Source organism: Mercurialis annua, linkage group LG6 (genome assembly GCF_937616625.2).
Source record: "Mercurialis annua linkage group LG6, ddMerAnnu1.2, whole genome shotgun sequence".
NCBI classification, from domain to species: Eukaryota; Viridiplantae; Streptophyta; class Magnoliopsida; order Malpighiales; family Euphorbiaceae; genus Mercurialis; species Mercurialis annua.
The window spans coordinates 20184026-20256114 of record NC_065575.1 but is presented as its reverse complement, the minus strand read 5'-3'; positions in this window follow the sequence as shown (position 1 = coordinate 20256114).

The window sequence follows — 72089 nt, the reverse complement described above, 5'->3', positions numbered from 1 at the left end:
TATGAAAAAAATTGCGTCCAATAGGATTTGAACCTATACAAAAGGTTTAGAAGACCTTTGTCCTATCCATTAGACAATGGACGCTTTCTACTTCTCCATTCCAATTTTTTTCTTTTTTTTTATTTCATATTTTTTGTTCAGAAAAAAAGAATATACAAGATAATTTTAGGAATTACCTTGTTTTAATTAAATATGAAATGGAAAAATGTAAATGATGGATTAATTCTTTTATAATTATTTCATTTTAGAAAACGTTTTTGTTTTCGTAACGTTTGAAAACGTTTGGCTAAAATCACTAAAAAGGCAAAACGTTTGGATTTGTTTCGTAACGTTTTAAGCATTTGGATTGGTTTTGTAACATTTTAAAAGATTGGTTTAAATCTCTAAACATGGGAAACATTTGGATTTTTTTTGTAACGCTTGTAAACGTTTGGCTTAAATCGCTAAAAAGGTGAAACTTGGTTTTGTTTCGTAATGTTTGTAAACGTTTGGATTCGTTTCGTAACTTTCTAAATGTTAGGCTTAAATAGCTAAAAAGCTTATATGTTAGGATTTGTTTTGTAACGTTTTAAACGTTTGGATAGGTTTCGTTACGTTCTAAATATTTGGCTTAAATCGCTAAAAAGGTGAAATGTTTGGATTTGTTTCGTAACGTTTGTAAACGTTTGGCTTATATCGCTTAAAAGGTGAAACGTTTGGTTTTGTTTCGTAACGTTTGTAAATGTATGGCTTAAATTGTAAAAAGGGGAAACGTTTGGATTTTTTGCAGCCTTTCTAAACGTTTGGCTTAAATCGCGAAAAAGATGAAACATTTGGATCGGTTTCGTGACATTTTAAACGTCTGGATTGGTTTCGTAACGTTTTAAACATTTGTCATAAATCGCTTAAAAGGTAAAATGTTTAGATTGGTTTCGTAACGTTTGTAAACGTTTGGCTTCAATCGCTGAAAAGGTAAAATGTTTGGTTTTGTTTCGAAACATTTGTAAACCTTTGGCTTAAATAACTAAAAAGGTGAAACGTTTGGATTTGTTTCGTAATGTTTGTAAATGTTTGGCTTAAATCCCTAAAAAGGAAAAACATTTGGATTTGTTTCGTAACGTTTATAAACATTTGGCTTAAACTGTTAAAAAGATGAAACGTTTGGTTTTGTTTCGTAATGTTGGCAAGTATTTGGCTTAAATTGCTAAAAAAAGTGAAACATTTGGATTTGTTTCATAATGTTTTAAACGTTTGGATTTGTTTCTTAACGTTTTAAACGTTTGGCTTAAATTGCTAAAAAGGTGAAACATTTGGATTTGTTTCGTAACATATGGCTTAAATTGCAAAAAAGACGAAACGTTTTTGGTTTCGTAATGTTTGTAAACGTTTGGCTAAAAACCTTAAAAAGGTGAAACGTTTGGATTTGTTTCGTAACGTTTTAAACGTTTGGATTGGTTTTGTAACATTTTAAACGTTTGGATTAAAACGCTAAAAATGTGAAACGTTTAGATTTTTTTTCGTAACGTTTGTAAACGTTTGGCTTAAATCGCTAAAAAGATGAAACGTTTGGATTTGTTTCGTAATATTTTAAACGTTTGGATTGGTTTTTTAACGTTTTAAACTTTTGGCTTAAATCAGTAAAAAGGGGAAACGTTTGGATTTGTTTCTTAATGTTTGTAAACGTTTGGCATAAATTGCTAAAAAGGCGAAACGTTTGGATTTGTTTCGTAATGTTTTAAACGTTTGGATTGGTTTCGTAACGTTTTTAACATTTGGATTTGTTTCTGAACGTTTGTAAACGTTTGGCTTAAATCGCTAAAAAGGGGAAACGTTTGGATTTGTTTCGTAAGGTTTGTAAACGTTTGGCTTAAATTCTTAAAAAGGAGAAACGTTTGGATTTGTTTCGTAACGTTTGTAAACATTTGGCTTATATTGCTAAAAAGGTGAAACTTTAGGATTTGTATTGTAACGTTTTAAATGTTTGGATTGGTTTCATAACGTTTTAAATATTTGGCTTAAATCGCTAAAAAGGTGAAATATTTGGATTTGTTTCGTAACGTTTGTAAACGGTTGGCTTATATCGCTAAAGAAGTGAAACGTTTGGTTTTGTTTCGTAACGTTTGTAAATGTATGGCTTAAATCGCTAAAAAGGGGAAACGTTTGGATTTTCTTTGTAGCGTTTGTAAACGTTTGGCTTAAATCTCTAAAAAGGTGAAACGTTTGGATTTGTTTCGTATCGTTTTAAATGTTTAGCTTGGTTTTGTAACGTGTTAAACATTTAGATTTGTTTCTTTACGTTTGTAAACGTTTGGCTTAAATCGTTAAAAAGTTGAAATGTTTGGATTTGTTTCGTAGCGTTTGTTTGGCTTAAATCACTAAAAGAAGAAACGTTTGGATTTGTTTTGTAATGTTTGTAAACATTTGGCATAAATTGATAAAAAGGTGAAATGTTTGGTTTTGATTCGTAACGTTTGTAAACATTTGGGTTAAATCGCTAAAAAAGTGAAACATTTGGATTTGTTTCGTAATGTTTTAAACATTTGGATTGGTTTCGTAACGTTTTTAACATTTGGCTTAAATCGCTAAAAAGGTGAAATGTTTGGATTTGTTTCGTAGCGTATGGCTTAAATTGATAAAAAGGTGAAACGTTTGAAGTTGTTTCGTAACGCTTGTAAATATTTGGCTTAAATCGCTAAAAAGGTTAAACGATTAGATTTATTTCGTAATGTTTTAAACGTTTGGATTGATTTTGTAACGTTTTAAACATTTGGCTTAAATCGCTAAAAAGGTAAAATATTTTGATTTGTTTCGTAACGTTTGAAAACTTTTGGCTTAAATCGCTAAAAAGGTGAAACATTTGGATTTGTTTTGTAACGTTTGCAAACTTTTGGCTTAAATCGCTAAAAAGGTGAAACGTTTGGATTTGTTTCGTAACGTTTGAAACATTTGGATTAGTTTCATAACGTTTTAAATGTTTTGATTTGTTTCTTATCGTTTGAAAGCGTTTGGCATAAATTGCTAAAACGGGGAAACGTTTGGATTTGTTTCATAACGTTTGTAAACGTTTGGCATAAATTGATAAAAAGGTGAAATGTTTAGTTTTGTTTCGTAACGTTTGTAAATATTTGGGTTAATCGCTAAAAAAGTGAAACGTTTGGATTTCTTTCGTAATGTTATAAACATTTGGATTGGTTTCGCTACGTTTCAAACATTTGGCTTAAATTGCTAAAAAGGTAAAATGTTTGGATTTGTTTCTTAACGTTTTTCTTTCGTAACGTTTGTAAATGTTTGGGTTAAATCGCTTAAAAGGGGAAACGTTTGGATATGTTTCGTAAGAATTTAAACGTTTGGCTTGGTTTTGTAACATTTTTAACGTTTCGATTAAATCGCTGAAAATGTGACACATTTGGATTTTTTTGCAACGCTAGTAAACGTTTGGCTTAAATCGCTAAAAGGTGAAAAGTTTGGATTTGTTTCGTAACATTTTAAACTTTTGGCTTAAATCGCTAAAAAGGGGAAACGTTTGGATTTGTTTCGTAACGTTTGTAAACGTTTGGCTTAAATCACTAAAAAGGTGAAACATTTGGATTTGTTTTGTAACGATTGTAAACGTTTGGCTTAAATCGCTAAAAAGGTGAAACATTTGGATTTTTTCGTAACGTTTCACACGTTTGGATTGGTTTCGTAACGTTTTTAACATTTGGATTTGTTTCTTATCGTTTGTAAACGTTTGGCTTAAATCGCTAAAAAGGGGAAACGTTTGGATTTGTTTCGTAATGTTTGTAGACGTTTGGCTTAAATTGATAAAAAGGTGAAATGTTTGGTTTTGTTTCGTAACGTTTGTAAATATTTGGGTTAAATCGCTAAAAAGGTGAAACGTTTGGATTTGTTTCGTAACGCTTCCAAACGTTTGTCTTAAATTGCTAAAACCGTTACGAAACTAATCCAAATGTTTCACCTTTTTAGCGATTTAAGGCAAACGTTTACAATTGTTACAAAAAAACCAAGCGTTTCACCTTTTTAGCGATTTAATCTGAACGTTTACAAACGTTACGAAACAAAACCAAACGTTTCGTATTTTTAGCGATTTAAGCCAAACATTTACAAACGTAAAGAAATAAATCCAAACATTTCCCCTTTTTATTGATTTAAGCCAAACGTTTACAAACTTTACGAAACAAATCCAAACGTTTCCCCCTTTTAGCGATTTAAGTCAAACGTTTTAAACGTTACGAAACAAATCTAAACGTTTCACCTTTTTAGCGATTTAATCCAAACGTTTACAAAAGTTACGAAAAAAATCCAAACGTTTTCCCTATTTAGCGATTTAAGCCAAACGATTAAAACGTTACGAAACTAATCCAAACCTTTAAACGTTTTGAAACAAATCCTAACGTTTCACCTCTTTAGCGATTTAAGCCAAACGTTTACAAACGTTACGAAACAATTCCAAACATTTCAAATGTTACGAAACCAATCCAAACATTTCACCTTTTTAGCAATTTAAGGCAAACGTTTGGAAGCGTTACGAAACAAATCTAAACGTTTCACCTTTTTAGCGAATTAAGCCTAATGTTTACAATCATAACGAAATAAATCCAAACGTTTCACCTTTTTAGCAATTTAAGTTAAATGTTTACAAACGTTACCTTACAAAACCGAACGTTTCCCCTTTTTAGCAATATAAGCCAAACGTTTACAAACGTTACAAAACAAATCCAAACGTTTCACCTTTTTAGCGATTGAAACCAAACGTTTACAAATGTTATGAAAAAAACCTAACATTTTACTTTTTTAGCGAATTAAGCCAAACGTTTACAAAAGTTACAAAATAAATCCAAACGTTTCCCCTTTTTAGCAAGTTTCACATTTTTCGCGATTTAAGCCAAAAGTGTAAAACGTTACAAACATTTGGATTTCTTTCGTAATATTTTAAACGTTAAGATTTGTTTCATAGCGTTATAAACGTTTGGATTTGTTTCGTAGCGTTGTAAACGTTTGGCTTAAATCGCTAAAAAGGGGAAACGTTTCGATTTTTTTCATAACGTTTGTAAACGTTTGGCTTAAATCGCTAAAAAGGTGAAACATTTGGATTTGTTTCGTAACATTTGGCTCAAATCGCTAAAAATGTAAAACGTTTGGATTTGTTGCGTACCGTTTGGCTTAAATTGCTAAAAAGGGGAAACACCTCGATTTGTTTCGTAACGTTTGTAAACGTTTGGCTTAAACCGCTAAAAAGGTGAAATGTTTGGATTGGTTTCGTAACGTTTTAAACGTTTGGATTTGTTTCGTGGCGTTGTAAACGTTTAGCTTAAATCGCTAAAAAGGTGAAACCTTTGGATTTGTTTCATAACGTTTGTAAACATTTGGCTTAAATCACTAAAAAGGGGAAAACATTTGGATTTGTTTCTTAACGTTTGTAAACGTTTGGCTTAAAACGCTAAAAAAGGTAAACGTTTGGATTTGTTTTGTGACGTTTGTAAAGGTTTGGCTTAAATTGATAAAAAAAGGGGAAACGTTTTGTTTTGTTTCGTATCATTTTAAACATTTGGCTTAAATAGCTAAAAAGATTAAACGTTTGAATTCGTTTCGAATCGTTTTAAAAGTTTGGATTGATTTCGTAACGTTTTAAATGTTTGCCTTAAATCGCTAAAGAGGTGAAAGGTTTTGATTTATTTCGTAACGTTTGTAAACGTTTGGCTTCAATCGCTAAAACAGTTAAAAAATTTGACAGGTTTCGTAACGTTTGTAAACGTTTGGCTTAAATAGCTAAAAATGTGTAACGTTTGGATTTATTTCGTTATGTTTATAAACGTTTGGATTAAATAGCTAAAAGTTTAAACGCTTGGCTTAAATCGCTAAAAGTTTAAACGTTTCCCCTTTTTAGCAATTTAAGCCAAATGTTTACAAACGTTACGAAACAAAACCAAACTTTTCACCTTTTTAGCGATTTAAGCCAAAAGTTTAAAACATTACAAAACCATTCTAAATGTTAACAAACGTTATGTTATGAAACAAATCCAAACGTTTCCCCTATTTAGCGATTTCAGCAATACGTTTAAAACGTTGCGAAACCAATCCAAACGTTTACAACGTTACAAAACAAATCTGAACGTTTCACCTTTTTAGCAATAAACCCAAACATTTACAAACGTTACAAAACCAATCCAAAAGTTTAAAACGCTACGAAACAAATCCAAACATTTCACCTTTATAGCGATTTAAGCCAAACGTTTACAAATGCTACGAAACTGTCACGACCCGATTTCCACCTCGAAACTCGAGCCGAGACCGGCGCTAGGGAATGGGAATGGTTGTTCCGAAACCCGTAGCAAGCCTAAAACCTCTATAAATTTTTCGCCTCTTAAATATAAATATATATCGTACATCGCGTACGACCCGTTTTCAGAAAACACCGTTAAAACATTTTTCTGTTTAACGTGGAAAACACATTCTGAAAATATTCATATAGGCGATATCGCGCTTTCAGAAATGCTGGTTGAATAACCCTAGTTATTCTGACCCACGCGCATTTCTGAAAACCGGTGCGGTGGTACAGGGACTTAGCTCACGTGCCTTGCCTCGCAGGCAGCCCTGTTTCAAACCGCGCACCCGAACAATATGTTTAATAAAATATATCGAACACTTTCCTTTTCAAAGCGTTGTATCAAACATATTTAAAAACATGCACAGCAGGCACACAAACGTAAGGCCAGCTAAAACTACACACAGTGTCTTTGCAGACCAAAGACACGAAGCTTGGCCACCCGTAGGGGACACCATAAAACACCATATGCCTATTGAGTAGCCACTTATTAGAGCTAGACAAAGTCAGGTTCCTATCAGAGTATATAGACAGAGGAACCATGACGTGGCTACAGGCATATCAAACCTATATACACTATTGCAGCATCTAAGAGTTTAAAGTGTTATTTACATAACAACAGAATAAGCTTCCCTGATGGAAAAGGATGGAAGCTCGACCAGACCCGGTAGCTAGGTACCTGAAAATGATAAACAACAACGGAGTCAGAAATATAAATATTTCTGAGTGAGTAGATAGGTTTACAGTTAAATACCAAAATCGCGTATAGACAAAATGTCGATATATAGAAATATTACCAGTCCTCGATCCAAATGAAACCCTAATCCTGATTACGTTATAGTGCTATCATATATATAATGCATATGCACAACTCTTGTTTAATACAGGATGTGCTGTATACATATGTATCACAGCCATCTTGACTCTGTATTGGGTTGTTGGGCCGGAACTTAAATCACTGCCACCTCAGGACTACCCATTAGGTTTAAGCCGCTTTATAAGCATCTGGCTTAAAACCTAATCTCAATATGTATGCTTATAATATTTACCTCTCATCTAGTTCATTAACACCGGTGATCACACAGTCCTATTGTTGCCCAATAGATAGCTCGTTTCAGTGGATCTTCCTTGGCTAAGTTTCATACTTAGTGCGATTTATGGAGTTAAAACAATTGAATACTAATATTCAAAAGTAAACAAATGAACTCACAAACACCGCTAGGTCTGGAACTTAATCCTGTGGTTGTGGTCAGACTGCTGGCTAGCTGGTCGGACTAAACACACAAAGCAAACAGGATAAAACACATCAATATATGTTTCCTATAAAACTTCTAGGTCCTTAAACCCAGATCTAGGTCAAACATATAATCATTCAAACATATAGCACTTATGGTCTCTTTTTTAAAACCATATTATAAATTCTCGTTTTGAGAAAACATTCTAACTTCTCTCTGGTTAGGTATCACAATACCTAAAGAAAACCATTTATAGTATAGACCTAATTGTCAAAACAAATTCTCGGTCATATACTAAGTATTTAGCAACACAATTGCTAAATATTTAAAACTGTTTAAACGTTGACTTTATCTCTTTTAAAGTCCATTATAAACGTTTAACCTTACTTTTAAAATCTCCTTTTAAAAGTCTTTAGGTTTAGGTTATAAAACCTTTTCACTTTCTTCTAACACAAGTTATCATTTTAAAATATCTAACTTTGATTTAAAAACATTTATTAAAAATGTTTTAGGTTCGGTTGGAAAACACCTCGGGTTATTAGGCGAAAGCACGTCGGAATCGCCCCCGGAAAGTCCCCCAAAAGACCGGAGAAAACAAACCCCGACATCCCGTCAGGGTTGCTGTGCGCCCGCACAGCAGTACTGTGCGGTCGCACAGTACAAACTGTGCGGTCGCACAGCTTGGCTGTGCGGTCGCACAGCATTTTCATGCTGTGCGTCCGCACAGCTGATGCTGTGCGCCCGCACAGCATAGTGTGCGCCCGCACACTATGCTGTGCGGTCGCACAGCTCGCTGTGCTCACGCACAGCGGGCTGCGCACCCGCACAGCCCCGGAAACGAATTTCCGGGACCTCCCGTCCTACTTAAAACGTCCAAAAACGCTATTCTAACGTCCACAATCACATATACACAATCCAAAATCAATACGGACGTTTAAAACGATAATTCAATACGGTAACCGTTTATAAACGAGTTTATATTCGAAATAAATCGAAATAAACGTTTAATACGGATATAATACCTCGATTACGTGAGTAATCGTTGAAGAAATTGAGTTAGGATCGAGAAACGGACGAAACGGCTCGAAACCCTAACTTTCGCCGTCAACCACAGAGCTTCTGCTCTTTTTCCTTTTGAAAAGGAAATGATATAAGGCTTCTGAGCCTTAAATGATAACCTAATGAGATATATATATGATTGGAAAAAGTACATTTTAGTACTAGCTCAATCATGCACTTTAAACCAACTTCTAAACTAGTCGTTTGTAGCCAAAACGAAAACGACTTCCAAATTTCGTGAAAATTTTACCAAAAATCTAATAAAATATAACAAGAATAAAAATATAATTTTTATTCCCATCCGACTTATATTTTACCCTTAATAAATCATTTTTGATTTATTAAGCCCGCATTGACTGCGCTTGATAAAATGTTTGCTTCCAAATTTTATCAAATTTTCACGATAACCTTTTTAAAATATTTTGCGAATATTGGCACCAAAAATATTCGCTAGAGACTTTTGAATTATTCTGCACCCAATTCATAAATCCATATTCTCTCCGTTAACTATATATCTAATCAAATTTAAATTCTAAAAATTTAAATTTGCAATCCTATAGCCATACTAAAAATTTAGGAACACTTGTAAATTAAATTTATCTTTAAATTTAATTTACCTACTTCCGTCTAATAAAATATTAGACACGTGGCTATATTTTATTCCTTAAATTTCCGGGTTATTACATTCTCTCCCCCTTATATAAATTCGTCCTCGAATTTACATATACTTACTTTTCACTTATAATCCAAACTTCACTTATACTTAATTTCACTTCATGCTTCGGAAAGCATAGCACCATCTTGACTGGCATTCTCAATCATATCCCTCTTCCTCGCTGTTGTTCATATCATCTGTTTGAACTTCCATTCCGCAACAGATTATCCACTTTATATACTCCTCTTGATCCTATAACTCGTATAGAATACCTTTTACTCTTTAGCTTAGCGTCTTGCAACGTATTCCAAGAACTAATCTCTAGTCTCTTTCTTCCTAAGCAATCCAAACAGGTAGGTATATGTTAATACCATTTAACTTACTCCAGGGTTACCATAAAACTAGGTTACTTTTGCTAGCTTCTGATAATTCCTCTTTTAATATACCACCTTTGTTATACATATCTTTATTTACTTTATTTTTTTTTTTGTTTTGTTTTCAACCTTAGTTGTTTGTTTATGGCTCATCTTATTATTGAGATGACTTTTAGTATGTTTTTTTTGATTACTGTTTTATAAACTAACTACTCATCCTTTACTTTCCTTACATTTTTATACCTTGTATAGAATGTCCTTTTTATTTACTCCTCAATCTATAGTAACTTCCTGTTACAGATTGGGTAACTGATCTCCTCTCTTTTGCAGGAATGTGGTTGCCTAGGTGTGAGTGTGGTTATTATCTAACTACCTCACTATGAAACACCTTCTAACGTCCTTTACAATCACCGCAAAACTATATTTCCATTACTAGTTTTCGGGATATCCAATGTTAATTAGACTTCTTAACTTCTTCTCCATATACATATCTTCCTTGTTCACAGCTAACAGTTTTCATAACTGTACTATAGCTGTTACTATCGTGTTTAATTAACTGACTATCAACTGTAGCTCCATTTTCAAAACATTTTACATTAAAACAAAATGTTTATTAAATATTTTTCACTTTTAGGCGGCCATGCTTTACGCATTTCTGGCTCGACAATCAAAATGCATGTATACTACATGTATATTCCGTTACCAGTCAGCCTCGACTTCACAGTCATAAGCCTCGGTTCTCGGAATTTCTATCTTTTGAAAGTACTGTCTCAATACAGTTTTCAAATTCACTTTGTATACATATATGGAGCTTATGTTGATAATTTCAAGCTAACTAAAGTTTACACTTATTATTGTGATCACTTGCGCTTTTGGCTCACTGCCAAAATTCACACAAGTTTCACAGCATCACCTCCATCTTCAAGCATCATATTCCTCTCTGTTCGTCAATCGCAACAGTTAAAACTTAGATAACCGTCCTGGGATTATCCTATCCCAATATCAAACCAATCTAACGGTTCGATCACTAGTTACTGGGGTTTTACTACACTTTGTTAGTTTTCAGATAACATCTGAAACTTAATCCTTGAGTTCTTTATTCTCATCTCCAAAGAGTTGCTACAATCCTCTTTCTCTTTGATATGCAATATACATGATGCATGTCCTAACAAAATCATTTTGTATAGGTATATGGAATTCAAGTATTCCTTTTTCTATAGTGATTGTTGCAATATGTATTCATGATGCATCTGAGCACAATAATACATTCTTTTAAAACAAAACTGCAATACTCACTTGTAAGCTTCTTTCAAACTATTTCTTTGTAACATTTCAAGTTTCTTAATCCTAATAATTTGTCCTCACATTAGGATTATTATTGCTTCACATCATTTGGTTGTTTATCAATAGTTATTGATTTCTATTTTAAGGATGCACGTTTCTAGCATCCCTAACTTATCAATTCTCATTTATCATTTATCTTTTAATGTTTATTTGTATGTGTATTTCTTTTTGTTTAAGAATATAATTTATATCTATAGTTTATGTTTTCCAATTCTAACGTGATATTGAAAACACATAAACATACTAACTTAAACATTAAACACATAACTAAACATTACCTGACGATGATCGCGAAGACGGAAACGCCTCACGAATCATCGGGCCTTTACCTCGTCCTCCGCGGAATTTCAGTTTTCCTTTATCCTTTCCCCCTCGCGGAACAAAATAGGGGTTGTAGTGCCTTGCGGGTCCAGAATTTCCTGTCCTAGGAAATGTAGCAGTAGGTTCTTCAGGTTTGGTGTAATAGTACGGCTGGAGGGGTATGTCATTCCTCCTCAACTTACTTTCTATCTGCTTCGCACGCCCAGCCAGATATGCTACAGAATCAGACTTTACCGCCATGAGTTCCTCGAACTCAGGCCCTAAACCTTTGACGTACCTACTTGCAACTTCCTCACCATCACGAACTAACTCAGGTACTTCTTCACATAAACGCATAAACTCAACAGTATATGCCTCCACATTCAAGTCTTCCCTAGTGTACTTATCCATATAATCCCTTAGCCTATCCAAACTTTGGTTCTCTTGCACCTCCCACTCGCTCACGTATTCCCATGACTGATTTGGTGAGTGTCTTATTTGCTGTTGAACCCTCCTTAGATGGTCCACCTCAGCTAAGAACTCTTTTACCTTAAATCCCAGATAAGCTGATGTAGCAGTCGATTCAGACACAGAGCTATGGCTATTTCCAGTACTGTTTATGTCTTCATTCAACATTCTCTCTAATTCCTCTACTCCAATAGCATCCTCCCATATGTCCATGTCACATGCTGATGTTGAGTCAACAGCCTCTATGGGAACAGATGTATCAGGTATAACAGGCAAACCTGGTACATTATGTGGATCAGACCCCACATGCGTATGAGCTCTACTAGGCCCAGACATACTGAAACACATGAAATTTCAGCATAAGTACCGTATGTAATAGTTATAGAAAAATCACATTTTCATATAACAGGTATCAACTATTAAACCCATATAAGCAAAACATATAACAATCAAACACAATTCAGAGAAAATCTAACTATTTTCTCGAACAAAAATTCAAAAGAAATCTTCACTTTGTCCTGTGTTCAAACAGAACCATTCTCCTCAAATACTGGTCATCTGTTCTGACCATTCCGCTCCATGTTTGTAACGTGTTTCCAACTTAGGAACATCTCACATGTTCCATCAGTTGTAACGTATCTCGAACACAAGAACAACTCATGTGTTCCTGATCAAAACATCAATACATACTACACACATGTATAGTTGCTATCTATAGCTGATTGTATTCAATAACTGACAACTAATCAAGACATGACTCGAATCCTATGTTGCTGCAATAGTTCACTAGGAATTCTTATGACTTCTAGTACCTCTACTTATCATATATCAGCAACAATACTTCGGACATTCAAGTCCTAAAACATTGCTCTGATACCACCTTTGTCACGACCCGATTTCCACCTCGAAACTCGAGCCGAGACCGGCGCTAGGGAATGGGAATGGTTGTTCCGAAACCCGTAGCAAGCCTAAAACCTCTATAAATTTTTCGCCTCTTAAATATAAATATATATCGTACATCGCGTACGACCCGTTTTCAGAAAACACCGTTAAAACATTTTTCCGTTTAACGTGGAAAACACATTCTGAAAATATTCATATAGGCGATATCGCGCTTTCAGAAATGCTGGTTGAATAACCCTAGTTATTCTGACCCACGCGCATTTCTGAAAACCGGTGCGGTGGTACAGGGACTTAGCTCACGTGCCTTGCCTCGCAGGCAGCCCTGTTTCAAACCGCGCACCCGAACAATATGTTTAATAAAATATATCGAACACTTTCCTTTTCAAAGCGTTGTATCAAACATATTTAAAAACATGCACAGCAGGCACACAAACGTAAGGCCAGCTAAAACTACAGACAGTGTCTTTGCAGACCAAAGACACGAAGCTTGGCCACCCGTAGGGGACACCATAAAACACCATATGCCTATTGAGTAGCCACTTATTAGAGCTAGACAAAGTCAGGTTCCTATCAGAGTATATAGACAGAGGAACCATGACGTGGCTACAGGCATATCAAACCTATATACACTATTGCAGCATCTAAGAGTTTAAAGTGTTATTTACATAACAACAGAATAAGCTTCCCTGATGGAAAAGGATGGAAGCTCGACCAGACCCGGTAGCTAGGTACCTGAAAATGATAAACAACAACGGAGTCAGAAATATAAATATTTCTGAGTGAGTAGATAGGTTTACAGTTAAATACCAAAATCGCGTATAGACAAAATGTCGATATATAAAAATATTACCAGTCCTCGATCCAAATGAAACCCTAATCCTGATTACGTTATAGTGCTATCATATATATAATGCATATGCACAACTCTTGTTTAATACAGGATGTGCTGTATACATATGTATCACAGCCATCTTGACTCTGTATTGGGTTGCTGGGCCGGAACTTAAATCACTGCCACCTCAGGACTACCCATTAGGTTTAAGCCGCTTTATAAGCATCTGGCTTAAAACCTAATCTCAATATGTATGCTTATAATATTTACCTCTCATCTAGTTCATTAACACCGGTGATCACACAGTCCTATTGTTGCCCAATAGATAGCTCGTTTCAGTGGATCTTCCTTGGCTAAGTTTCATACTTAGTGCGATTTATGGAGTTAAAACAATTGAATACTAATATTCAAAAGTAAACAAATGAACTCACAAACACCGCTAGGTCTGGAACTTAATCCTGTGGTTGTGGTCAGACTGCTGGCTAGCTGGTCGGACTAAACACACAAAGCAAACAGGATAAAACACATCAATATATGTTTCCTATAAAACTTCTAGGTCCTTAAACCCAGATCTAGGTCAAACATATAATCATTCAAACATATAGCACTTATGGTCTCTTTTTTAAAACCATATTATAAATTCTCGTTTTGAGAAAACATTCTAACTTCTCTCTGGTTAGGTATCACAATACCTAAAGAAAACCATTTATAGTATAGACCTAATTGTCAAAACAAATTCTCGGTCATATACTAAGTATTTAGCAACACAATTGCTAAATATTTAAAACTGTTTAAACGTTGACTTTATCTCTTTTAAAGTCCATTATAAACGTTTAACCTTACTTTTAAAATCTCCTTTTAAAAGTCTTTAGGTTTAGGTTATAAAACCTTTTCACTTTCTTCTAACACAAGTTATCATTTTAAAATATCTAACTTTGATTTAAAAACATTTATTAAAAATGTTTTAGGTTCGGTTGGAAAACACCTCGGGTTATTAGGCGAAAGCACGTCGGAATCGCCCCCGGAAAGTCCCCCAAAAGACCGGAGAAAACAAACCCCGACATCCCGTCAGGGTTGCTGTGCGCCCGCACAGCAGTACTGTGCGGTCGCACAGTACAAACTGTGCGGTCGCACAGCTTGGCTGTGCGGTCGCACAGCATTTTCATGCTGTGCGTCCGCACAGCTGATGCTGTGCGCCCGCACAGCATAGTGTGCGCCCGCACACTATGCTGTGCGGTCGCACAGCTCGCTGTGCTCACGCACAGCGGGCTGCGCACCCGCACAGCCCCGGAAACGAATTTCCGGGACCTCCCGTCCTACTTAAAACGTCCAAAAACGCTATTCTAACGTCCACAATCACATATACACAATCCAAAATCAATACGGACGTTTAAAACGATAATTCAATACGGTAACCGTTTATAAACGAGTTTATATTCGAAATAAATCGAAATAAACGTTTAATACGGATATAATACCTCGATTACGTGAGTAATCGTTGAAGAAATTGAGTTAGGATCGAGAAACGGACGAAACGGCTCGAAACCCTAACTTTCGCCGTCAACCACAGAGCTTCTGCTCTTTTTCCTTTTGAAAAGGAAATGATATAAGGCTTCTGAGCCTTAAATGATAACCTAATGAGATATATATATGATTGGAAAAAGTACATTTTAGTACTAGCTCAATCATGCACTTTAAACCAACTTCTAAACTAGTCGTTTGTAGCCAAAACGAAAACGACTTCCAAATTTCGTGAAAATTTTACCAAAAATCTAATAAAATATAACAAGAATAAAAATATAATTTTTATTCCCATCCGACTTATATTTTACCCTTAATAAATCATTTTTGATTTATTAAGCCCGCATTGACTGCGCTTGATAAAATTTTTGCTTCCAAATTTTATCAAATTTTCACGATAACCTTTTTAAAATATTTTGCGAATATTGGCACCAAAAATATTCGCTAGAGACTTATGAATTATTCTGCACCCAATTCATAAATCCATATTCTCTCCGTTAACTATATATCTAATCAAATTTAAATTCTAAAAATTTAAATTTGCAATCCTATAGCCATACTAAAAATTTAGGAACACTTGTAAATTAAATTTATCTTTAAATTTAATTTACCTACTTCCGTCTAATAAAATATTAGACACGTGGCTATATTTTATTCCTTAAATTTCCGGGTTATTACAGAAACAAATCCAAACGTTTCACCTTTTTAGCGATTTAAGCCAAACGTTTACTAACGTTACGAACCAAATCCAAAATGTTTGCATTGGTTTTGTAACGTTTGTAAACGTTTGGCTTAAATCGCTAAAAAGATGAAACGTTAGGATTTGCTTCGTAACGTATTAAAAGTTTGGTTTTGTTTCGTAACATTTTAAACTTTTGGCTTAAATCGTTGAAAAGGTGAAACGTTTGGATTTGTTTCGTAATGTTTTAAACGTTTGGATTGGTTACGTAACATTTTAAACGTTTGGCTTAAATCGCTTAAAAGATGAAACGTTTGGATTTGTTTAGTAACGTTTGTAAACGTTTCTCTTAAATTGATAAAAACTGAAACGTTTGGATTTGTTTCGTAACGTTTGTAAACGTTTTGCTTAAATTGCTAAAAATGCGAAATGTTTGGATTAGTTTTATAACGTTTGTAAACCTTTGGCTTCAATCTCTAAAAAGGTGGAACGTTTGGATTTCTTGCGTAATGTTTGTAAACGTTTGGCTTAAATCGCTAAAAAGGTGAAACTTTTGGATTTATTTCGTAAGGTTTGTAAACGTTTGGATTGATTTGGTAACGTTTTAATCGTTTGGATTGGTTTTGCAACGTTTTAAATGTTTGGCATAAATTGCTAAAAAGGTGAAACGTTTGGATTTGTTTCGTAACGTTTGGCTTCAATTGCTAAAAAGATGAAACGTTTGGATTTGTTTCGTAACCTTTTTAGCGATTTAAGCCAAAAGTCTTAAAACGTTACGAAACAAATCCAAACGTTTCACATTTCTAGCGATTTAAGCTAAAAGTTTAAAGCTAAAAAGGTGAAATGTTTAGATTTATTTTTTAGTGTTTGTACATGTTTGGCTTAAATCGCAAAAAGGGGAAACGTTTGGATTTGTTTCATAACGTTTTAAACGTTTGGATTGGTTTCATAACATTTTAAGAGTTTGGAATTATCTCTTAACGTTTGTAAACGTTTGGCTTCAATGGCTAAAAAGGAGAAATGTATGGATTTTTTTCGTAACGTTTGTAAACGTTTGGATTTGTTTTGTAACGTTATAAACGTTTAGATTGGTGTTGTAACGTTTTAAGCGTTTGGATTTATTAACGTTTGTAAACGTTCGGATTTGTTTCATAACGTTTGTAAACGTTTTGCTTAAATCGCTAAAAAGGTGAAACGTTTGATTTTTTTTCGTAACTTTTGTAAACGTTTGGCTTAAATCGCTAAAAAGGTAACCAATCAAAACATTTACACCATTATGAAACAAATCAAAACGTTTCACCTTTTTAGCGATTTAATCCAAAAGTTTAAAACGTTTCGAAACCAATCCAAACGTTTAAAACGTTTCGAAACAAATCCAAAAGTTTCACCTTCTTAAAGATTTAAGCCAAACGCTTAAAAACGTTACGAAACCTAAAATGTTACGAAACAAATCCAAACGTATCACCTTTTTAGCGGTTTGAGCCAAACATTTAAAATGTTACAAAACCAATCCAAACATTTAAAATGTTTTGAAACAAATCCAAATGTTTCCCCTTTTTAGCGATTTATGCCAAACGTTTACAAACGTTACGAAAGAAATCCAAATGTTTCACCTTTTTAGCGATTTATGCCAATCATTTACAAACGTTACGAAACAAATCCAAACGTTTCACATTTTTAGCGATTTAAGCCAAATGTTTACAAACGTTCAAACCAAATGCAAACGTTTCACCTTTTTAGGGATTTAAGCCAAAAGTTTAAAACCTTACAAAACCAATCCAAACGTTTAAAACATTACAAAACAAATTCAAACGTTTCACGATTTTAGCGATTTAAGTCAAACGTTTACAAACGTTAGGAAACCAAAAACGTTATAAAACAAATCTAAACGTTTCACCTTTTTAGCAATTTAAGCCAAACATTTACAAACGCTACGAAACTAATCCAAACGTTTTATCTTTTTATCTATTTAGGCCAAACGTTAACAAACGTTACGAAGCAAATCCAAACATTTCACCTTTTTAGCTATTTAAGCCAAACGTTTAAAACGTTACGAAACTAATAAAAACGTTACGAACGTTCCGAAACAAATCCAAACGTTTCACCTTTTTAGCGATTTAAGCCAAACGTTTACCAATGTTCCGGAAAAAAAACCAAACGTTTCACCTTTTTTGCGATTTAAGCCAGACATTTAAAATGTTACGAAACCAATCCAAACGTTTCCCCTTTTTAGATTTAAGACAAACGTTTAAAACGTTACGAAACTAAGAAAAACATTTACAAACGTTACGAAACAAATCCAAACATTTCACATTTTTAGTGATTTAAGCCGAACGTTTACAAACGTTACGAAACAAATCCAAACGTTTCGCCTTTTTAGCGATTTAAGCCAAACATTTAAGACGTTTTGAAACCAATCCAAACGTTTAAAACGTTGCGAAACAAATCCATATATTTCACCTTTTTAGTGATTTAAGCCAAACATTTACAAACGTTACAAAGCCAATCCAAACGTTTACAAATGTTACGAAACAAATCCAAACGTTGCACCTTATTAGAGATTTAAACGAAACGTTTACAAATGTTACGAAACAAATCCAAACGTTTCGCCTTTTTAGCGAACTAAGCCAAACGTTACGAAACAAAACCAAACGATTCACCTTTTTAGCGATTTGAGTCAAATGCTTACAAAAGTAACGAAACAAATCCAAACATTTCCCCTTTTTAGCGATTTAAGCCAAACATTTAAAACGTTACGAAAAAAATCTAAGCATTTACAAACGTTACGAAAAAAATCTAAACATTTAAAACGTTACGAAACCAATCCAAACGTTTTACCTTTTTAGCGATTTAAGCCAAACATTTAAAACGTTACAAAACCAATCCAAACGTATAAAACATTATGAAACAAATATAAACGTTTCACCTTTTTAGCGATTTAAGCTAAACGTTTACAAACGTGACAAAACCAATCCAAACGTTTAAAACGTTACGAAACAAATCCAAACATTTCACCTTTTTAGCGATTTAAGACAAACCTTTAAGACGTTATAAAACAAATCCTGGCGTTTCACCGTTTTAGCGATTTAAGCCAAAAGTTTACAAACGTTACGAAACAAATCAAAACGTTTAAAACGTTACGAAACAAATACAAACGTTTACAAACGTTACGAAACAAAACCAAACGTTTCTCATTTTTAGCGATTAAAGTCCTCTTTTTAGCGATTGAAGCCGAACGTTTACAAACGTTACGAAACAAAACCAAACGTTTCACCTTTTAGCAATTTAAGCCAAACATTTACACGTTATAAAACAAAACCAAACATTTCACCTTTTTAGCGATTTAAGACAAACGTTTACAAACGTTACGAAACAAATCCAAACGTTTCACATTTTTAGAGATTTAAGCCAAAAATTTAAAACTTTACATAACCAATCAAAACGTTTAAAACATTAAGAAACAAATCCAAATGTTTCGCCTTTCTAGCGATTTAAGCCAAACTTTTGGATTTGTTTCATCCTTTTAGCGATTTAAGCCAAAAGTTTTAAACGTTACAAAACCAATCCAAACGTTTAAAAATTTACGAAACAAAACCAAATGTTTTCCCTTTTTTTCGATTTAATCCAAACGTTTACAATCGCTAAAAACAAATCCAAACGTTTCACATTTTTAGCGACTTAAGTCAAATGTTTAAAAGGTTATAAAACAAATACAAACGTTTCCCCTTTTTAGTGATTTAAGCCAAACTTTTAATGCGTTATTAAACCTCTGGCTTAAATTGCTAAAATGTGAAATGTTTGGATTTGTTTCGTAACGTTTTAACCAAATCGTAACATTTTAAACATTTGTCTTAAATCGCTAAAAAGGGGAAACGTTTGGATATGTTTCGTGACGTTTTTAAATGTTTGGCATAAATCGCTGAAAAGGTGAAACGTTTAGTTTTGTTTCGTAACATTTTAAACGTTTGGATTGGTTTTGTAACATTTTTAACTTTTCGCTTAAATTGCTAAAAATGTAAAACGTTTCGATTTGTTTCGTAACGTTTGCAAACGTTTGGCATAAATTGCTAAAAATGGGAAACGTTTGGATTTGTTTCTTAGCGTTTGTAAACGTTTGGCTTAAATTGATAAAAAGGTGAAACATTTGGATTCATTTCGTTACGTTTATAAACATTTGGCTTATATTGCTAAAAAGGTGAAACGTTTGGTTTTGTTTCGTAACGTTTGTAAACATTTCGCTTGAATCGCAAAAAAAGTAAAACGTTTGGATTTTTTTTTGTAATGTTTTAATCGTTTGGATTGGTTTCATAACGTCTTAGATGTTTGGCATAAATCGCTAAAAAGGTGAAAAGTTTGAATTTGTTTCGTAACGTATGGCTTAAATAGCTAAAGAGGTGAAACGTTTGAATTTGTTTCTTAACGTTTTTGGTTTTGTAACGTTTGTAAACATTTGGCTTAAATCACTAAAAAGGGGAAATGTTTGGATTTGTTTCGTAACGTTTTAATCGTTTCGATTGGTTTTGTAACATTTTAAAAGTTTGGTTTAAATCGCTAAACATGTGAAACACTTGGATTTTTTTCGTAACGCTTGTAAACGTTTGGCTTAAATTACTAAAAAGGTGAAACATTTGGTTTTGTTTCGTAAAGTTTGTAAATGTTTGGATTGGTTTCGTAACGTTTCAAACGTTTGGCTAAAATAGCTATAAAGGTGAAATGTTAGTATTTGTTTTATAACCTTTTAAACGTTTGGATTGGTTTCGTAACGTTTTAAATATTTGTCTTAATTCGCTAAAAAGGTGATATGTTTGGATTTCTTGCGTAACATTTGTAGACGTTCGGCTTATATGGCTAAAAAGATGAAATGTTTGGTTTTGTTTCGTAACGTTTGTAAAGGTTTGGCTTAAATCACTAAAAAGTGGAAACGTTTCGATTTGTTTTGTAACGTTTGTAAACGTTTGGCTTAAATCGCTAAAAAGGTGAAACGTTTGAATTTGTTTCGTAATGTTTTAAACGTTTAGATTGGTTTCATAACGTTTTAAACGTTTGGATTTGTTTCTTAACGTTTCTAAACGTTTGTCTTAAATTGCTAAAAAGGTGAAACGTTTGGATTTGTTTCGTAACGTTTGTTTGGCTTAAATGGCTAAAGAGGAGAAACGTTTGGATTTGTTTCGAAACGTTTGTAAACATTTGGCTTAAATTGATAAAAAGGTTAAATGTTTGGTTTTATTTCTTAACGTTTGTAAACATTCGGCTTAAATCGCTAAAAACGTGAAATGTTTGGATTTGTTTTGTAATGTTTTAAACGTTTGGATTGGTTTTGTAAAGTTTTAAACGCTTGGCTTAAATTGATAAAAAGGTGAAAAGTTTGGATTTGTTTCGTAATGTATGGCTTAAATTGTTAAAAAGGTGAAACGTTTGGATTCTTTTCGTAACTTTTTTGGTTTCATAACGTTTATAAACGTTTGGCTTAAATCGCTAAAAAGGTGAAACGTTTGGATTTGTTTCGTAACGTTTTAAACGTTTGGATTGGTTTTGTAACGTTTTAAACTTTGGGCTTAAATCGCTAAAAAGGTGAAACATTTGGATTTGTTTCGTAACGTTTGTAAACAGTTGGCTTAAATCGCTAAAAGGGTGAAATGTTTGGATTTGTTTTGTAACGTTTGTAAACGTTTGGCTAAAATCTCTATAAAGGTGAAACGTTTGGATTTGTTTCGTAATGTTTTAAATGTTAAGATTAGTTTCGTAAAGTTTTAAACGTTTTGATTTGTTTCTTAACGTTTGTAAACGTTTGGCTTAAATCGCTTAAAAGGTGAAACGTTTGGATTTGTTTCGTAATGTTTCTAAACGTTTGGCTTAAATAGCTAAAAAGGAGAAACGTTTGGATTTGTTTCTTACATTGGTAATCATTTTGCTTAAATTGCTAAAAAGGTGGAACGTTTTATTTTGTTTCGTAACGCTTGTAAACATTTGGCTTAAATCGCTAAAAAACTAAAACGTTTGGATTTTGTTTTGTAGCGTTTTAAACATTTGGCTTAAATCGCTGAAAAGGAGAAACGTTTGTGTAATACCCCGTAAATTTATATTAAAACTTTACGGGAAGTTTTAGTACAATTCGGATCGTTTTCGGTTTTGGTGTTTTGATTTTGGTTAAGTAAGATTGGGTTGGTTCAAATCTTAATTAGGCTTGATTTAGATATTTTTTTAATAAAAAAAAAAGAATTATTCTTGTTTTGGTTTAAGGGTCTCGTTTGAGACCATTAAACAAAACGTATGGTCTCGTACGAGAACAAGGGTCTCGTACGAGACCCTGTGTAAAATGTGGGGTTCTCGTACGAGACTGAGTGTCTCGTACGAGACCTTAGGCTCAAGCTTGTTTCTTTGCGTTTTAAAACGCTGAAACTCAGCCCTTCCCCCTTTATTTAAAACGTACTCATTCACGTTTCTTCAATTCCTAGACCTAAATTTACATTCTGTTCTAAACAAGCAAGCCGCCATCACTCAAGTTTTTGAGATCAAATCATCATCATTCATCAACTCTTTCTCGTCAGCTTCAGTAAGTTTCATTATTCTTATTTTCATTTTAAGCTAATAAACGGCATCTCTGTAATCTGGAATGTTCTTTTTCGATTGTAGATCGAAATTGATTCCATTTCGTCCTAGATATTCTAGACTCACGCCTCTATATTTCTCATCTTTGTTTTCGCCAAAACGGTACGTAATTCAATATGTTATAGTCGCCGCCGTTTCATCGTAATCTCACGTATTATTAGTTTGTTTTTCACTTAAGTTTCTGCCGATGGATTCATGGATTTCCTAGGTTGTTGCTAGAGTCTCATTATGTATGTTATTGATTTACTTGTTAAGTATTGATTGTTCGAGTCGGTTTGTCGTTCAAATAAGCTTCTTCTATTGTTCTTAGATGTTAGATTGTTGTGTTTGATTTTCATACTTAAGGTTATATTGTTAAGTTTATGATTTGGAGGATTGCTTGTGGTTTTTGGTTAGAAATTGAGATTCTATTGTTGTTATTGTGATTCATTCAACCAAATAGTATAGGCGGGGTTGCTGTAACATTGGATTGCTATTCAAATTGTTGAAGATGGTTAATTATCATGTATGGTCACCAAGTTGTTTTATTGAAAGCAATTGAATCCTTTAAGTTAGTTGTAACTATTGAATTTGGTTTCGATAATAATTTGAACTAGTTTGAATTTAATAAACAATTTGATATGTTAAATATTTTATAACTTAATTTAATTTAATTACTCGGGTAATTATAATTAATTTTAATCGAAATGTCAAATTGGGTAATTTGCAATTTAGCCCTAAGAGTTTCTAAAACTTATTTTAGTTAAGTTATAACTTTTGGACTTCTAATTGATTTATAATTTAGTAAATTACGAATGGAAAATTAATTTGATTTTAAATATCCAATTGGCTAAAGTACCATTTAGTCCCTAGTTGGCAAAAGTACAGTTTAGTCCCTAATTGGCTAAAGTACAGTTTAGTCCCTAAACTTTTATTAACTTAAAATGGTTAAGTTTTAGTTGTAACTTGGGTTACTTGGATTTGAAGTTATTGAATTCTATTTTAAAAATAGGATAATTATTCTACCAAGTATTTTAATTTATAAACTCGGGTTTATAAACTTAATAAACTTCGAACCGGGTTAGACTTGGATCGCCCAACTAGTGGGAAGAAGTTTGGTAGTTTTAAATAACTCGGCTGACTCACTGATATGAATCTATTTAAATATGTTTATATGATTTGTACTCTATAACTGGGGTTATATTTAGAATGCATTTAATATAAGTGTTTATTAAATGTGGCTTGATATTGTGTTGTGCTAGTCCTATATGTGATGTCTAGTACTCTTTAGAGTTAGAGTCTAATTTTAATTATGATTTTAATATTTTATTTAGACCCGTCGACTGTTCGTACTTCAGAGGCGAACAAGAGTTCGATTGCTTGTCAAGTTTCACGTGGAATAGCAAGCAATGAGTTTATATCTCTATTTACCTCTTTATAAAGCAATTATTATATTTTGTATATATATATCTATATATATATATATATATATATATGTATAAGCAGCTTTTGAACTGTTTTCGGCATTGTGGATTTGATTTGGAACGTGCTACTCGATGGGCATCATCGGGACTGCGTTCGCACCGGTAATGATTATGGTATTGAGGTAGGTTTGAGATACGTCTCACCTTAGTGAGGGCACCGGTGGAAGATACGTCTCCTAGGCTAACTATTTATTAAGTGATAGTCGGGGATCGGTTATTGAGATACGTTTCACCGACACGACAATGAATTTAGAATTGTGGATTAGGGTTTCATTGATAATCCATAATGAAAATGTTTTATTAAACGTTTTTAACGGTTTTTAACTTAATAAATGTAAATGGTTATATAAACTCTACTCAGTAAATCTGACCCCGTTGTTTTCCTAAATTTTCCAAGTTTATGATTTGAGCATTGGTCAATCTCCGTTTCTTCATTCTTGGAGGTTTTTATTTTATTTTCAGAATAAAAGAGTCGAACTGTTTTAAACTCTTAGACCGCAGTAGTAGTATCAGTTATTCATGTCTTAGTCTTTTATTTATATTTTAGACTATTGATTGTTGGATTGGTCCAACTATTATTTTATCAGGTTTGGCATGATTACAGTGTTTATGGAATTTTATATATTGCCATGCAGTTAGATATTATTTTGAAATAAGCGTACGTTAAATATATGTTGTTATATTGTACTACTAGACTAGGCTGAAGTATCGGTTGCCCCCGAGCATGTGATTTTCTGCAGGTATATTGTTTAAATGTTATAAGTTGGTTATCCGCAAGGCTAGCTACGGGTTTTGGTACAACCATACCCATACCCTAGCGCCGGTCACGATTCATGAAAATGGGTCGTGACAAACTTGGTATTAGAGCTTTGGTTTCAAACCAAGGCCTTTTAAATGTTAAGTGTTTATTTGTTTGGCATGTTAAGTGACTAAATTGTCCTAGGAACTACTGCGGAATTAGGATTTGAGTCCTGTCTTTGAAACGTCATCTTTTGTTTTCTAAACTTTCTGCCTACTCCTATAGGAATGTCGTGAGTTAGTCGTGTGGATTTAATTGATATATTGCTTATTATATGGTTGTTTTCACTTGGGTGATTACTTGTTGGCTGATTCGCCATGTGTGTTTAATTGGTTAAATTTTGTTTATATTGAGAATTTTTGTTTCATTCTTAAGAATGAATACTCGTACTCGTGCTGCGGCTCAGCAAAATGCTGAAGCTGATGATGCGATCTCTATGGAGGTGAACCAGAATGAACCAGAGGTTCGAGCTGGTAGAGGACTAGCAGGAAGAGGCCCAGCTGGTCGGGGTCAAGATGGTCGAGGTCGTGGTGGCCAAGGCCAAGCTGGCAGAGGTACAGGTAGAGGCGTAGGACGCGGTGCTGCAGGGGGTGCTCAAGCACCAGGTGCGGCACAACCTGAGTTGGACGATTTTGACTTCAACACGTTTTTGGCTGGAGTCGCTACTTTACAACTCAACCAGGTTCAGCTGCAAGCGGGTCAGGTCGCTATGCAGGATTAGTATGCGGTTTTGGGTCAGATAGTTCAGCAGCAGTAACCATGAGCTGGTGGTGCAGCAATTGGTGGTGTCGGAACCTCTGACAGGGATTTGGTTTTGGCTTACATTAGGCTGAAAACAACTGAGTTTGACGGTTCTGGAGACGCGCTGGATTTTCTCGAGGAGGTTGAGCAGAATGCTCGGCGACTACAGGCTACTAAGCGTCAGACCGTCGTTCTAGTCGAGATGTCCATGAAGGGTTCAGCTGGGGACTGGTTTCGTGGCTCTGTTCATGCTGACATGGCTACCATCTCCTGGCCTCAGTTTGTGGTGAGATTCAGAGCTTTCTTCTTGCCGTTTTCAGTGACAGAGGGTCACAGAGACAGGTTGCTTTCGCTTTTTGGGGATGATAGGTCAGTATCCGAGTACACGACAGAGTTCGTGAGGTTGGGTCGGTTCGCTCCGGACTTGCAGACAGATCAGCAAAGGGTGAACAACATATACGTAAAAGGCTTAGGGCGCGATTTTGTGAGTTTGCTGACTGAGACATGCAGAGATTTTACAGACGTAGTAGACAGTGCTCGGCATATGGAGAGCTCGTTATTGCAGTTTGGGGATATTTCTGGTCCTTCTCAGACCAACAAGTCTTCTGGCCCTGGATAGCAGAGTGGTGGTGGTAACTACTGATCGGCACCTTCTCAGTACAAGAATAAGAAGAGGGGTGTCAAGAAGAGCTATCATCCGTACACCTACAGTTCAGGCAACAGCGGTAGCAGCCGCAGTTTTGGGCGTGGTAACGGTGGAGGTGCTAGTTTTCCTTTCTGCTAGAATTGCAGACGTCGACATCCAGGCGAGTGTCGTTTAGCACCAGGGGGTCGTTTTACTTGTGGCCAGCCGGGACACTTTGCGAGAGAGTGTCAGGCATCTGGGCAACAGATGTCGGCAGCTAGCGTTGCTCAGCCATCTTATCAGAGTCAGAGACCAGTGTTCTCTGCACCAGCAGGGTTTTCTCAACCTGCTGCTTCTTTTGGTGGCCAGCGAGGCCGAGGTTCTATAGGGCATGGTTTTGGAGGCCGTGGCAACGGTGGTAGAGGTTCTAGCAGCTATGGTACCGGGCAAAGCTCTCAGCAGCAGAGTCAGGGTCAGGCCAGAGTTTTCTCCTTGACTCCTCAGGATGTTCATGCATCTAACAAAGTGGTGCAAGGTACTATTCAGATTGCCTTTGTAGATGCTGTAGTTTTATTTGATGCGGGTGCAACCCATTCCTTTGTGTCTACATGTTTTGCTGCTAAGTTGGGTGTAACACCAACAAGTTTGTATGAACCTTTATCTGTTTCTACTCCCTTGTCTGACTGTGTGGTGTTGGATGTTGTTTATCCATCGTGTCCCGTGATTATCCATGGAAGAGACTTGCGTGCTGATTTGGTTGTTTTGGATGTTCTTTCGTTTGACGTAATTTAGGGGATGGATTGGCTGGCACGCCATAATGCTTCGATCGACTATCGAGGGAAGTCGGTTGAGTTTCCAGGTGATCTACCCTTTTCTTTTCAAGGGGAAAAGGCGGAGACACCGAAGAATCTGATTTTTGCTATCAAGGCAAAGCGGATGATGAGTAAGGGTTGTCAAGCTTTCTTAGATGTGGTTCGAGACATGGATGCTGAGGTGGGCAGTATGAACAGTGTCCCTATAGTGAATGAGTTCACTGACGTTTTTCCAGATGAGTTGCCTGGATTACCACCTGATCGGGATATCGAGTTCTGCATTGACGTTGTTCCTGGAACTGGTCCTATTTCGATACCGCCGTATCGGATGGCTCCTGCTGAGTTGAAGGAGTTGAAGGAGCAGTTACAAGAACTTTTGGACAGTGGCTTCATCAGACCGAGTACTTCTCCGTGGGTTACTCCTATTCTGTTTGTTAAGAAGAAGGATGGTTCCTTTCGGCTTTGTATCAATTACAGGCAGTTAAATAAGGCTACCATCAAGAACAAATATCCCCTTCCTCGCATCGACGACTTGTTTGATCAGTTGCAGGGTGCGAAGTGCTTTTCCAAGATTGACTTGAGATCCGGATATCACCAACTCCGGATTCGGGACGTCGATGTGCCTAAGACTGCTTTCAGAACGCGTTATGGGCATTTCGAGTTTCTAGTCATGTCGTTTGGGTTGACTAATGCACCAGCAGCGTTTATGGACATGATGAATCGGGTCTTCAAGCCGTTTTTAGATCAGTTTGTTATCGTCTTCAGTGATGACATCCTATTTATTCTCGGAGTGAGGAGGAGCATGCTTATCACTTGAGGACTATACTACAGACCTTGCGAGAGCATCAGTTGTATATTAAGTTCTCAAAGTGCGAGTTTTGGCTGGAACAGGTTACCTTCTTAGGACACGTGGTGTTGAAGGATAGAATCAAGGTAGATCCGAAGAAGATTGAGGCGGTTATGGATTGGCAGAGGCCGAGGTCAGTTACCGAGATTAGGAGTTTTCTTGGGTTAGCTGGCTACTATCGTCGGTTCGTGCAGGATGTCTCTCGGATATCTGCACCTTTGACTAAGATGACACAGAAGGGTGTTAAGTTTGAGTGGACCGATAAGTGTGAGGCAAGTTTCGAGAAGCTGAAGGAGATTCTGACTACAGCTCCTGTTTTGGCGTTGCCTTCTGGCATTGAGGGTTTTATTGTGTACTGTGATGCTTCTCGGATTGGCTTGGGTTGCATGTTGATGCAACATGGACAGGTGATCGCCTATGCTTCTCATCAGCTGAAGAAGCACGAGGTGAATTACCCTACACATGACTTGGAGTTAGATGCTGTGGTTTTTGCTCTGATGATCTGGAGGCACTACTTGTACGGTGCGACTTGCGAGATTTTCACTGATCACAAGAGTCTGAAGTACATCTTTGATCAGCGAGAGTTGAATCTAAGACAGAGGAGGTGGCTAGAATTGCTGAAAGACTACGACTGTACTATTCGGTACCATCCTGGTAAGGCTAATGTGGTAGCAGATGCGCTGAGTCGCAAGTCTTCGGGCAGTTTGGCCCATATTTCTGAGGTTGGGCGTAGACCCATTGTTCGAGAGTGGCATGGTTTGATAGCTTCAGGCTACGGTTTTCAGGTTTCTTAGAATGGTAGTCTGTTGGCACAAGTGCAGGTACAACCGGTTTTGATTGATAGGATTAAAGCTTTACAAGCTGAGGATCCACAATTGAAACGGATTATGGATGAGATCCATCTGGATGGGAATTCCGAGTTTGTTTTTGTTGACAGAGTTCTCAGGTTTTTTTCTAGACAGTGCGTTCCGGATTTGGATGGTTTGAGAGACCAGATTTTGGAGGAAGCGCATAGATCTGCTTACAGTGTTCATCCGGGATCTACCAAGATGTACCATGACCTCAAGGGTACGTATTGGTGGAGCGGAATAAAGAAGGATGTTGCAGAGTACGTTTACAAGTGTCTGACTTGCCAGCAGGTGAAGCTGGAACATCAGAGACCTTTTGGCTATCTACAACCACTACCTATTCCAGTGTGGAAGTGGGAGCGGATTGCCATGGACTTTGTTGTTGGTTTACCACGTACTCGACAGGGGTATGATTCCATTTGGGTAATAGTTGACCGTATGACTAAGTCAGCTCATTTCCTTCCGATCAAGGTTTCGTATCCTGCTTCGAAGTTAGCTCAGTTGTACATCGACAGGATTGTCAGTTTGCATGGTGTACCGGTTTCGATTGTTTCTGACAGAGGTTCTGTCTTCACTTTGAGGTTCTGGAAAGCGTTACAGGAGTCCTTGGGTTCTCGATTGGACTTCAGTACAACTTTTCATCCTCAGACTTATGGTCAGTCCGAGAGGACTATTCAGACATTGGAGGATATGCTCAAGATGTGCATTCTTGATTTTCAAGGTAGTTGGGATACTCATCTGCCGTTGATTGAGTTTTCCTACAACAACAGTTATCATGCGAGCATTGAAATGGCACCTTATGAGGCTTTGTACGGACGCAAGTGTCGATCTCCTATCTGCTGGGAAGAGGTCGGCGAGCGGAAGTTGTCTGGTGCTGAGATTATCCAGGTTACCTCAGAGAAGGTACCGTTGATAAAACGGAGGTTGGAGACAGCTTTTAGTCGGCATGAGAGTTATGCAGATCCGAAGAGGAAACACATCGAGTTTCAGGTGGGAGACTTTGTGTTTCTTCGGGTTTCGCCTATGAAAGGCATGGTTCGTTTTGGTGTCAAGGGAAAGTTGGCACCGAGGTTTATTGGTCCCTATGAGATTTCAGAGAGGATTGGAGTTGTGGCTTATCATCTGGTTCTGCCGCCAGACATGTCGTTAGTGCATCCTGTATTTCATGTTTCTATGCTGAGGAAGTGCATCTCAGATCCTTCACATGTGATTGTGCCCCAGAGCGTTGAGATTGACCAGGAGCTGTCCTATGAGGAACTGCCAGTTGAGATTGTCGATACGCAAGTGCGTAGGTTACGGAACAAGGAGATTCCGATGGTCAAAGTTCTGTGGCGAAATCATTCTGTTAAGGAGTACACTTGGGAGACGGAGTCCGATATGCAGAAACGTTATCCTTTCCTTTTTCCATGAGGTGCGTGTATTGTTATGTATGTAATTTAGTTGTTTGTTTCTGGGTTTGGTGTGTTGTTATGTTTAATTGTTTGTGTTTAAATTCGTGGGCGAATTTTTATTAACTTGGGGAGAATGTAATACCCCGTAAATTTTTATTAAAACTTTACGGGAAGTTTTAGTACAATTCGGATCGTTTTCGGTTTCGGTGTTTTGATTTTGGTTGAGTAAGGTTGGGTTGGTTCAAATTTTAATTAGGCTTGATTTAGATTTTTTTTTTAAACAAAAAAAAGAATTATTCTTGTTTTGGTTTAAGGGTCTCGTTTGAGACCCTTAAACAAAACGTATGGTCTCGTACGAGAACAAGGGTCTCGTACGAGACCCTGTGTAAAATGTGGGGTTCTCGTACGAGACTGAGTGTCTCGTACGAGACCTTAGGCTCAACCTTGTTTCTTTGCGTTTTAAAACGCTGAAACTCAGCCCTTCCCCCTTTATTTAAAACGTACTCATTCACGTTTCTTCAATTCCTAGACCTAAATTTACATTCTGTTCTAAACAAGCAAGCCGCCATCACTCAAGTTTTTGAGATCAAATCATCATCATTCATCAACTCTTTCTCGTCAGCTTCAGTAAGTTTCATTATTCTTGTTTTCGTTTTAAGCTAATAAACGGCATCTCCGTAATCTGGAATGTTCTTTTTCGATTGTAGATCGAAATTGATTCCATTTCGTCCTAGAGATTCTAGACTCACGCCTCTATAATTCTCATCTTTGTTTTCGCCAAAACGGTAAGTAATTCAATATGTTATAGTCGCCGCCGTTTCATCGTAATCTCACGTATTATTAGTTTGTTTTTCACTTAAGTTTCTGCCGATGGATTCATGGATTTCCTAGGTTGTTGCTAGAGTCTCATTATGTATGTTATTGATTTACTTGTTAAGTATTGATTGTTCGAGTCGGTTTGTCGTTCAAATAAGCTTCTGCCATTGTTCTTAGATGTTAGATTGTTGTGTTTGATTTTCATACTTAAGGTTATATTGTTAAGCTTATGATTTGGAGGATTGCTTGTGGTTTTTGGTTAGAAATTGAGATTCTATTGTTGTTATTGTGATTCATTCAACCAAATAGTATAGGCGGGGTTGCTGTAACATTGGATTGCTATTCAAATTGTTGAAGATGGTTAATTATCATGTATGGTCACCAAGTTGTTTTATTGAAAGCAATTGAATCCTTTAAGTTAGTTGTAACTATTGAATTTGGTTTCGATAATAACTTGAACTAGTTTGAATTTAATAGACAATTTGATATGTTAAATATTTTATAACTTAATTTAATTTAATTACTCGGGTAATTATAATTAATTTTAATCGAAATGTCAAATTGGCTAATTTGCAATTTAGCCCTAAAAGTTTCTAAAACTTATTTTAGTTAAGTTATAACTTTTGGAGTTCTAATTGATTTATAATTTAGTAAATTAAGAATGGGAAATTAATTTGATTTTAAATATCCAATTGGCTAAAGTACCATTTAATCCCTAGTTGGCTAAAGTACAGTTTAGTCCCTAATTGGCTAAAGTACAGTTTAGTCCCTAAACTTTTATAAACTTAAAATGGTTAAGTTTTAGTTGTAACTTGGGTTACTTGGATTTGAAGTTATTGAATTCTATTTTAAAAATAGGATAATTATTCTACCAAGTATTTTAATTTATAAACTCGGGTTTATAAATTTAATAAACTTTGAACCAGGTTAGACTTGGGTCGCCCAGCTAGTGGGAAGATGCTTGGTAGTTTTAAATAACTCGGCTGACTCACTGATATGGATTTTAACTTGGGATAATTTAAATTATTTTACGAATCTATTTAAATATGTTTATATGATTTGTACTCTATAACTGGGGTTATATTTAGAATGCATTTAATATAAGTGTTTATTAAATGTGGCTTGATATTGTGTTGTGCTAGTCCTATATGTGGTGTCTAGTACTCTTTAGAGTTAGGGTCTAATTTTAATTATGATTTTAATATTTTATTTAGACTCGTCGACTGTTTGTACTTCAGAGGCGAACCAGAGTTAGATTGTTTGTCAAGTTTCACGTGTAATAGCAAGTAGTGAGTTTATATCTCTATTTACCTCTTTATTAAGCAATTATTATATTTTGTGTATATATATATATATATATATATATATATATATGTATAAGATGCTTTTGAACTGTTTTCGGCATTGTGGATTTGATTTGGAACGTGCTACTCGATGGGCATCATCGAGACTGCGTGCGCACCGACAATGATTATGGTATTGAGGTAGCTTTGAGATACGTTTCACCTTAGTGAGGGCACCGATGGAAGATACGTCTCCTGGGCTCACTATTTATTAAGTGATACTCGGGGATCGGTTATCGAGATACGTCTCACCGACACGACAATGGATTTAGAATTGTGGATTAGGGTTTCATTGATAATCCATAATGAAAATGTTTTATTAAACGTTTTTAACGGTTTTCACCTTAATAAATGTAAATGGTTATATAAACTCTACTCAGTAAATCTGACCCCGTTGTTTTTCCAAATTTTCCAGGTTTATGATTTGAGCATTGGTCGATCTCCGTTTCTTCATTCTCGGAGGTTTTTATTTTATTTTCAGAATAAAAGAGTCGAACTGTTTTAAACTCTTAGACCGCAGTAGTAGTATCAGTTATTCATGTCTTAGTCTTTTATTTATATTTTAGACTATTGTTTGTTGGATTGGTCCAACTATTATTTTATCAACTTTAGCATGATTACAGTGTTTATGGAATTTTATAAATTGCCATGCTGTTAGATATTATTTTGAAATAAGCGTACGTTAAATATATGTTGTTATATTGTACTACTAGACTAGGCTAAAGTCTCGGTTGCCCCCGAGCATGTGATTTTCTGCAGGTATATTGTTTTAAATGTTATAAGTTGGTTATCCGCAAGGCTAGCTACGGGTTTTGATACAACCATACCCATACCCTAGCGCCGGTCACTCTTCATGAAAATGGGTCGTGACAGTTTGGATTTGTTTCGTAAAAATGTGAAACGATTGGATTTGTTTCGTGACGTTTGTAAACGATTGGCTTAAATCACTAAAAAGGTGAACCGTTTGGTTTTGTTTCGTAACGTTTGAAACGTTTGGCTTAAATTGCTATAAAGGGGAAACGTTAGGTTTTGTTTCGTAACGTTTGTAAACGTTTGGCTTTGGGAAACGTTTAGAATTGTTTCGTAACGTTTTAAACGTTTGGATTAAATCGCTAAAAAGGTGAAACATTTGGATTTTTTCGTATCGTTTTAAAGGTTTGGATTGGTTTTGTAACAATTTTATACGTTTGGCTTAAATCTCTTAAAAGGGAAATGTTTGGATTTGTTTCGTAACATTTGTAAACGTTTGGCTTAAATCTATAAAAAGGGGAAACGTTTGGATTTTTTTGTACCGTTTGTAAACATTTTTCTTAAATCGCTAAAAAGGCGAAACGTTTGGATTTGTTTCGTAACGATCGAAACGTTTGGATTGGTTCCCTAACGTTTCAAACGTTTGGATTTGTTTCGTAATTTTGTAAACGTTTGGATTTGTTTCGTAACGTTCTAAACGTTTGGATTAAATCGCTAAAAAGGTGAAACCTTAGGATTTGTTTCGTAACATTTTAAACGTTTGGACTTGTTTCAAAACGTTTTAAACTTTGTCTTATATTGGTAAAAAGGGAGCGTTTGGTTTTATTTTGTAACGTTTGTAATTGTTTGGCTTCAATCGCTAAAAAGGTGAAACTTTTGGATTTGTTTCGTAACATTTGTAAACGTTTGGCGTAAATCGCTAAAAAGGTTAAACGTTTGATTTTGTTTCGTAACATTTATAAACGTTTGGCTTCAATCGCTAAAAAGGGGAAACGTTTGGATTTGTTTCGTCACATTTACAAACGTTTGGATTTGTTTTGTAACGTTTACAAACGTTTGGGTTGGTTTTGTAATGTTTTATACTTTTGGCTTAAATCGCTAAAAATGTGTAACTTTTGAAAACGTTTTACCTTTTTAGCAATTTAAGTCAAACGTTTACAAACCTTACGAAAAAAATCCAAACGTTTAAAATATTACGAAACAAAACCAAACGTGTTACCGTTTTAGCAATTTAAGCCAAACGTTTGGATTTGTTTCGTAACGTTTCTATACGTTTGGCTTAAATCGCTAAAAAGGTGAAATGTTTCGCTAAAAAGGCGAAACGTTTCGTTTTGTTTCATAAGGTTTGTAAACGTTTGGCTTAAATCGCTAAAAAGGTGAAACGTTTGGATTTGTTTCGTAATGTTTTAAACGTTTGGATTGGTTTCTTAACATTATAAATGTGAATGTTTTCGTATAGTTTTAAATGTTTGGATTGGTTTCGTAAAGTTTTAAACGTTTGGCTTCAATCGCTAAAAAAGTGAAACGTTTGGATTTGTTTCATAACATTTTAAAGTTTGGATGTTTGGCTTAAATCGATAAAAAGGGGAAACGTATGGATTTGTTTCTTAATTTTTGTAAACATTTGGCTTAAATCGCTAAAAATCTAAAACGTTTAGATTGCTCTCGTAACGTTTGTAAACGTTTATCTTAAATTGCAAAAAACGTGAAACGTTTGATTTTGTTTCGTAACGTTTGTAAACGTTTGGCTTAAATCGCTAAAAATATGAAACGTTTGGATTTGTTTCGTAACGTTTGTAAACGTTTGGCTTCAATCGCTAAAAAAGTTAAACGTTTGGATTTATTTCCTTACGTTTTAAACATTTGGATTGGTTTTGAAACGTTTTAAACGTTAGGCTTAAATCGCTAAAAAGGTGAAACGTTTGGATTTGTTTCGTAACATTTGTTAACGTTTGGCTTAGTTAGTTAAAAAGGTGAAACCTTTGGATTGGTCTCGTAACGTTTGTAAACATTTGGCTTAAATTACTAAAAAGATGAAATCCGAAAAATTGGGATTTGTTTCGTAACGTTTTAAACGTTTGGATTGGTTTTATAACGTTTTAAACTTTTGGCTTAAATCGCTAAAAATGTGAAATGTTTGGATTTGTTTCGTAACGTTTGTAAACGTTTGACTTAAATCGCTAAAAATGGAAAACGTTTCGTTTTGTTTCGTAATGTTTGTAAACGTTTGGCTAAAATTGCTAAAAAGGTGAAACGTGTGGTTTTGTTTCGTAACGTTTGTAAACGTTTGGTTTTGTTTCGTAATATTTGTAAACGTTTGGCCCAAATCGCTAAAATGGTGAAACTTTTGGATTTGTTTCGTAACGTTTGTAAACGTTTGGCTTAAATCTCTAAAAATGAGAAACGTTTGGATTTGTTTCGTATCGTTTGTAAATTGTTGGCTTCAATCGCTAAAAAGGTGAAACGTTTGGATTTGTTTCGTAATGTTTTAAACGTTTGGAATTGTTTCGTAACGTTTTCAACATATGGCTCAAATCGCTAAAAAGGTGAAACGTTTGGATTTGTTTTGTAACGTTTTAAACGTTTGGCATAAATCGCTAAAAAGGGGAAACGTTTGGTTTTGTTTCTAACTTTTGTAATTGTCTGGTTTAAATCGCTAAAAAGGTGAAACATTTGGATTTGTTTCGTAACGTTTTAAACGTTTGGATTGGTTTCGTAACGTTTTAAACGTTTGGCTTAAATCGCTAAAAAGGTTAAACGTTTGGATTTGTTTCGTAACGTTTTAAACGTTTGGATTAGTTTCGTAACGTTTTAAACGTTTGGCTTAAATCGCTAAAAAGGTTAAACATTTGGTTTTGTTTCGTAACGTTTGTAAATGTTTGGCTTAAATCGCTAAAAAGGGGAAACGTTTTGATTTGTTTTCGTAACATTTGTAAACGTTTGGCTTAAATCGTCAAAAAGGTGAAACGTTTGGATTTGATTCGTAACGTTTTAAACGTTTGGATTGGTTTTGTAATGTTTTAAACTTTTGGCTTCAATCTCTAAAAAGGGGAAACGATTGGATTTGTTTCGTAACGTTTGTAAACGTTTGGCTTAAATAGCTAAAAATGTGAAATGTTTGGATTTTTTTGTAACGTTTATAAACATTTGGCTTAAATTGCTAAAAAGGTGAAACGTTTGGATTTGTTTCGTAATGTTTTAAATGTTTGGATTTGTTTCGTAACGTTTTTAAATGTTCGGCTTAAATCGCTAAAAATGTAAAACGTTTGGATTTGTTTCGTAATATTTGTAAACGTTTGGGTTAAATCAATAAAAAGATGAAACTTTTGGATTTATTTTGTAACGTTTGTATACGTTTGGCTTAAATTGCTAAAAAGGTGAAACGTTTTGATTTGTTTCGTAACATTTGAAGCGTTTGGATTTTTTTTCGTAACATTTTGAAATGTTTGGCTTAAATTGCTAATAATGTAAAACGTTTGGATTTGTTTCGTAACGTTTGGCTTAAATCGCTAAAAAGGTGAAACGTTTGGTTTTGTTTCGTAACGTTCGTAAACGTTTGGCTTTAATCGCTAAATAGGTGAAACGTTTGGATTTGTTTCGTAACGTTTTAAATGTTTGGATTTGTTTCATAACGTTTGTAAATGTTTGGCTTAAATCGCTAAAAAGGTGAAACGTTTGGATTTGTTTCGTAAAGTTTTAAATGTTTGATTGGTTTCGCAACGTTTTAAATGTTTGGCTTAAATCGCTAAGAAGGTGAAATGTTTTGATTTGTTTCGTAACGTTTTAAACGTTTGGCTTGGTTTCGTAATGTTCTAAACGTTTGGCTTAAATCACCAAAAAGGGGAAATGTTTGGATTTGTTTCGTAACGTTTTAAACATTTGGATTGGTTTCGTAACGTTTTAAACGTTTGACTTAAATCACCAAAGGTGAAACGGTTGGATTCGTTTCTGTCACGATCCATTTTCATGAATCACGACCGACGCTAGGGTATGGGTAATGTAGTACCAAAACCCGTAGGAAGCCTTTAAAAAAACATGCAATCACATAAACCTTTAAAAAACCAATGCTCGAGGGCAACCGAGAGTTCAGCCTATTTCTAGCAGTTCATAATATTCAACATTATATAACAAGTAGTTGTCCAACTACGAGTTTCCAAAATGGCATACATATAAACCAAAGTAAAGAGTATAACATGCAAAAGCAAATATAACTAGTCGGACCAATCCGACAACAACTGAAATAATAATAAAGACTCCTAGTTACTACTGTTGTCTAAGAATAAAACAGTTTGACAGTTTATTAAAATAAATGAAACCTTAGAGGAAGGTAAAGAACGGATATCAGCTGACTCTCTCAAAATCATAACCCTAGGAAAATTGGGAAAACAACGGGGTCAGATATACTGAGATGAGTTCATACAACTATTTACATTTATTAAGTGAAAACCTTTAAAAACCTTTAAACATTTATAAAGCAATTTATCATTATGAATAAGCATTGAAACCGTAAACCAAAATATCTAAAATCCAGTTGCCCTGTCGGTGAGACGTATCTCCATAACCGATCCTCGACTGTCACTCAAATAAACACGTGAGTCCCAGGAGAAGTATCTTTCACCGGTGCCCTCACTAAGGCGAGAAGTATCTCGAACCTATCTCAATACCATATGATCATATACCGATGCGCACGCAGTCTCGATGATGCCCATCGAGTAGCCCGTTCCAATTCAGATCCATAATGTTTAAAACAGTTTGAAAGCTGTATATACAATATATATATGCAAATTATACACTTTACTTAATAAAGCGGTAAATAGCGATATAAACTAACAGCTTGCAAATCCACGTGAAAAACCTGGCAAGCAACTAAACTTGTTTTGACTTCGAAGCACGAGCAGCCGACGGGTCTAAGAACAAGGAATAAAACATAATTAATAGCGTCCCTAACTCTAGAAAGTACTAGACACTACATAAAACTAGCAAAGAAATCAACCAATCCAAAGTCCACACTATCTATATGTAACCACACATATTTAGCCAAAATGCCAAAGCATAAACAGAAGTAGAGTAATCATACATACTCAACATAACCAAAGTCATACGATAAAAAAGTCAAATTGAATTCCCACTTTTAAAATATAATCCGGAAAACCATTTCAATAACTTAGTTAAAATCATAAAACCAAGTTTAACCCAAAGTGGTGAGCTAGCCGAGTTATGACAATTGCCAAGCCTATACTCACAGATTGGGCGACACAAGTCTAACCCAAACAAAACATTTAACCAAAGTAAAACAATTTGTTTAAAGTCCGGAATTATTTAAATATACTAAAGTCTCAATTTAGAGAAATAAGGGAACTCCAATTAAATATTAAAACCCAAGTATAACATCATGATTATAAAGTGTTCGATAAAAGTCCCCAAAGGACAAACACAACAAAATAATCCAAACACCAATCATATAAAAATCATATATATATCATCTTAGAACAGTAGGTACATCATCTCAAAACATTTATGTGATTACGACTCTCAAACAACCCAAATTAACCATTTTACGCAATTTCAGATAAAACAATGGAGAGCATACCAAAGTGTTGATACAACCAACAAGATCAATTCATAAACATCAAATCCATCACACATATCATAAATATCAGTAACCTATGTATAGAATTTCAATTTCATAGATTCAAACCACCAAATAGATTAGAATACGAGAATTGCTAGAAAAATCCTAACATTGATGAATCATGCCAAGCGCTTTTCAAAACATGTAACATCAGTTTATATATGTACAAACCATCATTTTATCCATACAAACTCAATAGCATAAGCATGGCATAACAATAACAACAATTCACTTCATTAAAATCCTATATTATGCATTTATAGGCAAAATCACACGACAACGAATCCATGAATCAAAAGGATATGAAAACAATACCTAAGGATGATGAACAATAAGATAAATGATGTATTAACCCAAGCTTCAAGGGGCTGGACCAAATTCAGTTTAAACCACAAACCTCCCACGAAGAACACAACGTAGAAATCGCGTAGATCTTGCGAGTAGGATGTAAAATCATATTCTTAGCGGAATGGATCGCATCCAGACTTGTTAGAAAGAAGAAATCAAGTTCTTTGAGTGAAGAAATTTGTTTTTAGGGTTTGGAGTCGAATGGGGGCTAGGGTTTGCAACTTAAGGGGTCTATTTATAGACTCATGCGGGCTTTACTTGGGTTGCAATTGAAGCCCACAGTTAAAAAGGTATTTTTAGAGTTAGAAATCTCAAAATAACATTCCAACCGACTGGATTTTAGTAAATCCACTTAGGAACTACATATCCAAAGATGAGCCCGATCCGACTGTTCAATTGTGAGATATCAACGTTTTACTAACACATGAAAGTTTTGGAAAATATGGGAAAACAACTTTAATAAATGCCCGAAAATGAATCGAATCAATATTGAATACCCACACGATAAATGTGAAACATACAAGATACAAAACAAGGCTCAATCAAGGTGTCTCAATGCAAGAACCAATCCGAAATCAAGTCAAAAACATAACGAGAAAAATACGGGGCATTATATTCTCCACAACTTAAAAACAAAATCGTCCTCGATTTTAACACAAAACATAAATGCACAAAACAACGAAATAGAGCGTACATAACAACCAAAATAAACAGACAAGGAATAATTCTAACGTATCATAAGGATAGAAAATATAGCAATTCTGCATAACCAGATCTGTCTCCTAAATGCACTCCTCAACTGAATGACAAACTCAACTGAAACCAAAGAAATATCTTGAAATCCCAACTGATAAAGATCATGCATATATAACAACTCGACACCAAGTATTCCATATTAAAAACATTTAAATAACCCGTTATAGCAAACGAACGACCTAATCTAATATATCGACTAGATATGACTCACCACAATACGAACAGCCTTAACGAATCATAATCCCGATATCACAAACACTCCAAGAGTACACCAATTTGACTCATGATAACAAGAGTATCAAATTGTTAAATAATAAACCATCCAGAAGGACTCTTCCAATCCTTCGAAAGTATAAAGCCTACAACTACCTACGGTAACTAAACATTGACTACATCCCACATATATTACACAAACTTAATATCACGTGGCACACGTAAAAGGTTTAACAACCGATCAAAACAATATCTAAATATTTCATAATCATATCATCAACCAACAAAATCGACCAACCAACCCTAATTGGCGAAACCTATTGACCACGATCATCGAACCTCGAATCAGCTAACTTATATAATTAAACTAAACTGAAATTATCAAAATCAATCCACAAAATATAACCTGTAACCTCGCAAACAAAAGATCATCTAGATCAAATTTACCATTTACCGGGTCATTAGTTATGCTCAAGTCAAACTTACAGGAAATAGAATTTCCAAATCACAAAACATTTTATTTATATTTTCCACTTTTCTTTTAAATGACTCTAACAACTTATACCCTCTTTTATATTCAAAACTAAAATACTTTTACCGTTGCGAGAAAAAAATCCTCCAGTTTGTAAACACATCAAAATATTCGTATTTTGAATTTCGCAGTTACACCTTACATTTAATAAATCTGCAAATCCGTGAAACCATTTTATTGACAAAAAAATTATTCTCTTTAAATCAAACTTGCTAAATTTTTTTGTTCTTTTTCTCAAAATGGAAAAAAAAATATTTGTAATGAAAATCACCTCATTCACACAACTCTATATGAGTAAACCAAAACATTTGAACAAACTCGAATATTTATAAACAAACTTCTTTTAAAATCACGGCTTATACACATACGTAGAGCATAACCAAATCGCTTAATCCCACAACCCTCAAATCATAAATCGGAAGCTAAAACGTAAGCCTTTCATCCGACCTCAAAATCCTATCACACTTATTACAATAATAACTCGAGTGTAACCTTATATCCAAAAATAATTCCTACGAAACACAATTATTCAAATAACATAGAACTGATCATTGCAACGCAATCGTCCTTATTTTACCATAATCATCACAGAGTATTTGTCTAGCTACCTTTCGGTAAAAAATAAATTTCAAAACCATTTGAAATCCATCAACTTTATAGATACATTTATCAATTTTTGACTCGCGAGTTCGTTTCAAAACATTTTTTTTCTCAAAACCACTTTATCGGTAAAATTCTTTTTTACATAGTTGTGAGCTAGGGTGATGACATCTCTCATCCCCAAAGATTTGCATCCAACTCTAATCTTTTCAATGCACATGATGCATGTACTATAATGCATTTACCAATTATTTATTGTATTTTTATTCAGTAAACATACTTAATGATCAATGCAATTCCTTATTCGTAACAAACGAAAATGCATGTTCAAGATATGTCTGGGCACAATTACGTGATAAAAATATTTCAAATATTTTAACAATTTTTCATCTGAAATCAATTCTTCATTAAAACATTTGCTAGATATTACCCTCAATGTGATGTGCACTCGGTAGCCTCAAAATATTTCTCAAACTCCATACTTGTAATCCACTAACCGCAACAAACATTCTGTAGACACAAACTCCATCCAAACATAACATACATAAAATATATGACCAACGACACCTTAAAAGTCGACATACTACCACAACATGGTGAAAAAAATAATAACAACATTAAATCCTCAATACGGTGATACATATAAAAACAATTATTTTGAAATCAATCGTTTGTCGACACCAAACCAAATGTAACATTCTGAAATACGCAAAATTCATTTTACTGAAAACAAATAACTAAAATGACACTTTTTTTTTAAAACCAGAATTATCTTCAAATTCTCGTTCCATAACACAAATCAAATCAAAATAATTTTTGCAATAAAACCATGAAACCAACGCGTGATCAAACAATGTGTAGCTACAAAACATGCTTAAGGATTTAACACAAAAGTCATTTAAAATAAAAATAAGGTCAACGCCTAACATATCATTATACGTGCCAACCTATTTGGCAACCAGCAAACACGACCAAAGACAAAATGTACTCACCAATAAGCCGAAAGTAATTCACTATGATCAAAATCATCCAAGGCATAAAAGCCAACAAGTAATCACCCAAAGTAAACATCATGTAAAAAAAAACAACTAACAAAACATAACCCAAAATATAAGATAATCATACCAAAGTAAAGCATCAGTAAAACATAAGAACAAAGCACAACACTCCTATAGGTGAAGGTAGAAGTTTTATAAATAAAAGATGACGTTTCAAAAGACAAAACATGAATCCTAATTCCGTAGTAGATCCTATGACACAACATTAGCTTATCATGCCATAACCAATAAACACATAACATACAAAAAGGCCTTGGTTTTCATAACCAAAGCTCTGATACAAACTTTGTCACGACCCATTTTCATGGATCGCGACCGGCACTAGGGTATGGGTAATGTAGTACCAAAATCCGTAGCAAGCCTCAAAAAAACATATATTCACATGAACCTTCAAGAAACCAATGCTCGGAGGCAACTGAGACTTCAGCCTATTTCTAGGAGTTCATAATATTCAACATTATATAACAAGTACTCATCCAACTACGAGTTTCCAAAATGGCATACATATAAACCAAAGTAAAGAGTATAACATGCAAAAGCAAATATAACTAGTCGGACCAATCCGACAACAACTGAAATAATAATAAAGACTCCTAGTTACTACTGTTGTCTAAGAATAAAACAGTTGGACAGTTTATTAAAATAAATGAAACCTTCGAGGAAGGTAAAGAACGGATATCAGCTGACTCTCTCAAAATCATAACCCTGGGAAAATTGGGAAAACAACGGGGTCAGATATACTGAGATGAGTTCATACAACTATTTACATTTATTAAGTGAAAACCTTTAAAAATCTTTAAACATTTATAAAGCAATTTATCATTATGAATAAGCATTGAAACCGTAAACCAAAATATCTAAAATCCAGTTGCCCTGTCGGTGAGACGTATCTCCATAACCGATCCTCGACTGTCACTCAAATAAACACGTGAGTCCCAGGAGAAGTATCTTTCACCGGTGCCCTCACTAAGGCGAGAAGTATCTCGAACCTATCTTAATACCATATGATCATATACCGATGCGCACGCAGTCTCGATGATGCCCATCGAGTAGCCCGTTCCAATTCAGATCCATAATGTTTAAAACAGTTTGAAAGCTGTATATATAATATATATATGCAAATTATACACTTTACTTAATAAAGCGGTAAATAGCGATTTAAACTAACAGCTTGCAAATCCACGTGAAAAACCTGGCAAGCAACTAAACTTGTTTTGACTTCAAAGCACGAGCAGCCGACGGGTCTAAGAACAAGGAATAAAACATAATTAATAGCGTCCCTAACTCTAGAGAGTACTAGACACTACATAAAACTAGCAAAGAAATCAACAAATCCAAAGTCCACACTATCTATATGTAACCACACATATTTAGCCAAAATGCCAAAGCATAAACAGAAGTAGAGTAATCATACATACTCAACATAACCAATGTCATACGATAGAAAAGTCAAATTGAATTCCCACTTTTAAAATATAATCCGGAAAACTATTTCAATAACTTAGTTAAAATCATAAAACCAAGTTTAACCCAAAGTGGTGAGCTAGCCGAGTTATGACAACTGCCAAGCCTATACTCACAGATTGGGCGACACAAGTCTAACCCAAACAAAACATTTACCAAAGTAAAACAATTTGTTTAAAGTCCGGAATCATTTAAATATACTAAAGTCTCAATTTAGAGAAATAAGGGAACTCCAATTAAATATTAAAACCCAAGTATAACATCATGATTATAAAGTGTTCGATAAAAGTCCCCAAAGGACAAACACAACAAAATAATCCAAGCACCAATATACAACAGCCCTAGCATGCTTAATAATCACATTTTATATAACACATGGCATAGAAAAACTTTTGGAAGCAATTAACAAATTTTTCACAGCATCGGGCCAATTGAGTATTCGTGGCACTTAGCCCAAAACGAGACCAAACATGAATCGCCAAACAAAAACACCTTAGATCAGTTTATATACATGCCATAATCAATAATATGAAAGTAATTCAGATCTTTAGTAATTGCAAAGCATCAAATCCGAAATTAAAGCATTTTAGCGTAAAACTAGCTAGTTTGCAAACTAAGCCAACACGTACCAAAACATTTATGATTCAAACTCCAAAACTCATTTAAATCATTAGTATATCATACATAATAACAAAATACTAAACCAACTCAGATCTAAACTCATTCCAACATCCCTTAAACAATCGATAACGCATTTTCGCTAGAAATTGCCTAAACATGCTAAACAAGCCAAATCATGCATTCGACAACCCAAATCTAATAGTCACTGATCCTAAATCATATAAATCATATATATATCATCTTAGAACAGTAGGTACATCATCTCAAAACATTTATGCGATTACAACTCTCAAATAACCCAAATTCACCATTTTATGCAATTTCAGCTAAAACAATGGAGAGCATACCAAAGTGTTGATACAACCAACAAGATCAATTCATAAACATAAAATCCATCAAACATATCATACATATCAGTAACCTAATCATAGAATCTCAATTTTATAGATTCAAACCACCAAACCGATTAGAATACAACAATTGCTAGAAAAATCCTAACATTGATGAATCATGCCATGTAACATCAGTTTAAAAATGTACAAACCATCATTTTATCCATACAAACTCAATAGCATAAGAATGGCATAACAATAGCAACAATTCACTTCATTAAAATCCTATATTATGCATTTCTAGGTAAAATCACAAAACAATAAATCCATAAATTAAAACGATTTGAAAACAATATCTAAGGATGATAAAAAATAAGATAAATGATGTATTAACCACAGGTTCGAAGGGCTGGACCGAATTCAATTTAATCCACAAGCCTATAACGAAGAACACAACGTAGAAATCGCGTAGATCTTGCGAGTAGGATGTAAAATCATATTCTTAGCGGAATGAATCGCATCAAGACTTGTTAGAAAGAAGAAATCAAGTTCTTTGAGTGAAAAAATTCGTTTTTAGGGTTTGGAGTCGAATGGAGGCTAGGGTTTGCAACTTAAGGGGTCTATTTATAGACTCATGCGGGTTTTACTTGGGTTGCAATTGAAGCCCACGGTTTAAAAGGTATTTTTAAAGTTAGAAACCTCTATAGACCTGATTTTAGTAAATCCTCTTAGGAACAACATATCCAAAGATGAGCCCGATCCGACAGTTCAATTGTGAGATATCAACGTTTTACTAACACATGACAGTTTTGGAAAACATGGGAAAACAACTTCAATAAAAACCCGAAATTGAAATGAATCAATATCTAATACCCACACAATAAATGTGAAACTTACAAGATACAAAACAAGGCTCAATCAAGGTGTCTAAATGCAAGAATCAATCTGAAATCAAGTCAAAAACATAACGAGAAAAATACGGGGTATTACAGTTTCCTAACGTTTTAAACCTTTGGATTGATTTTGTAACGTTTTAAACGTTTGGCTTAAATCGCTAAATATGTGAAATGTTTGGATTTGTTTCGTAACGTTTGTAAACGTTTGGCTTAAATCGCTAAAGAGGTGAAACATTTGGATTTGTTTCGTAATGTTTTAAACGTTTGGATTGGTTTTGTAATGTTTTAAACTTTTGGCTTCAATCTCTAAAAAGGTGACATGTTTTGATTTGTTTCGTAAAGTTTGTAAATGTTTGGCTTAAATCGCTAAAAATGTGAAACGTTTGGATTTGTTTTATAACGTTTGTAAACGTTTGGCTTAAATCGCTAAAAAGGTGAAATGTTTGGATTTGTTTCGTAACGTTTTTAAATGTTTGGCTTAAATCGCTAAAAATATAAAACCTTTGGATTTGTTTCATAACGTTTGTAAACGTTTGGCTTAAATCGCTAAAAAGATGAAACATTTGGATTTATTTTGTAACATTTGTAAACGTTTGGCTTGAATCGCTAAAAAGGTGAAACGTTTTGATTTGTTTCGTAACATTTTAAACGTTTGGATTTGTTTCGTAACGTTTTGAAATGTTTGGCTTAAATGACTAAAAATGTAAAACATTTGGATTTGTTTTGTAACGTTTGGCTTAAATCGCTAAAAAGGTGAAACATTCGGTTTTGTTTCGTAACATCTATATATGTTTGGCTTAAACCGCTAAAAAGGTGAAATGTTTGGATTTGTTTCGTAACGTTTTAAAAGTTTGGATTTGTTTCGTAACGTTTATAAACGTTTGGCTTAAATCGCTAAAATGGCGAAACGTTTGGATTTGTTTCGTGACATTTTAAACGTTTGATTGGTTTCGCGAAGTTTCAAACATTTGGCTTATATTTCTAAAAAGGTTAAATGCTTGGATTTGTTTCGTAACGTTTTAAACGTTTGGATTGGTTTCGTAACATTTTAAACGTTTGGCATAAATCACCAAAAAGGTGAAACGTTTGGATTTGTTTCGTTACGTTTTAAAAGTTTGGATTGGTTTCATAATGTTTTAAATGTTTGGATTGGTTTCTTAACGTTTTAAACGTTTGGCTTAAATAGCAAAAAAGGTGAAACGTTTGGATTTGTTTTGTAACATTTCTAAACATTTGGCTTCAATCGATAAAAAGGGGAAACAGTTGGATTTGTTTCTTAACGTTTTAAACCTTTGGATTGGTTTCGTAACGTTTTAAACGAATGGCTGAGATCGCTAAAAAGGCAAAATGTTCGGATTTGTTTCTTACCGTTTGTAAACGTTTGGCTTAAATAGCTAAAAAGGCAAAACGTTTGGATTGCTTTCGTAATGTTTGTAAACGTTTGGCTAAAATTGCTAAAATAGTGAAACATGAAACGTTTGGATTTGTTTTGTAACGTTTGGATTGGTTTTGTAACGTTTTAAACTTTTGGCTTAAATCGATAAAAATGGGAAACGTTTCGATTTGTTTCGTAAAGTTTGTAAACGTTTGGCTTAAATTGCTAAAAAAGGGGAAACGTTTGGTTTCGTTTCGTAATGTTTGTAAACGTTTTGTTTTGTTTTGTTTCGTAACAATTGTAAACGTTTGGCTTAAATAGCTAAAAGAGGGAAAAGTTTTGGATTTGTTTCATAATGTTTGTAAACGTTTGGCTTAAATTGCTAAAAATGTGAAACATTTGGATTTGTTTCGTAATGTTTGTAAACGTTTGGCTTCAATTGCTAAAAAGGCGAAACATTTGGATTTGTTTCGTAATGTTTTAAACATTTGGATTGGTTTCTAAACGTCTTAAACATTTGGCTTAAATTGCTAAAAAGGTGAAACGTTTTGTTTTGCTTTCGTACCCTTTGTAAATGTTTGGCTTAAATCGCGAAAAAGGTGAAACGTTTGGATTTGTTTCGTAACGTTTTAAACGTTTAGATTGGTTTTGTAACGTTTTAAATGTTTGACTTATATCGCTAAAAAGCGGAAACGTTTGGATTTGTTTCTTAACTTTTGTAAATGTTTGGCTTAAATTGCTAAAAAGGTGAAACATTTGGATTTGTTTATTAAAGTTTGTAAATATTTAGCTTAATACCCTAAAATATGAAACGTTTTGATTTGTTTGGTAAAGTTTGAAACGTTTGGATTTGTTTCGTAACGTTTGTAAACGTTTTGCTTAAATCGCTAAAAATGGAAAATGTTTGGATTTGTTCCGTAACTTTTGTAAACGTTTTGTTTAAATTGCTAAAAAGGTGAAACATTTGGTTTTGTTTCGTAACTTTTATAAATGTTTGTCTTATATTGCTAAAAAGGTGAAACGTTTGGATTTGTTTCGTAACATTTGTTAATATTTGGCTTAAATCTCTAAAAATGTGAAATATTTGGATTTTTTTCGTAAAGTTTGAAAATGTTTGGCTTACATTTCTACAAATGTGATACGTTTGGATTTGTTCCATAACGTTTGTAAATGTTTGACTTATATCGCTAAAAAGGGGGAACGTTTGGATTTGTTTAGTATCGTTTTAAACATTTGGATTGGTTTCGTAACGTTTCAAACATTTGTCTTAAATCGCTAAAAAGGTGAAACATTTGTTTTTGTTTCGTAACGTTTGTAAACGTTTGGCTTAAATCGCTAAAAACGGGAAACGTTTTCATTTGTTTCGTAACGTTTGTAAACGTTTGGCTTAAATCGCTGAAAAGGTGAAATGTTTGGATTTGTTTCGTACCGTTTTAAACGTTTGGATTGGTTTCGAAACGTTTTGAACGTTTGGCTTAAATCGCTAAAAAGGTGAAATGTTCGGATTTGTTTCATAACGTTTGTAAACGTTTGGCTTCAATCTCTAAAAAGGTGAAATGTTTGAATTTGTTTCCTAAAGTTTTAAACGTTTGGATTGGTTTCGTAACGTTTTAAACGTTTGGCTTAAATCACTAAAAAGGTGAAATGTTTGGATATATTTTGTAATTTTTGTAAACGTTTGACTTAAATCGCTAAAAGGGGGAAACGTTTGGATTGCTTTCGTAACATTCGTAAACGTTTGGCTTAAATTTCTAAAAAGGGGAAACGTGAAATGTTTGGATTTGTTTCGTAACGTTTTAAATGTTTGGATTGGTTTTGAAATGTTTTAAACTTTTGACTTAAATTGCTAAAAATGTGAAACGTTTTGATTCGTTTCGTAACATTTGTAAACGTTTAGCCTAAATCACATAAAAGGTGAAACGTCTGGTTTTGTTTCGTAATGTTTGTAAACGTTTGGATTAAATTTCTAAAAAGGTGAAATGTTTGGTTTTGTTTTGTAACGTTATTAAACGTTTGGTTTTGTTTCTTAACGTTTGTAAACGTTTGGCTTAAATCGCTAAAAAGGTGAAACGTATGGATTTGTTTCATAAGGTTTGTAAACGTATGGCTAAAATCGCTAAAAATTTAAAATGTTTTGATTTGTTTCGTAATGTTTTAAACATTTGGCTTCAATTGCTAAAAAGGTGAAAACGTTTGGATTTGTTTCATAACGTTTTAAACGTTTGGATTGGTTTCTTAACGTTTTAAACGTTTGACTTAAATCGCTAATGTCACGACCCAATTTCATGAACTCGTCCATCTTGACATATTTTCTAGACATTACACTCTGTGAGACGTGCACTCGTTCATCTTGAGATATTTTCCCATCTCCATTATCCTAGTCCACTGATTTGGATCGTCATTAACGAATTAGCCTAAATCAACAATGAAACTAAAATTTACGTAAAAACGAGTTCCACCTCAAATCAAATTGAAAATTTTCCAAAGGCATCAAACAACACGAACGCCTTCACAACTCCACTATCAGTTTTGCTATTTCACCGATCTACCTAATGAAAGACGCCAGTGTATTACTACACTGATCAACCTCGAACACAATTTCCACATTCTTTTCCAAAATGCCAAAACCCGAAAGATTTAGATACACCAATTTATCACAAGCGAGCCCGACGTAAAAACGCATAATGCTTGAAATGTCCACGCACGAGGCAAACACTCACGAGTAGAATAATTCCACCGATACTGAGTAATGTAACTCAAATCGCCTACCTCTGACCAGGACAGATTCAGAACTCGAATCTGAAAACAGATCTTGAGAATCGCTCCTCAAATTTCTTGATAACAAAATTAATCACTTCGAATTTAGAGTCTAAACGTTCGATCCAACTAAACCAATTAGAACATCTAAACTAATCGCAGTGTCAAAACAAAGGTTTTAAACGCACATCGACACCAATGCCAAAGTTAAGTCAACGAAACAAGTGAGAATTATCCTCACATGATACTCCACACAATGAGGTCAACGAGAACTAAAACTGATACGACATAACTTAATCAAACACTATAGACAAGAATAATAACACAGTTTTATAGGTCAAGAATTGATCACACATCCGAAAAGCACTTAAGCATCTTTTAGTAAAACAATTACTCATTAGGGTAGCTAACCAATATAATTTCAAAAGATTGAGCATGCAACATCTTATATGGTCAACGAATTCCTACCGACATGGTGACAACTCAAAACAACCCGTAATTGATGAAAATTTAAATCATATAATAACATTTTCAACACATCAACTTAAATCAAAATAATAAAGATATTGGTCAAAAAGTACATATCAAAACCCACTTCGAAAGATGAAATTTACAAAATAGATTTCAAGTTCATGTCGAGTCCCACAGTTTTAAAAATCATTTTCTGGAAAACCTCTTTTATAAAACTATAGATATAATTGTCCCCAAACGCCTCAATTTAAAATCATCGAGTTAGCCGAGTGATTACAACTTCCAAGCTCAACTTCAAATTTTGGGCGACCCAAGTCAAACCCATAATATCCATTTATAAAACGTATGCAACACATTTTCAAATCCGAAAAAAACGCCTTTTGAAAATAAATCTCAATATTGTCAAAATAGGTAGCTCGACGTCACCTAAAGTAATAACATCAACTTATCGTCCAAGTGGAAAAACAATTATTCTTTAGCAATATTTTCAGAAATACTGGCTTCAATCAAAATTAGTAAATCAAGCATAAGACCAACAACACCAAAGTGTTGACAAATCAAAATATGGTAAAATTACAAAATTAATGTTAAATTATTGAATCAGTATCGCCTTTAAAAATTTTATTATTTCAAAACAATCATTTTGAAAACACCAAGCTAAACGTAACATTTTGATTTTTTTAAAAAATACAAGAATTTCATGTTATTTCAACATAACAACCCTTTTTAAATCCTTAGTCAAATGTAAAAATTTGAAATAAACGGATTTCATTTTACTAGCAAGATACTGAAATAATATTTTAGGGTGTCGTGTCCAGCTACCCATTTGACTTTTTGTGTCAAAACACCAGTTAGGCAAAAATAATATCCTTAAAGTAATTTAAAACCAATACATGGCCAACAACGTAATTCACAAAACGTAAAAAAGATTTTTCCATCAAAAAATCATTTAAACACCAACAACGTAATTCACAAACGTAACAAATATTTTTCGGTCAAAAAATCATTTAAACTCAAAATAGTGTCAAATCCTGACAAATATCATTTTTTTATAATCAAGGCTCTCGGCCAAAATCAAAAGTACTCTTAAACAATTTAATGCCAACAACATCCTTAAAGTATAACAGCCAAAATATATCACCCAAGTGAAAAGCAACATCATCAAAATAAGGCAGTTAACATCATACCCAAGTATGACATAAAGAAAATTACCAGCATAAGATTTCCCGAGAAATCAAAAGCAATTAATTCACCTAAGTGAAATAACATCAATATAATAAAATAAAAGATTAAATCAAAGCATAATTAATGATTGACTTGACGCAATCCTATCGGTGTAGGAAGAAAGTTTTAAAATCAAAAGATGACGTTTCAAAGACAAGACATGAATCCTAATTCCGCAGTAGTACATATGACTTAATAACAAACTTAACAGAGTAAACACATAGCATGAAAATGGCCTTGGTTTGAAACCAAAGCTCTGATATCAAGTTTGTCACGACCCAATTTCATGAATCGAGATCGGCGCTAGGGTATGGGTATGGTCGTACCAAAACCCGTAGCAAGCCTTGCGGAAAATAATTAAACATTTAAACCTGCAGAAAACTGCTCGGGGGCAACCGAGACTCCAACCTAAGTCTAGTAATTTATATTACAGTTCTAATATAAATAACTTAAATATCTGAAATGCTAAACATCATGCCTTATATATAACAATAATGTAATCCAGAGTAAACATGCCAATAATAAATAATCGATCAAATCGATAATCCCAAAGTGAAATAACAAATGTAATATATAAACTAGTTCTACTGCGGTCTAAGAGTTCGAAAACAGTAACTAGTTTAAATAACATAAAACCTCCGAGGAATCAAAAGAATCGGAGTGGACCAGCTTTCAAATCATAAACCTGGAAAATTTGGGAAAACAACGAGGTCAGATATACTGAGAGGAGTTCGCAATACTATTTACATTTATTAAGTTTAAAATCCTTAAATCAAAACATTTGCTACTAATATAATATGATTATAGAAAACAGTATTGAAATGATCCCAGCGTAAGTATGACATAGCATACTGATAAACCTAGAGTGGACGGGAACAAATCCTCGTCATAATATATACCAGCGTAAGCAAGACTTTAGTCTGCCGATTCCCAGAGTACTTACCGTTGCACACAGTCTCGATACAAGCCTATCGAGTAGCTCGTTTCAATCCAGATCCATAATCGCTTAAAACAATTCGAAAACATTTATAATACTAAAATAAATTGCGGTACTCAATAAAGCTGTAAATAGCACTACAAACTCACTGCTTGCTTATCCACGTGAATCTTGGCAAAAAGCTAACCCTGCGTAGACTCCGAAGCACGAGCAGTCGACGGGTCTAAAACAATATATAAGTTAATATCTATTCAACCCTTAACTCTAAGAATACTAGACACCACATAGGACTAGCACAATACCAAGTCTCGCACAAGCATAACCAAAGCAAAAAGAACAATTAATTACATAATAACCCGAGTCAAAATACGAACCACCTTCAGTAGACACAATACCCAAAATTAATAAGTCAAGTCTATTAAGTTCCCGCTTTAAAATCCGTTCCGGAAAATATTACTTAAATAATACGTAAATAATAACTTAAGTTCATTTTCACAAATATTGGGTTAGCCGAGTTACCAATAACTACCAAATTACCTCATATGTCGGGTGACCCAAGTCTAACCCCACCCAAAATATTTTATCAAAATATAAATCAGAGTTTATAATTCTAAAAAATAACTTGATAAAATAAATATGATCATATCAAATTATAAACCATAGTTTATAATTATAGAATCAACTTTGATAAAAATGATAAACAAAGTTTAAAACGGAACTCAATAACTTATAACTCAAGCAACCAATAATTACTAAAAATTTACTTTATTAAAATAAATTAAGAAAACCGTTAAAATCTTAAAACGTACAAATGACATGTTTTGTCAAAAATTCTAAAATTAATAATTACCCGAGTAATTATAAATTATCGATTAAAAATATAATTATCGATCTCCGATTATAATAATCGAAATAAATTAAATAATAAATAAAACTAACATTATTTTTAGGTTTAAAATAATGTTGACAAAGTAATTTGAATTATAAATAATAGGCTTATTGGCGTAAAAAATCATAAACTTTAGCGTGTTTTGCAAATTTAACGTAGACTTTCAATTTTGGCAAATTAATACACGAACTTTTGATTTTTTGCAATTTTAACACCGATCAGTTTTTTGTGAAAAAAATGCTGATGTGGACGGCGGAACAGTGGTTATTCCGGTGTACACATCAGCATTTTTCTCTATTTTTTTTGAAAGAAAATTGATCGGTGCTAAAATTGTAAAAAATCAAAAGTTTGTGTATTAATTTGCCAAAATTAAAAGTTTATGTTAAATTTGCAAAACACGCTAAAATTTATGATTTTTTACGCCAATAAGCCTAAATAATGATACTATCAATTTATTAAAAACAATAAATAAAAATGTTATTAAAATAATAAAAATGTAATGTTATTAAATTGCCAAATTATAAATTAATAAATCGAAACTAAATCCGTAGGTTTAAATCGAAAATAATTAATGTTAGATAAAATGTAAATAGTTAGAAATAAACTCAAGTGATTCAATTGATATAAAACAAACAATTTAATAGCCAAACTAACCAATTAGCCATCACTACCAATCAAAGAAAACAAGCCAAATTATAAACAGTAACCAACATCCAAAACCATATAAATTTCAATATTCCCGCCTGCTGCTACTATCATCCTTAAACATTAACAATTACATCTCTTATTCAATTAAACAAAATACCTAGTAACATAAACAAGCCAACTCAACAAAAAACTAAAGCAACCTAAGAACTTCAACACTTAGCAGTAATGAAAAATCAAGAACAACCAACAATGGCAGCCATAACAACCTACGGCGGAACCGAAACGAACACTCATCAACAATCACAATCTAAGAAATTCCGGCAAGCAACTATGAACACATGAATTTGTGACCACAAACAATGTAAACAAATAACAAGAATCTAACATGGAGATTGGCAGCAACAAAATAAAAGAATAGCAGTTAAGAATAATTGAAAACGGTGAGAAGACGGCGATTGAAACGAAATAAATTATGTACCGTTTGACAAAAACAAAGTTGAAAATCGTAGAGGCGTGTGTCTACTACAACTAGGACGAGACGGATCCAAATTTAAGGCTGAAACGAATTAGAACAGATCAATTTACTAGATTGTCGATTAAGAACTCAAACTGAAAATTTAAGACGAAGAACTCTAACCGAATCCAAAGCGAATGAGAGGGATGAACGATATGATTTCTGGTTGTCTTTGATGTCTAGGGAGAGACGGCTAGGGTTTTAAGAAAAGTGATTAATTATATTAGGGTTTGGAGGTAAAGGAACGAATGAATAAGAAACGCAGCAATTACTGCAATTAAAGTTTTAGTTTTCTGCTTCATATTGAAGCATAAGGCATGAATGGGCTTTTGGCTAAACACATAATTAAATGGGCTTTACATGAAAATAATGAAATTAGTGTATGCATGGCTTATTTGCATGGAATATAATCATATATATTTTTTTCTTTTAAGATTTAATAATACAAACCAAATATAAATCGAATCACGACCGGATCAACGAACGACTCAAATAAAATTAAATAAAAATATTAAATAATAATAATAATAAATTACCTAAACCTTGACGGAATGCAAAAAATATAATTAAAAATTTTAAAAAAATAATTTAAAAATACGGGATATTACATTCTCCCCAACTTATTAAAAATTCGTCCTCGAATTTACCACAAAGTCAAGGTACTATAAAAATCAATCATAGCACGTAAAATCGCACATAACTCAAAATACCGAGCAACGCATCCTCAACAGAACGAAAGAAAGAAATACGCATCACAATATCTGATTCCCAAAATTACTTACGACCGAGTGACAACTCAACAGAAATAAAATAAAAATCGCATAACTCAACTTAAGCGAAACACGCTAAAAATAATAAGGTGTTACATCCTCCTTAAACTAAGGAAGGACGATCCTGAATTTAAAACTGATATGAAACTCGAAAGATCACCACACGTACGGAAAAAATTTAGGTTCAACAATTTGGTACCTTAAACGGCTCCTCAATCACCACGAGTGAACGAATTAAAAATTTATTTTCTATCCGGGAATAACCAACGCGCTATACGAGAAAAAAAATAAAAAATTGCAGGCTCAAGTCTCAAAGACTACCAAAGCAATACTACAAGAGTAGGAACAATCCCAAAATTAAATCGAAATCTTAATAAGCCAAACTCTAATGCTACAACTGAAACATAATGACACTCTCACTGGAATTAATCTTAAATCATTCAACGCCTACACACTACAAAACTTATAGTGGTCTTAAAACTAATCCAATTAATCTTAAATCACTCAACGCCTACGCACTACATGAATGAGCTTTTGGCTAAACACATAATTAAATGAGATTTACGTTAAAATAATGAAATAAGTGTATGCATGGCTTATTTGCATGGAATATAATTATATATATATATATTTTTCTTTTAAGATTTAATTATACAAACCAAATATAAATCGAATCACGACCGGATCAACGAACGACTCAAATAAAATTAAATAAAATATTAAATAAAAATATTAAATAATAATAATAATAATAATAAATTACCTAAATCTTGACGGAATGCAAAAATTATAATTAAAATTTTCAAAAAAAATAATTTAAAAATACGGGATAGTACAGCTAAAAAGGTAAAATATTTGGTTTTGTTTCGTAACGTTTGTAAACGTTTGTCTTAAATCGCGAAAAAGGTGAAACGTTTCAATTTGTTTCGTAACGTTTTAAATGTTTGGATTTTTTCGTAAGGTTTGTAAACGTTTGGCTTAAATATCTAAAAATGGGAAACGTTTGGATTTTTTTCGTAAGGTTTGTAAACGTTTGGCTTAAATCGCTAAAAACGTGAATCATTTGATTTTGTTTCGTAATGTTTGTAAACGTTTGGCCTGAACCGCTAAAAAGGTGAAACGTTTGGGTTTGTTTCATAACGTTTTATGGATTTGTTTCGTAACGTTTGTAAACGTTTGGCTTAAATCACTAAAAATATGAAACATTTGGATTTGTTTCCTAACGTATTAAATGTTTGGATTGGTTTCGTAATGCTTTAAACATTTGGCTTAAATCCCTAAAAAGGTGAAACGTTTGGATGTGTTTCGTAACGTTTTAAACGTTTAGATTGGTTTTGCAACATTTTAAACGTTTGGCTTAAATCGCTAAAAAGTGGAAACGTTTGGATTTGTTTCGTAATGTTTGTAAACGTTTGGCTTAAATTGATTAAAAGGTGAAACATTTGGATTTTTTTATTAGCGTTTGTAAACGTTTGGCTTTATTCGCTAAAATATGAAACGTTTTGATTTGTTTGGTAACGTTTGAAACGTTTGGATTTGTTTCGTAACGTTTGTAAATGTTTGGCTGAAATCGCTAAAAATGTGAAACGATTGGATTTGTTTTGTAAGTTTGCAAATGTTTGGCTTAAATTGCTAAAAAGGTGAAACATTTGGTTTTGTTTCGCAACGTTTGTAAACATTTGGCTTAAATCGTTAAAAAGGTGAAACGTTTGGATTTGTTTCGTAACATTTTAAACGTTTCGATTTGTTTCGTAACGTTTGTAAACGATTGGCTTAAATTGCTAAAAAGATTAACTGTTTGGATTTATTTTGTATCGTTTGTAAACGTTTGGCTTAAATCTGTAAAAAGATGAAAAGTTTTGATTTGTTTCGTAACGTTTTAATCGTTTGGCATAAATCACTTAAAAGGGGAAACGTTTGGATTTGTTTTGTAAGGTTTGTAAACGTTTAGCTTCAATCACTAAAAAGGTTATACGTTTGAATTTGTTTCCTAACATTTTAAATAATTGGATTGGTTTCATAACGTTTTAAATGTTTGGCTTAAATCGCTAAAAAGGTGAATGTTTGGATTTGTTTCGTAACGTTTGTAAACGTTTCGCTTTAATTGCCTACAAGGGGAAACGTTTGGATTTATTTCCTAATGTTTTAAATGTTTGGATTGGTTTTGTAACATTTTAAACCTTTGGCTTAGATCGCTAACAAGGTGAAACGTTTGGATTTATTTCGTATCGTTTGTAAGCGTTTGGCTTACATCGCTAAAAAGGTGAAATGTTTGGATTGCTTTCGTAACGTTTGTAAATGTTTGGCTTAATTTGCTAAAAAGGTGAAACGTGAAACGTTTGGATTTGTTTCGTAACGTTTTAAACGTTTGGATTGGTTTTGTAATGTATTAAACTTTTGGCTTAAATCGTTAAAAATGTGAAACGTTTGGATTTGTTTCGTAACGTTTGTAAACGTTTGGCTTAAATAGCTAAAAAGGTGAAACATTTGGTTTTGTTTCGTAATGTTTGGAAACGTTTGGATTAAATTGCTAAAAAGATGAAACGTTTTGTTTTGTTTCATAACGTTTGTAAACGTTTTATTTTCTTTCGTAACGTTTGTAAATGTTTGTCTTAAATCGCTAAAAAGGTAAAAACATTTGGATTTGTTTCGTAACTTTTGTAAACGTTTGGCTTGAATTGCTAAAAATATGAAACGTTTGGAGTTGTTTCGTAACGTTTGTTAATGTTTGGCTTCAATCGCTAAAAAGGTGAAAAGTTTTGATTTGTTTCATAACGTTTTAAACATTTGGATTGGTTTCGTAACGTTTTAAAAGCTTGGCTTAAATCGCTAAAAAGGTGAAACGTTTGGTTTTGTTTCGTAACACTTGTAAATGTTTGGCTTAAATCGCTAAAAAGGTGAAACGTTTGGATTTGTTTCGTTACTTTTAAATATTTGCCTTTGTTTCGTAACGTTTGTAAACGTTTCGCTTAAATCGCTAAAAATGGGAAACATTTGGATTTATTTCGTAAGGTTTGTAAACGTTTGGCATAAATCGCTAAAAAGGAGAAACGTTTAGTTTTGTTTCATAACTTTTGTAAACGTTAGTCTTATATTGCTAAAAATGTTAAACGCTTGGATTTGTTTCATAATGTTTGTAAACGTTTGGCTTAAATCGCGAAAAAGGTGAAACATTTGGATTTGTTTCATAACGTTTTAAATGTTTGGATTGGTTTCAGAGCTTTGGTCTTTCTCAGACCAAGAAGTCTTCTGGCCCTGGACAGCAGAGTGGTGGTAGTAGCTACCAATCGGCACCTTCTCAGTACAAGAACAAGAAGAGGGGTGTCAAGAAGAGTTATCAGCCGTACACCTACAGTTCAGGCAACAACGGTAGCAGCCGTGGTTTTGGGCGCGGTAACAGCGGAGGTGCTAGTTTTCCTTTCTGCCAGAACTGAAGACGTCGACATCCGGGCGAGTGTCGTTTAGCACCAGGAGGCTGTTTTACTTGTGGCCAGCCGGGTCACTTTGCTAGAGAGTGTCAGGCATCTGGGCAGCAGATGTCGGCAGCTAGTGTCGCTCATCCATCCTATCAGAGTCAGAGACCAGCGTTCTCTGCACCAGCAGGGTTTTCTCAACCTGCCGCTTCTTTTGATGGCCAGCGAGGCCGAGGTTCTGGAGGGCGTGGTTTTGGAGGCCGTGGAAACGGCGGTAGAGGTTCTAGCAGCTATGGTACCGGACAGAGTTCACAGCAGCAGAGTCAGGGTCAGGCCAGAGTTTTTGCCTTGACTCCTCAGGATGCTCATGCATCTAACGCAGTGGTGCAAGGTACTCTTCAGATTTCTTTCGTAGATGCTCTTGTTTTATTTGATGCGGGTGCAACCCACTTTTTTGTGTCTACGTGTTTTGCTGCTAAGTTGGGTGTAACACCAACAAGTCTGTGTGAACCTTTATCTGTTTCTACTCCCTTGTCTGACTGTGTGGTGGTGGACGTTGTGTATCCATCGTGTTCCGTGGTTATCCATGGAAGAGACTTGCGTGCTGATTTAGTTGTTTTGGATGTTCTTTCATTTGACGTGATTTTGGGGATGAATTGGCTGGCGCGCCATTATGCTTCGATCGACTGTCGAGGGAAGTCGGTTGAGTTTCGTATTCCAGGTGATCTACCCTTTTCTTTTCAAGGGGAAAAGGCGGAGACACCGAAGAATCTGATTTCTGCAATCAAGGTAAAGCGAATGATGAGTAAGGGTTGTCAAGCTTTCTTAGCTGTGGTTCGAGACATGGATGCTGAGGTGGGCAGTATGAACATTGTCCCTATAGTGAATGAGTTCACTGACGTTTTTCCAGAGGAGTTGCCTGGATTACCACCTGATCGGGATATCGAGTTCTGCATTGACGTTGTTCCTGGAACTGGTCCTATTTCGATACCGCCGTATCGGATGGCTCCTGCTGAGCTGAAGGAGTTAAAGGAACAGTTACAAGAACTTCTGGACAGTGGCTTCATCAGACCGAGTACTTCTCCGTGGGGTGCTCCAGTTCTGTTTGTTAAGAAGAAGGATGGTTCCCTTCGGCTTTGTATCGACTACAGGCAGTTGAATAAGGCTACCATCAAGAACAGATATCCTCTTCCTCGCATCGACGACTTGTTTGATCAGTTGCAGGGTGCGAAGTGTTTTTCCAAGATTGACTTGAGATCCGGGTATCATCAACTTCGGATTCGGGATGTCGATGTGCCTAAGACTGCTTTCAGAACGCGTTATGGGCATTTCGAGTTTCTGGTCATGTCGTTTAGGTTGACTAACGCACCAGCAGCGTTTATGGACATGATGAATCGGGTTTTCAAGCCGTTTTTGGATCAGTTTGTTATCGTCTTCATTGATGACATCCTGATCTATTCTCGGAGTGAGGATGTCACGACCCAAAATTTTTGAGCCGCAACCGGCGCTAGGGAACGGGAGTGGTAGCTCCGGAACCCGTAGCAAGCCTAAAATCACAGTTTATTTTTTTTGCAAATATAATATAAACAAATAACAACAAACAACGGAAGCAGATATACATATACTTATACATTTACACTAACTGTATCAAAACCTCGCGGGCTCTAGTTACCGTACCTTGTACGAACTGGCCTCGCGGTACTATATACATCAGTTAGTGTTTCAAACATCTCACCGGCACCTGGGGCCGTGGATCATATACTAAACACGTAGCCTATCAAAATGTATATAAAACAATAACAGCAGTTAATATATACAATCAAAATGAACTGCTGACTAGGCTACTATACTACTGACACAGGACCACTACTGCAGCATTCACAGAAGTCATAAACTGACATATACAGATGACTTCCGGACTTTAAAAAAAAATTGGCCTCTAGCTAGGTCCACCAACTAAGCACCTGAAAGACATCAAAGGTGAGGGGTCAGTATTTGGGAAAATACTGAGTGAGTTTGCATTTACTAACGGTATTATTATAGAAATATAGCATCACATTTTAAATCAACATTAATACAAAAATACATATGAACAAGTACTCGATCCTTTCGAAACTAAAATCCTGAAACATAACGTAACTCACTATTATTCAAATCATACTGATTCCAATAGTCTGACCCGGGAGCGTTCACGTTCAACCACGTCAGTCAGAACATATCTCTTAATCCCAAAGAGGTGGGTCCAACCCACTGGTAGGCCCAACCTACTAGATACGGGGCTCAGGTTACACTGCAACCGAGTTCACTCTCGTATCGCATCCATATCATAGCTTTCATAATCAAACCATGCATGCATCTCAAATCATATCTTATAGTCAGACACGCTAGACTGACTCAATTACTGGTGATCACACAGCCTATTGACACCCAATAGGTAGCTAGTTTCGTTGGATCGCATACTAGGTTCTCGTACATAAAACTTAATCAAAACATGTAGCATATCAACAATTCATATATATGTATAGTGCGATGCATATAAACAGTATATATATATATATAATATGATGTCAAAATAATATTAATCGATAATACACGAAAGTAAAGTGCAACTCACAGTGACCGCTATCCAATCAATAACGAAGTCAATATGATAATATGCCCGTGCTAGACCACGTCGGCTGACCCCACCGTTTGCTGACACGTCTGATACATATAGATCAAATACACGTTTAATACATAAACGTGAACCTTAAAAACCTAAAACCCTAGGTTATAGATTAAGGTTATCACCCCTTTCGTTTCGTATTCGTTTCTCTCAATTTTGATAACTTCTTGATCGGATTCTTACTTAATCGATGAACTTATCTTGACTATTTATTATGTTAATTTCATTTATATAATGTTTTATATCTATATCAAAACATTTCACTGAGTTTCACACTCAAATCAAGCTATCGGAGGTTCTTTTTCACTCCCGGAAGTCCCACGGAGATCCGGGTCGAGTTAGGGCACGTCGTGTCACCTTGGCACGTCGTGCCCTTCAATTTTTGTGAAGGGCACGTCGTGCCCTTCATGGTGCACGTCGTGCACCCCCTTGGTGCACGTCGTGCACCCCCTTGGTGCACGTCGTGCACCCTTGTGGTGCACGTCGTGCGCCTGCACGACGTGCTGAAGTGCAGCACGTCGTGCACCGACGTGTGCAGCGTTTTTTCCGGCGCCTCTGAGCCATTTCCGGGGCTCCAAAACTCCCAAAACTCATACCACTTCATACCCAATTCATTTAAACACTTATCTTATCATTTTACAACTCAAAAACGTCAAAAACAACCCGATTCCTAACCGTACGATTCGAACGAAACTTCCTATACAAAACAGCCCACAAAAATTGAGATACAACACCACAAACTGAGAGATTACCTTAATATGATGCCTTAGAATGATAGAGGATTCAATTCCGAAGATATCGCCGCGAAAATCACGTGAATCGGACGTCGGACGGCGAAACGGCGGCGAAACGAAATCGATCGATGTTTCTTTCACCCTCTGGATCCTTCCTCGCTCTCTCTCTGATTTCATTTCTTTCATACTTAAGGTCATATATATCATGGCTAAATTCTCTTTTTCATCCTTGTTTTCTTTAATGAATACAATCTATCCTTTAAACTTTTCTTTCGTACGATTTAGTCCATAGCTAAATCGTTAAACTCTTCTATTACGACTTATACGTATTACTTATATCCGATAAATAATACGAAGCTCGATATTAACACTTTCCCGTCAAACTTATAAATTTCCATTTTTGAGACGTAGTGGCTAAATTACCACTTTAGTCCCTGAACTTCATTTTAGGCTTTCCTTGACATTTTTCCTTTTAATTCCAATTCTAACTTTAGAATTGAAATATAACCTTGATTTCCGCATAACTAATTTCCCAAAACCGACCTACTAAAACTTATTTATCTTAATTTTATCGGATAACTTTCCGATGTCGCCACTCTGGCGACTCAAAATTGGACACGTGGTCCAATTAGCTAATTAATTATTTTGGGGTATTACATTCTTCCCCCCTTATAAAAATTCGTCCTCGAATTTTCATAAAACTTGTTGGGATCTTAAAATCGTCCTTATACTTTCCTTGACGTACATTACTACGCGTTAGTTGTATCTTTCTTTTACATAGCTCTTAGCTCTCCACTTATAGCTGTGACTTCGTACCCATCATTAATCGATTATCTATCTTGCTCATAGTAGTTCCTTGTCGTAGCATAACTGAGAATCTTCTCATTGCTACTTTCGTTTCATTTGTTGTCTTCCCTGAGATAGAATAACCTTGGACGTATCCTTGATGTCGTAGTCCTTGCGTCATTGCTATCTGATTGTTACTAATCCATGTCTAACATTTTCTCGTTCCATCATTTCATTCCCAGTAGCCATGGGGTTGCTACTTGTCTTCTTTATACATGAATAGTCACGACGTGTTGACTCCATCTTTAATAACGTACTTACTTTATTCATACTCCTATGAGTATTTTCCTTTCGTAATCACAATCTACGACTTTTAATCTTTACTACATCTAACGATATCATCCTTCTTTCTTACTGATTATCGTCGTTTCTTACTTCTTTCTACCGTTATCTGACTTCTCACTCCTGATTAACTAATCTCTTTCAACTTGTACTCTGTCTAGCACAGTTATTATCTCTTAACATAGCTAAACTTGATACATCCTTCACTATCTTCCATTTCTTATTCTTTCGCTTCTTTAAGCTATCGTAAACTTCACGTCGTTCTATTGGTCGTGATCCTTTGTTCTTTATCATTATCTTAGACACGTAATTCACGTTACTTCTGATCGTATGGCTTGTACAGTCTCCCTTGTTCACTAATATTACTCATATTCTTATCCCTTTCACTTTCACCCAATTGTTTCTTTGGAGTTTACCTTAGATCTCTTATTGACTTTTCATTCAATGATGTTCTTCCTTTACGTCACAGTTCCTTATTCAAGATGACCTCATAAGAATCTTACATGCTTCTTTAGCATTTAACTATTTCGAGAACTTTTTTCATTAATCAGCTTTCGCTTAACTTCTTTCTTATCTTTAACTTTTAACTAACTTCATCTTTAACTTTCATCCTCAACGGATTCATTAGATCCTTAATAACTTATTTATTTCCTTAATCTTCATTCTTTCTTATTGTATAATCAGCTTTCTTTCTATTTTACACTTCTGCTTCTTACTGTCAATTTTTATTTTCACTTTTTACAATACAATCTTGATACTGATTGTAATCGTTCCTTAACTTATTCTTATTCTATCTCTCGTCTTCTTTTGAAGGGTTTTCCGATTGTTCTTAACATTTATATTGTACTTACTTTGTAATTCCCAAAGTCAGGGAACAATTTCAATTCACTGTCGTCCTATACGCTTTATGCTTCCTTAGCACTTATATCTTGATTCTAATTGTCTTTAAATAAATTTATCTCTTTGTACTAGTATCGACTCTTGTCTTGTCTTTTACTTGTTATATTTGTTACGTCTTTCCTTCGTTTATAGCAGTTCTATTGCTGCTGTTCTATTCTGACATTCCTTATGACGTATTTCTAGAACTTTCACTTCTCTAATCACCTTACTAAATTTTGAGGGTATTTGAATTTTACCCTTACACTTTTCTTCATATCATCCACCATTCTTACATTTACTGACACGTATGTCTATACGTGTGCCTTTCTCCTTTCTATTAACGCAACTTATAATTCTTAATGCTGATATTAGTAACTTTACTTAATATCAGTCATATAGCATCATTATCTCTTTTGATTTATCCAACTTCGAACCTTCACATCTTACTAGATTATCTTCTTCATCCTTGCGTACTTGTACGTTTCTTTCGCCTAACACAACTCTCTGTCATTTCATCATTCGTTTTATTATAAGGATAAATATCGTATCCTTGAGTATTGCCAGTGCATTGCAGCCTATCTGCATATGCTCTCCGGCGATAAGTCCTTATTCACATTCTTCTTTAGCTTCACTAGTTTCGTTGCAATAATTATTAACATGACTTTATTTTGTTATTGGAGTTTCTTTTACAATTTTTATTCTTATTTAATAAGAATCTTTTATTCTTCGTCGCAGGGCTTTATATCCGAGTTTACTTACTGAACAAAACGACTTTAAAACTTCTTTTGGCTGCGCAGCTCTTTCTAAACCACTTTTCATAAATCATTTAAAATCGTTAGTACAATTGTTGCTCAGAGTGATGACATCTCTCATCACCAAGGAGTTGCTCAAAATCGCAGTTTCTTTTTCCATTACAAAGATATGATGCATGATCTAAAATTTTGAAAATCATTCTTCTATGCATTTCTATCGTGATTATGCAATGTTATATGCGATATCTGAGCACAACTGTACTTTGAAAATCATAAAAACTTTCAAAATTTTCATAAAATCGTAAGTCTTACTCTAGATTATACGCTCTGCGACTATTAACGGCTTTCTTTATACTTATTGGGTATATTTCAAACTTTTGTACTGCTGTCATATTTTTGTATTACTGTCATTTTTCTGTCATTTACAGACTGTTCGTCTATCACGTCACTTCTTTCTCTATATCTCCGATAACTCAATTAAGTTCGAAATTTTCTATTGCTGTAATCATCATATCCACTTCTGCAACTTTCTATTCTACGTCATATACAGACGCAGATACCGATGTTTCACATCGACTTCCTGAAAGTAATCCATCTCTTTCTCCAATTTAAAAACGTAATATAGGAATTATGTTTGCGATAATTATATGATGTGATGTTTATCATATTATTGTTTCTGTAAGTTATATTTATATATATTTTCTTTCATTAGGCACGTATTTAATAACAGCGCTTCCTATAGGTTCTCACTTTCTGAGGTATTATCCTAAAGGCAAAACCTATTACTGATATTCTACTATGCAATGCAGCAATTATATAAACACAATAATGCAAACACATAAACACAATTACTTAAAGCACGTAAATCACTAATACCTGGAGGTGCCTGATGCGGAACGTTAGGTTCCCTAATAACTACGCCTGTATGTCGGCCCCTAACTGTTCTACCTGAGTTTCGTCCACCTCTTTGCACAAAATAAGGGTTGGTTGTAGTTCTGGAGGACGTACTGACGTAATCTGGGTGGTACTCACGTCTAAAGTAATAAGGTCGTATCGGATCACCCGACCATTCATGCTCTGTTTCAATCCTACGGGCCATTGTAGTAAGCGTGCTGAAATGTTCGTCTACATGCTCATACAGCTCATCAAACTGAGGTCCTAAACCCCTGACATATCTACGATTAATGGTCCTATTGTCTTCGTTCAGATTAGGGACTCCCTCTGCCATCCGCAGAAAATCAGTAGAGTACGCTCCTACAGTTAACATCCCTCTAGAAAAAGAACGCATCTGCCTCCTAACCTGATTTAGGGCTATCTGCGCCTGACCGTTAGCTATGTCCGCATCTTCCCTCAAATTGCGGTATCTCCGCACACTTGACCAGAAATAGTCACCTCTGTATTCCTCGACGTCTAATTCATCTAACTCTTCTTCTTCTTCAAACTCTTCTTCCTGAGGATTTTCCTCTTCTACTTCTTCTTCTAATTCTTCTTCTGGATCTTCCTCAGGATCCTCCTCAGGGTCTTATTCAGGATCTTCTTCAGGATCCTCTTCCGGATCTTCCTCCGGTTCCTCTTCCTCTTCTTCGCTGTATTCAATCTCCGGCGAATGTTCTCTAACTCTGTTTCTGGAAGAACTACCTATCTCTGACACAGACATAAAACCATTTTGATATATCTCTGGCGATGCTCCATGATTTGCGTGGAATCCATTCTGATGGACCCCAGATGGTTCGCCCACTTCATTATGAAATCCGTTTTGAAATATAGGAGGCGCTTCCTCCCGTTCTTCATCAGCATGCGACTGAGCTCCGTTTTGCCCAGACATGCTGAAAAGAAACAATTTCAAACATAAGCGACCATCTGAATTCCTTTCCACACGCAATTCCAGTATCAACTTATACAATACTGTAAACATTTTAGCATTTAATCCAACTGCATGTAATTCGCAAGCAAATAATCACTTAACAATCTCAGCGCGAGTAACAAATACTTAACCCTCTCAATCGTTCATAATTTGCAAACATGTAACCACCTTCTATATCTTAACATAAGAAACAATTACTTAGTCATCTTAGTCGTCCGTACAAGCAAATACTATTCACTTACTAACTTAATAGTCATGATTCGCGCGTGTAATGCCACGTACTACTAATGCACACATAACACAATTACAGACAACCACGGTCTGACTCTTGCTGCAGTAGTTCCTAGGTATACTTACTGACAAATACTCCCAGTCAAACAAGCAATCAGACAACTCTAGCAGTGGTAACTGGACCAAACTGCTCTCAAACAAGCATTGAAACAACCTTGCAGTGGTAACTGGACCAAACTGCTCTGATACCAACATTGTCACGACCCAAAATTTTTGAGCCGCAACCGGCGCTAGGGAACGGGAGTGGTAGCTCCGGAACCCGTAGCAAGCCTAAAATCACAGTTTATTTTTTTTTGCAAATATAATATAAACAAATAACAACAAACAACGGAAGCAGATATACATATACTTATACATTTACACTAACTGTATCAAAACCTCGCGGGCTCTAGTTACCGTACCTTGTACGAACTGGCCTCGCGGTACTATATACATCAGTTAGTGTTTCAAACATCTCACCGGCACCTGGGGCCGTGGATCATATACTAAACACGTAGCCTATCAAAATGTATATAAAACAATAACAGCAGTTAATATATACAATCAAAATGAACTGCTGACTAGGCTACTATACTACTGACACAGGACCACTACTGCAGCATTCACAGAAGTCATAAACTGACATATACAGATGACTTCCGGACTTTAAAAAAAAATTGGCCTCTAGCTAGGTCCACCAACTAAGCACCTGAAAGACATCAAAGGTGAGGGGTCAGTATTTGGGAAAATACTGAGTGAGTTTGCATTTACTAACGGTATTATTATAGAAATATAGCATCGCATTTTAAATCAACATTAATACAAAAATACATATGAACAAGTACTCGATCCTTTCGAAACTAAAATCCTGAAACATAACGTAACTCACTATTATTCAAATCATACTGATTCCAATAGTCTGACCCGGGAGCGTTCACGTTCAACCACGTCAGTCAGAACATATCTCTTAATCCCAAAGAGGTGGGTCCAACCCACTGGTAGGCCCAACCTACTAGATACGGGGCTCAGGTTACACTGCAACCGAGTTCACTCTCGTATCGCATCCATATCATAGCTTTCATAATCAAACCATGCATGCATCTCAAATCATATCTTATAGTCAGACACGCTAGACTGACTCAATTACTGGTGATCACACAGCCTATTGACACCCAATAGGTAGCTAGTTTCGTTGGATCGCATACTAGGTTCTCGTACATAAAACTTAATCAAAACATGTAGCATATCAACAATTCATATATATGTATAGTGCGATGCATATAAACAGTATATATATATATAATATGATGTCAAAATAATATTAATCGATAATACACGAAAGTAAAGTGCAACTCACAGTGACCGCTATCCAATCAATAACGAAGTCAATATGATAATATGCCCGTGCTAGACCACGTCGGCTGACCCCACCGTTTGCTGACACGTCTGATACATATAGATCAAATACACGTTTAATACATAAACGTGAACCTTAAAAACCTAAAACCCTAGGTTATAGATTAAGGTTATCACCCCTTTCGTTTCGTATTCGTTTCTCTCAATTTTGATAACTTCTTGATCGGATTCTTACTTAATCGATGAACTTATCTTGACTATTTATTATGTTAATTTCATTTATATAATGTTTTATATCTATATCAAAACATTTCACTGAGTTTCACACTCAAATCAAGCTATCGGAGGTTCTTTTTCACTCCCGGAAGTCCCACGGAGATCCGGGTCGAGTTAGGGCACGTCGTGTCACCTTGGCACGTCGTGCCCTTCAATTTTTGTGAAGGGCACGTCGTGCCCTTCATGGTGCACGTCGTGCACCCCCTTGGTGCACGTCGTGCACCCCCTTGGTGCACGTCGTGCACCCCCTTGGTGCACGTCGTGCACCCTTGTGGTGCACGTCGTGCGCCTGCACGACGTGCTGAAGTGCAGCACGTCGTGCACCGACGTGTGCAGCGTTTTTTCCGGCGCCTCTGAGCCATTTCCGGGGCTCCAAAACTCCCAAAACTCATACCACTTCATACCCAATTCATTTAAACACTTATCTTATCATTTTACAACTCAAAAACGTCAAAAACAACCCGATTCCTAACCGTACGATTCGAACGAAACTTCCTATACAAAACAGCCCACAAAAATTGAGATACAACACCACAAACTGAGAGATTACCTTAATATGATGCCTTAGAATGATAGAGGATTCAATTCCGAAGATATCGCCGCGAAAATCACGTGAATCGGACGTCGGACGGCGAAACGGCGGCGAAACGAAATCGATCGATGTTTCTTTCACCCTCTGGATCCTTCCTCGCTCTCTCTCTGATTTCATTTCTTTCATACTTAAGGTCATATATATCATGGCTAAATTCTCTTTTTCATCCTTGTTTTCTTTAATGAATACAATCTATCCTTTAAACTTTTCTTTCGTACGATTTAGTCCATAGCTAAATCGTTAAACTCTTCTATTACGACTTATACGTATTACTTATATCCGATAAATAATACGAAGCTCGATATTAACACTTTCCCGTCAAACTTATAAATTTCCATTTTTGAGACGTAGTGGCTAAATTACCACTTTAGTCCCTGAACTTCATTTTAGGCTTTCCTTGACATTTTTCCTTTTAATTCCAATTCTAACTTTAGAATTGAAATATAACCTTGATTTCCGCATAACTAATTTCCCAAAACCGACCTACTAAAACTTATTTATCTTAATTTTATCGGATAACTTTCCGATGTCGCCACTCTGGCGACTCAAAATTGGACACGTGGTCCAATTAGCTAATTAATTATTTTGGGGTATTACAGAGGAGGAGCATGCTTATCACTTGAGGACTATACTACAGACCTTGCGAGAGCATCAGTTGTATGCTAAGTTCTCAAAGTGCGAGTTTTGGCTGGAACAGGTCACCTTCTTAGGACACGTGGTGTCGAAGGATGGGATCAAGGTTGATCCGAAGATGATTGAGGCGGTCATGGATTGGCAGAGGCCGAGGTCAGTTACCGAGATCAGGAGTTTTCTTGGGTTAGCTGGCTACTACCGTCGGTTCGTGCAGGATTTCTCTCGGATATCTGCACCTTTGACTAAGCTGACACAGAAGGGTGTTAAGTTTGAGTGGACCGATAAGTGTGAGGCAAGTTTCGAGAAGCTGAAGGAGATTCTGACTACAGCTCCTGTTTTGGCGTTACCTTCTGGCATTGAGGGTTTTACTGTGTACTGCGATGCTTCTCGGATTGGCTTGGGTTGCGTGTTGATGCAACATGGCCAGGTGATCGCCTATGCTTCTCGTCAGCTGAAGAAGCATGAGGTGAATTACCCTACACATGACTTGGAGTTAGCTGCTGTGATTTTTGCTCTGAAGATCTGGAGGCACTACTTGTACGGTGCGACCTGTGAGATCTTCACTGATCACAAGAGTCTGAAGTACATATTTGATCAGCGTGAGTTGAATCTGAGACAGAAGAGGTGGCTAGAGTTGCTAAAAGACTACGACTGTACTATTCAGTACCATCCTGGAAAGGCTAATGTGGTAGCCGATGCATTGAGTCGCAAGTCTTCGGGCAGTTTGGCTCATGTTTCTGTGGTTGGACGTAGACCCATGGTTAGGGAGTGGCATGGTTTGATAGCTTCGGGCTACGGTTTTCAGGTTTCTCAGAATGGTGGTCTGTTGGCACAACTGCAGGTGCATCCGGTTTTGATTGATAGGATTAAAGCTTTACAAGCTGAGGATCCACAATTGAAACGGATTATGGATGAGATCCATCTGGATGGGAATTCCGAGTTTGTTTTTGTTGACGGAGTTCTCAGGTTTGGTTCTAGACTGTGCGTTCCGGATTCAGATGGTTTGAGAGACCAGATTCTGGAGGAAGCGCATAGGTCAGCTTACAGTGTTCATCCGGGATCTACCAAGATGTACCATGACCTCAAGGGTACGTATTGAGGGAGCGGAATGAAGAAAGATGTTGCAGAGTACGTTTCCAAGTGTCTGACTTGCCAGCAGGTGAAGCTGGAACATCAGAGACCTTTTGGCTATCTGCAGCCACTACCTATTCCAGAGTGGAAGTGGGAGCGGATTGCCATGGACTTTGTTGTTGGTTTACCACGTACTCGACAAGGGTACGATTCCATCTGGGTGATAGTTGACCGTATGACCAAGTCAGCTCATTTCCTTCCGATCAAGGTTTCGTATCCTGCTTCGAAGTTGGCTCATTTGTACATCGACAGGATTGTCAGTTTGCATTGTGTACCGGTTTCGATTGTTTCTGACAGAGGATCGGTCTTCACTTCGAGGTTCTGTAAAGCGTTACAGGAGTCTTTGGGTTCTCGTTTGGACTTCAGTACAGCTTTTCATTCTCAGACTGACGGTCAGTCTGAGAGGACTATTCAGACGTTGGAGGATATGCTCAGGATGTGCATTCTTGATTTCCAGGGTAGCTGGGATACTCATTTGCCGTTTATTGAGTTTTCTTACAACAACAGTTACCATGCGAGTATTGAGATGGCACCTTATGAGGCTTTGTACGGACGCAAGTGTCGATCTCCTATCTGCTGGGAAGAGGTCGGCGAGCGGAAGTTATCTGGTGCTGAGATTATTCAAATTACCTCAGAGAAGGTACCGTTGATAAAACGGAAGTTGGAGACAGCTTTTAGTCGGCATAAGAGTTATGCAGATCCGAAGAGGAAAGACATCGAGTTTCAGGTGGGAGACTTCGTGTTTCTTCGGGTTTCGCCTATGAAAGGCGTGGTTCGTTTTGGTGTCAAGGGAAAGTTGGCTCCGAGGTACATTGGTCCCTATGAGATTTCAGAGAGGATTGGAACTGTGGCTTATCGTCTGGTTCTTCCGCCAGACATGTCGTTAGTACATCCTGTTTTTCATGTTTCTATGCTGAGGAAGTGCATCTCAGATCCTTCACATGTGATTGTGCCTCAGAGCGTTGAGATTGACCAGGAGCTGTCCTATGAGGAACAGCCAATTGAGGTTGTTGATACGCAAGTGCGTAAGTTGCAGAACAAGGAGATTCCGATGGTCAAGGTTCTGTGGCGTAATCACTCTGTAGAGGAGTGCACTTGGGAAATGGAGTCCGATATGCGGAAACGTTACCCTTTCCTCTTTCCTTGAGGTACGTGTATCGTTGTTTATGTGTTTTAGTTGATTATTTCTATACTACGTTTATTGTTATATTTTTTTTGTTATGTGTTTAAATTCGAGGGCGAATTTTTAATAAGTTGGGGAGAATGTAATATCCCGTAAAATTTTGTTAAAGTTCTTGATGAGTTCCGGTAAAATTTTGAGGATCGTTTTAAGATTTGGGTAGTTTTCGATTTGGTTAGTGTTGTTTTGCTTGGTTAGGCCTTGGATCTTTTTTTTTCGGTCAAGTCTTTGGTTGGCCCAAACCAGCCTTCGAAGTGTTGAGGCTCAGGTCTCGTACGAGACCTGAGAAATTCGACCCTTTGAAATTTCAGGGTTTTCTCGTACGAGACACAAGGGTCTCGTACGAGACCCTTTACAATTTTGCTGAGACACGTTTGTGCCTCAGTCTTCCGCAGCCATTCCTCCCTTATAAAACGTAATCTGTTACGTTACTTGTTCCCTTAACCTAATATTTTCCTCAT